Raw genomic sequence first — 69,658 nt, forward strand, 5'->3', positions numbered from 1 at the left:
GGTTCGCCTTTGTGTGTACACAGTCTTTGCACCACTCAGAGGTAGTGTTTGCAGTATATAGAGTCAGTAGTTCACTGTGAAAGTACAGCTCACAGAGTCCTCACCATAAGTGAACAACACAATGACTGCAGATGTAATTTCAAAGTGAATTTGTAGTACTGGAAATGTGATCCTGGAATTGAAATGAAGAAGGACAATTTAAAAGTCTAAACCAACAAAGTGTCGTGGAAGAAGGAGGTAAGGAAACTATTGACTTGTCAGCATGAGAGGGAATTCTAGCATTGAAGCCACAGTCAATGCAAGCAAACTTTGTAAGGTGAGTTAATGGTCTAGTGGTATTATCATTTGGCTGTTAATCCAGAGTCCAAAATATGTTTTGGGAACTCAGGTTCAAACTCACCATGGCAGATGGTGGAACTTGAATTTTAAAAAATGTCTAGCAATGAACTTGAAATCATTGTCAATTGTTGGGGAAAACCCATTTGATTCATTAATGCCCTTTAGAGGAAGGAAACTGCCATTCTTACCTAGTCTGGCCTGCATGTGACTCTAGACCCCAGAAATGTGGTTGGCTCTCAGATGCCCTCTGGGCAAACAGGGATAGGCAATAAATCCTGAGCTAGCAAGTGACATTATTTTTAATTTCAAAAATATACTTTATTCATAAAATAATTTGATGGTCTGTACACTTGGTTATGCCATACATACATAAACATTTACATACAGAGATCAGAATTTATCATTTTTATATACAGGTCTGTACATTTATCAATAATATGTCCGTATATTTAGCTGAGGCGTCAGCAGAGCCCAAATGACTGTGTGGGCCCCCTGTTCTTCTTAGGCAGGCAGATGTTACACAGTGTTCTTTCCCCACCGTGCCTTGGTGGCAGCTGCCCCAAGCTTCAGCGCGTCCCTCAACACGTAGTCCTGGACCTTGGAATGTGCCAGTCTGCAACACTCAGTCGGGGTCAACTCCTTCAGCTGGAAGATCAACAGGTTTCGGATCGCCCAGAGAGCGTCCTTCGAACTGCTGATCCTCCAGGCACAGTTATGTTCGTCTCGGTGTGCGTCCCGGGGAACAGACCAAGTGACATGCACTTCCTGTGAATAAATAAAAACAATTAAGGCTGCATACAGCAGGATGCATTTGGTGAAGCTGCTAAAGGCAACAGGAACACACATTAAACAAAAAATGCTGCAGAAACTCAGCAGGTTTGGCTGTGGAGAGAAAACAAAGTTTTCTTGATTCTCGTGACCCAGCTCTGGAACTGCCTGAACCATGTTAGGAAAGCCAGTAAGTGAATGGGAATCAGCTTTAAAATATTAGGTAGGTTTCATTCAGTAAAGCACATTTCCACACAAATTACAAAAGTAACATTGCCTTAGTCCAAAGTAGGGCTGTTCTCTCATTCGAGACAAGTGGTGGGTCAGACCTGAGTGTCACCATGCCTTAGACTCATGGAGATGTTGAGGAGGTGGTGCAGGCTCCTTCATGATAACTTCAGCTATTGCGTTAACTGAAGCCTCACAGTTAGTGTCACTCTTCATCAAGAGGCAGCCATCTAACCAACTAAGGTAACCAGCCCCTACACAAACAGTAATACGTATTTAAAAGATTCTGCTCTGATGGTCTGGAGTGTGAAACTGATCTTTGAATTTTGGCTTTTGAAGAAGCTGCAACTGAAATTAAGATCAAAAAGTATCAAATAGCATGATATCGCAGGTCGGAGGGACCGAATACTCTCTACCTTTCCCAAATGTTTCTCAATCAATAGTCTTGTAACCCAGCTCATTCTCTGAGAAACAGGAAATGATGTTTAGCTAATTGACGGTTAACAGTTTTGTCGGAAATGCAACAACCCGTTTTGCATCTATTACGCCAGCGTCTGATGATACTCAGCGTCTTTCTTTTCTGATTGGGTCAATGTTATTTTGGGTCCAATCTGTGTGAAGGCGTATCAACGAACACAAACAGGGTTTAATATCAGTCCAGGACACAGCTCACAGACTGAAGCACTCTGCACGGAAATGACTTCTCACCAGTTTCTCCTTCCAGACTGTCAACTGAAGTTATGATGATTGGACTGATAGTACTGGGACTTATGTGGGGAGAGCTCTCTGCCCATGAGGAATGGGGTTTGAGGGGGGCAGTACCAGGCTGAATCCTGGGACGTTAATACGCGATCATGTTTGTTATTAGAATGATTTGTGGGGTACATTTTAATATGACTTCCTGTTTTAACCTTCAGCGAATCTACATGATTATAAATTATTCAGGTTCAAACAAGACTTAACCATAAAGTGCGACCAAAATTCTTTTTTTGGCAAATTCAAAATGTTTGTTTGACTTTTTAAAAGGAGAAAAGTGAAGAACTTAAAATGGTAGAAAACTAAAGCCCAGGTGGGAAATATCATTACCTTGAAAACGAAACAGACTTCGACGATCTCAACTGGTGAAGCCGAAGTGAATTGTGAAATTTGATCCTTTCCCCAGCGCTGGATAATAGGTTAACAATGTCTTCTCAAAAGCTAAATTAAATTTAGATTTGGAATTAAAACTTATTGTCATGTGTATTCAACTATTGGAGTGCAGTGAAACGTACAAAGTCACCATTCTCCACCACCACCGTCGTAGTTACAAAACCAGATTCAAAATAAAACAGCAGAAATAAAAGAAACAGGAAAGGGAAACATCATCCACAGCTTTAAAAAGTCCAGATCTTAAAGTTTTATTTCAATAAAGATATAATGTATCCCATTAAGTCATAGTTGCTTATCACCAATCAGACTGTTGGACACTCATTGATTAATTTAACTGTCAGTTTAATTGTAATTCAGAAGTAGTTTCTGACACAGGAAACACTTGCCCCTATCTGTGAACACCTACTCCCATAAAAACCTCAGACCTCATCAGAATGATTCCACATCTGACTGTTGTGCAATATCACCCTGGAGAGATGGCATTATGCGTCTGAACATATTAGTGTTTAAAACTACCAGCAACATTGGGAGGACAGAGATGAATTCCCAGCCAAAGTTGCCATGTTGTACAAAGGAAATAGAATAATTGCATCCAAGGGGTTGTGGGCACATCCTGAACCACATCCATCAAGCCATTAGGAACTGAATAGATGAAGGCAAGAGATGTGTTCTACTGGCAAAACATGAGCAAATAAATCAAGTAGCTCATTAGCCAGTGCAGTCCCAGGAAGAAAACCACTAAAACATGTGAATGATGCAGTGGTGCAGCTTGTAGCATTCAGAACAGTGCTCCACTATGACCAGTAGGGGGTTCCTTTCCATTTATTACTACCCTTGTCCTGTTTTTTTCCCAAAGGAGAATTTGGCATAAGTTACCAAGGTGAGCAAGATGACGCATGACATCCCAGAGCATGGAATGGAGCTAGATGTAGACCTCTCCCCTCTCACCAGAACATCTAATCATTTTAGACTAATGCCCTATTGACTAGGAGGGGGACAAGGTTTGATGGTAGTTGTGACTGTAGTTGTGAGTGCCTGAGAAACCACCTTTGCCAATACTGCATTCCCAACACTGGGATGAGAGATAATGGCAGTTAGATCATGACTGAAGAAATCAGCTGCTTCATAAATAGAATCATAGAGCCATGCAGTATATGAAAGGTTTCCCCTCCGGTCTCTTTTAAATGCCCTCTGGTTCTGCACTCCCCCACCCCAGGAAAAGACCTTTTGTATTTACCCTATCCATGCCACTCATGATTTTACAAACTTCTATAAAGTCACCCCTCGGCCTCCAATGCTTCAGCAAAACCAGCCCCAGCTTATTCTGTCTCTCCCTGTAGCTCATATCCTTCAACCCTGGCAAAATCCTTGTAAATCTTTTCTGAACCCTTTCAAGTTTCACAACATCCTTCTTCTAAGAGGGAAACCAGAATTACATGCAATACTCCAAAAGTGGCCTAACAATGGCTTGTATAGCCGCAGCATGACTTCCCAACTGCTATATTCGATGCACTGACCAATAAAGGCAAGCAGGCCAAATGTCTCCTTCACCATCTTGTCTACTTGCAAGAATAGCATAAGACACCCAAGAAGTGTGCTAGAAACTGGTGTTCAAATCTTGGGAGATGGAGGAATTGGAAGTTTTTTAAAAATCTAGAATTGGATTGAATGTTGATTACCATTATCAATTGACAATGACCTTTTTTGAGAAGGAAATTGTTGTCCTTACTCAGTCTGAGCTATCTGTAACTCCAGACCCATTACAAAGTGTTTGGAAAAACAAACCATTCTAAGTATTCAAGGACCAACATAAGATTCACTTATTGCTGAGTCAAATTCCATGACCTCAGTTCCTAACTACCACTGGCTGCCTGAGGAATGAGCAAGGGCTCCGAAAGCTTGTGGTTTCAAATAAACTTGTTGTATATAACCTGATGTCTTATGATTTTTCACTTTGTCCGTCCCAGTCCAACATTGGCATCTCCACATCATCCTTTCCTAACAGCACTGTGGGTCTACCTCTGCAACAACGACTTTAACAAGTCAAGAAAACAGTTCACTACCATCTTCTCAAGGGCAGTTACTGACAGGGTATAAATCCTGTCTGAGCCAGCATAGCCCACATCCTGTGTGTTAACAACAATTTTCTTTGAAATGACATGAATACAAGTGCAGAAGAAGATAAAAACGTGATGAAAATCTCAGACAAAGCTAGTGAAATGGGAGGCAAGAAAACTATAAACTCTAATTATTTACTGACGTGATACTTTCCCAATACCTTCCATGTAACATAACAGTGTTGAATACAGTTCAGCTCTGATTGCTTCATTAGAGTCATAAAGATATACAGCATGGAAACAGACCCTTCAGTCCAACTCATCTATGCACACCAGATATCCTAACCCAATCTAGTCCCATTTGCCAGCACTTGGCCCGTATCCCTCTAAACCCTTCCTATTCATGGATCCATCCAGATGCCTTTTAAATGTGGTAATTGTACCAGCCTCCACACTTCCTCTGGCAGCTCATTCCATACATGCACCACGCATTGAAAAGTTGCCACTTAGATTCCTTTTATACCTTCCCTCTGCCACCCTAAACTATGTCTTCTAGTTTTGGACTTCCCCACACCACGGCAAATACCTTGTCAATTTACCTATCCTTGTCCCTCATGATTTTATAGACCTCTATAATGTCACCTCTCAGCATCCAATGGTACCAGGAAGACAGCCCCAGACATTGAGCTCAAATCCTAACCTGTGACTTTGAAAGTTATAAATCAAACTCTCCACAAAATACCTGAAGAATCTCTGTAGGGTAGTGATCAGAAGGAATGCAACAAATGAGGGGTCCTCTCATGGAAGAAAATGGGAGAAAATCAATGAAAAACAGAGCCTTGTCCTAAGCATAGTGCTTACCTCCGTATTCACTTTATTCAAATCCTTGCAATGTGTTCGAATTGTGGGCCGCTTTGGGTCTGTTCTAATTCATGAGAAACAATTAATCCCTTTTATTCCAGAGTTAAAGGCAGGTCCCAAAGATACTTAAATGAATCTTCAGATTGGACATTTTCTCCCTAAAAGTAAAGCAGTCATCCACACTATGACCACCTTTGTGATAGCCCCTTTGTTACTTAGACAAATTCCAAGTTTGAGCTTTATTTGTTACAGAGATAAATTTTTAAGAAGCATATCCATCAAGTATCAAAATAAGATCCCCTTGATCACTGAGTGAGTGAGATTAACTTATTGACATTTAAAGTGCAGTTGGAGAGCATTTGACTGCTCTTATTTAATTTTCCAGTTTATGACCCATATCAATGGGGGCTATGGGATCACAAAGAACAATTTAAACACTGCTTCAATGTTATGACACTCTCTGAATGAATGACTCTATCAGGTAGTGTGTCCAAGGTTCCTACTGCTCTCTGTGTGGGGGAACAAAATCTCCTCAACTCTCTTTGTCTTCTACCTCTTATCCCAAATCTATACCCCCAGTTGACCCCTTTGCTAATCGAAAAAAATGCTTTCCATTCAACCTGATCTGTACTCCTCCTAACCTTCTGTCACATTCCTTTCAACCATCACTTACCCACCAGTTCTCTGGTCTCACTCTTTCCGATAACTCGCCTCATGAAATGAATCTAATTAAAATGACCTAATTTGGATCTGTTATGTCTGTGGATACTGACATAAATGTTGAGACTGCACCATTAATTTGCGACCTGGTGTGAGAGGGAGGTGGAGGTTGGAGCTGACGAAGAACAAATTCTCCTTCGAAACAAAGTCTATAGAGAAAGGCTCCTTGTCGATCGTTCCTTTATCATGGTTGCCTCCCCTCTTGAGCTTCTTCTATCACCCTGCTGAGCACGGAGAGGTCCTTCCTAGATCTGTGAGGCTATGTCTTGGAGCGGGGGCTGCTGATGTGCCTGCTTCCCTCTACCCAACTACCATACCGTCCCCCACCTGCTGCTCCCCCTCACCACCTTCCCATCCAGAGTCCCAGCTTTCCATGGAAGTGTGTGAGATATGATTCTACAAGAAATAAGCAGGAGTAGGCCATTTGGCTCTTCAAATCTGCTGTGCCATTTAATAGGATTCCTCACGTTGATTTTCCTGCCATTTCCCTGGAACCCTTGATTTCCCAACCATTCAAGAATTTGTCTCAGCCTTAAATACACACAAGATCTCTGCACAACTGCTCTCTGTAGCAAGGAGTTCCAAAGACACTCAATCATCTGAGGGAAAAAAATTCATCCTCCTCTCAGTCTTCAATTGACGCCCCTTTATCTCCTGGATCTCACAGAACTCTGGCAGGAATTCAGGCCAATACCATCTTTGAGACTGTCTGCTGCTTTCCATTTCTCCAGAATGATGATGGGTTCCCCTCAGTGTGCGCACACCCAGAGGTAGTGTTTGCAGTATCTGAGGTCAGCAGTTTCCTCTGTTAGCTAAGATATAAGTACTCACAGCGAGAGTCTTCACTATAAGAAGTGAATACCACCAGGACCACATTTGTAATTTAAAAGTGAATTTGTAGCACTGTGAATGTTGTTGATGCATGAATTGAAACGAAAAAGGTTAATTTGAAAGTTTAAACCAACAAAGTGTTATGGAAGATTTAGGTATGGAGTATTGAATCTGCTGAATGAGAGGGGGTTCAACCATTGAAACCCCAATTAGTGCAGGGGACATTTTTAAGGGGAGTTGATGGTTTCATGGTAATTGGCTATTAATCCAGAGACCAAATAACACAGCGTCGAAACTCACCATGGCAGATGGTGGAATTTGAATTCAATAAAAATGTGAAATTAAGAGTCTCGCAATTAACTTGAAACCATTGTCAGTTGTTGGGGAAAAACACCCATTTGAGCCATTACTGCTCTTTAGGGAAGAAATCTATGATCTTTATCTGTTCTGGCCTATACAGAGTTAACATTTTGAATCCAGTGACCCAGTGCTGGAACAGGATGCTTTGTTAAAATGGAAAGGAATTGAAAGCAGCAGCAGGGACAGCCTGAACCACCTTGAGAAAGCCATTAAGTGAATGGGAATCAGCTTCAAAACAGTAGGTAGTGGGTTTCTGTCAGTAAAGCACATTTCTACACAAAATGCACAGGTAACATTGCCTTAGTCCAAAGTAAGGCTGTTCTCTAATTCAACAGAGATGGCTGGTGGTGGGTCAGACCTGAGGGTCACCATGCATGAGACCCAGGGAGATGTTGAAGAGAAGGAGAAGGCTCCTTCATGATAACCTCAGCTAGTGCATTAATTTAAACCATACAGCTAGTGTCACTCTTCATCACAACCCAGCCTTCCACGCGAGGTAACCAGCCCCTACACAAAAAGTAAGATACATTTAAAAGATTTTGCTCTCATGATCGGTGATACTCTGCAGGTGAGTAACGGGGTGTGAGAGAGGAGCAGTACCAGCCTGGATACTAGGGAATTAGTCTTCAGTCAGTGGATAATGGGGCGTGAAGGGGGCAATGCCAGACTTGGTACTGGGACGTGAGTCTGCAGCCAATGGGTAATGAGGTATGAAGGAGGCAGTGCCAGGCTGGAGACTGGTACTTTAACACTCAATCATGTTACTGTTAGAATGGTCTATGGGGTACACTTTAATCTGACTTCATGTTTTAACATTCAGGGAATCCATAATTATAAGTTCTTCAGGTTCAGACTAGACTTAATCATTAAATGTGACCAAAATCTTTTTTTTGTGGCAAATATGAAATGCTTGTTAAACATTGAAAGAAGAAAAGTGAAATTCTTAAAATTGTAGAAAACAAATGTTCAGGTAAATATGAGAAACCTTGAGAATGAAACAGACTTTGATGATTTCAGCTGGTAAGGCTGAAGTGAATTGTGAAACTCGATTGTTTCCCCAGCGCTGGATAATAGGTTAACAGAATGTCTTGTCAAAAACCAAATTCGAATTAAATTCGGAATTAGATTTTATTATCTCCTGTACTCAATATAAGAGTACAGTGAAACATGTACAAAGTCACCATTCTCCAGTCTCACCTTGGTTACAAAACCAGAATTTCAAAAGAAATCATAGCAGGAATGAAAAAACAGCAAAAAGGACAGAAAAACAGCCTGTTTTTCAAGAAAAATATCCAGAACTTAAAAACTTTATGTCAATAATATATCCCATTAATTCATAGTTTCTTACCTCCATCAGTCTAACTGTTGGACACTCATTGATAGAATTAAACAGACAGTTAAATTAGTTAAAAATCAGATGACATCAGGTCACAGTACAACAGGTTTATTTGGAAATACAAGCTTCCGGAGTGCTGCTCCTTTGTCAGGTAGCAGGAGACATATGACACAGAATCTATCAGTAAAAGATTGAAGTGTCATACAACTGATGTGATGTATTAGAGAAACCAAGATGGCTGTTAAGTCTTTAATCACTGAGAATAGTGATGCGGGTTTCGATTCATAAATGTGTAAATCCCAGAACTTATTTCAAGTCACTGCCCCGATATAACTGAACGTTTAACAGTATATTTAAAAAAGTGACATCTCAGCTCAGAAAATGCATTAAAGGTGTGAAGTTAGTCTGTCTGTATCCCAATCTGGAGTCAGATTGGTTTTATTTCCAAAGTAGGAATTAATAAAAAGTCACAATGACTTCCTGCCTACAGATTTTAACAAAATAGAATGTATGTGCAAATTCAAATTCACCCCATAGACGTGTGTGTGTGTGGGAGAGGGAACATGTGTGGGTGTGCGAATGCAGTCAGTGTGTATGTGCATGCTTGAGAGAGTGTGCATGCAAGTGTGAATGAGTATATGCCTATGAGAGGGTGTGTGTGTGTGAGTTTGTGTTGCCGAATTGTTTAAAACAAAATAGTCAAGAGTCAAGACCTTGAGCAATTGACTCACTTTTAATCATGGCCATGGGGAATACCTCTTCATTTGAAGAAGTCCAGCGTACTCCAATGAAATACAGAATATTACATTGTATGTTACAATCCCACTGCCCATTAACTACACAAACTAGAGGCAGTCTTGAGGTCCATGTACATTGACCAAGCCTACATTTCTTAATATCTATAAAACTGAGCGTTATCTTATACTGCAGGTTCAGCTAGGTAGAAACAATCGGATATTGGGCCTAAAGAACATCATCTTTGAAGAAGAACTGTGTTTAAGGGGCTAGAGGGACTGAGATAACATGATAGTTTTAGGCTATCAAAACAAAATTCTTCAGCCAGGGCTCAAATAGCACTTTGTTAGCAGGCTATATTTTCCTGCAAAGATTCTTTGTGACAAAAATGGCTTCCACATACTTATGTGTCAATTCTGGTCAAATTTCATTGTGGTGGGGTCACCTATAGTGTGACATGAACCCAAGATCCTGGTTGAGGCTGTCCTCATGGGTACCGAACTTGGCTATCAGCCTCGATTCGGTGACACTGCTTTGTTGTGTATTTCAAAGGCCACCTTGGAGGATGTTGACATGACGATCTGAGGCCGAATATCCTTGTCCGCTGAAGTATTTCCTCCAGTGGGAGGGAACATCCCTGTCTGGCAATTGTTGTGTGGTGTCCATTTTTCTGTTGTCGCAGCGTCTGCATGGTTTCACCAATATACTATACCTCGGGGCATCCTTGCCTGCATCGTACAAGATAGACAATGCTGGCTGAGTCACATGCGTACCTCCTGAGCATGTCGTGGGCGGTGTCCCGACGTCTAATCGTAATATTAATGTCGACGCTCTGACACATCTTGCAGTGGACATCATGGTTAATAATGATTAGTTTCTGACACAGGTTTATGAACACTTGCCCCTACAATAAAACCTTAAAACTCATCAGAATGATTCCACATCTGATTCTTTTACAATATCACCTTGGGGGAATGGCATAACATGTCTGAACATGCATGTGTTAAAATAACTAGAAGGCCAGCTTTGAAGAATCAAAAACAGAAATTGCAGGAAAAACACAACAGCTCTGGCAGAATCTGGGGAGAGAAAGGAGTTTATCGGCATTCCTTCTCTCTTTGCTGGGGAATCCCAATTTTGCAGAGTAAAACCTCACAATGTACATTTCAAATTTAGTTATGACAAAACATTCCAGGCTTTCTGATAAAGGTGAAATGCACAGCTTTTACTAATATCTATTGATTAATTCCTTATTTTTCAACATTTTCATCGTCAAATCTCACAAATGTTCTTGGCTGGTTTCAAAATTTGCAGAAACTAATTTTAAAATGTCTCCTGTGCTAATCTCAAACTGGCTCCTTGCCACATTAACTTACTATAACATTCAAACTGTAGAAATTGAGCTGTCATGTAAGCTATTAGTGTTTAAAATATTGGAAGGACAGAGATGAATTCACAGTCTAAGTTGTCATGTTGTACAAAGGAAGTAGAGTCATTGCCCCAAGGAGATGTGGACACATCCTGAATCACATCCATGTAACCATTATGAACTGAGTACAGCAGGTGAAGTTAAGAGATGTGTTCTACTGACAGAACATGAGCAATGAAATCAAGGAGCACATCAACCAGTGCAGTGCTAGGAAGAAAAACCAGTATAAGTTGTGAATGATGCATAGTGGTGCAGCTTATAGCACTCAGAACAGTACTCCAGTATGACTAGTACGTTCATTTCCAGTTATTAGTGTTTTTTTCCCAAAAGAGTGCTTGTAACGATTTACTATTAAGTAATGGAGAGAACTGCAGATGATGCATGATATTCCAGACAGAGCATGGATAGAGCTAGATGTAGACCTCTTCTCTCTCATCAGAACATCTTGTAACTTAAGACTAATATCGTATTAACTATGAGAGGGACAAGGTCACTTTGATGACTGCTGTGTTTGTAGCTGTGAATGTCTGAGAAACAACCTTTGCCAATACTCTATTCTCAACATTGGGATGAGTGACAATGACAGTTAGGTCATGAGTGAAGAAATCAGCTGCTTGAGTTTTTTCCATTCATGCACCATCCAGTGTGTGAAAAATTTCCCTTTGGGTCTCTTTTAACTCCCTTCTCAGCTTAACCCTATGCCCTCTGGTTTTGGATTACCTTTCCATAGGCTATTCACCCTATACGTGTCTCTTATGAGTTTATAAACCTCTATAATGTCACCCTTCAGCCTCCTCCACTCCAGAGAGCAAAGTCCCAGCCTATGTCCTGAAAACACAAACTCTCCAGTCTTGGTGACGTCCTTATAAATCTTATTGCGCCATTTCCAGTTTAATAACATCCTTCCTATAGCAGAGCGACTTGGTTGGGGAGAACAGCTTTGAATCTTAAGGAGACAAACCACTCATTTCGATCTCCTTGTTGTCTTAATGATATCCTTGCCTACAGAGATGGACTGTAAGCAATGATAATCCAAGTATTCATTTGTGAAACATGGGCATCACCCGCTGGCCAGCATTTATTGCACTTAAAAGTTAATGGGGAGCTGCCTACCTGAACTGCCAGAGTCCATGTGTTGTAGATCAAACTACAGTGCCATTAGGGAGGATTTTGACGCGCAGTGACAATGAAGGAATAGTGATATCTTTCCAAGTCAGATTGCTAAGTGGCTTGGAGGGGAGCTTGCAAGTAGTGATGTTCCCATATACCTGCTGGCACTTTCCTTCTAGATTGAAGTGGTCATGGGTTTGGATAGTTCTACATGGGAAGCGCCTTCCAAAGCTGCCTGCAAGTTCGAGCCTCAACCCCCGCTTCTGAAGAATTGGGAGTTCACTTGAAAAGCAAACTCTTCCTCTGTTGACAAATATTGAGAAGCTGCCATCACACCTTGCTGCTGTGGGTAATTTAAGACAGAAGCAGAGTTAAAATGATAGAATTGCAGAATATAGAAAAAACATGGCTGAAGGAAGAATTGAACTAAAGAAACAGGTTTTTGAAAGTTAACTTTGCAGTAATTAGTTGTCTCAGCAGAAGCAGGATAAACCACACAGTGTGAAGAACTGAGAATTGCCAGAGGAAACATATTGAGTAACTGTATTTAAACTGCATGATTTCCTTTGTTCAGTGGAGAAATGTCAGAACTGTCCCAGAGTCTTGATCTCTGCTGACGAAATAATAAACCCTGATAACTGAAATGTATCTTGGGCATTGAGTGAATTTTTTTGTACTCAATCTGCCCCTTCACTGCCTTCTCTCACACTTGGAAGGAACTCTTCAAATTCCTGACTCCAGCTACTTGGTCTCTGACCTTCAGGTGAACTGAAAGAGCACACTCAGAAATGTTGGTGGAAAGGGCCAACAAGTGATTGATGCAATTTATTGTGGAAAAATGCAGAGTTTTGGCAGGAAGAACATTGAAACATAAAATTAAGGATAACGTTTCAAATCAGGAACAAGGAAAAGAGAAACCAAAGGCTATAAAATTTAAAATCATTCAGACTGATGGGATTCTGGACTTTATAAATACAGGTATGGAATGTAAATTGAGGTGTTCCCCAGTGTGGGATATAGGTAAAGTAGTGTTACTTCTGCAATTATAATTACTTATGCAAGGTAAATGAACTCACACCACCAGTGTGTAATTGTTTCAACTAAGAGCTGAGTCAACAAGAATGCAAACTATGTGGAGGAAATACATAATTGTTTTTGTATTAGCTAAAATTGTATGCAAGAATGAAACATGACTGCAAAACAATGGTAGCTGTTACAGACAAATAGATAAGGTGCTTTGAGGATGTAGGTTAAGCCAGATATGCTTGTACAAGCAGTAGTTATAAGCGAATGTTTCCCACTTTTGCAGAAACACAGGAACAAACCCCAATTAAAAGGTCATAAGGATTGGGGATTGGTTGGGGAAAGCACAGATGGAGGGAGTAGATAATGGTGAAGAAAGGATATACCTAACGATGGGCCACAGCAGGATGTGGTCAAATGGCCTTGTGAGGCCAGAAATAAGCATTTTGTCACAGACAAGGCCGGATAAGGCAAGAGATAAACAGGAGTAATGGGTGCCAGTCTTGGAGAAGTGGAAGATGTAAACGGGGAGGAGCTATGGGATAAAAAAAAGGAACCAAATTACATAAATATCATGTACTAGTTGAATTCAATGTGTGTGTGTCCCTGCCTTGTAGACAGTGGACATCGCACATTCTTGCAAGAGTGAAATAAATGACATTACTGATTCAGATCTTGTCTTGGACTGAAATTATTGAAGTGAGTGAGCTTTGTTTCTCACACCAGTGTTCAGTTAGACTTTTTGATGGGTGTTTATGCATTCACTTATATTACTCTCTCTGTGTTTCAGACACTCACTCTCTCTGGTATTTTGTCACTGCTATGACGCCGATTCCCAGTTTCCCAGAGTTTGTGATTGTTGGTTATGTGGATGGGGTCCAGTTTGTTATGTATGACAGCAATCACAAGGATTTAATTCCCCGGGAACAGTGGATGGTGAACAGCGAAGTACCTGAGGCCTGGAAGCGGAAACTTTCCCCGCTAAGGAGCGAGAGGAAGTTTTCAAAAGCAATATTCCGATATTTATGTCACGGACCAACCAGACAGGGGGTGAGTGCTCACTGTCCCACAGCAATGATACCTTCCTGTGCACTTGGAGTTTGTGTGGGAGTGGGAGAAATTAGGAGTGAATCTGAGCTCCAGAGACTGACTGTGGAAGTGGTTAGAGGGTGCACCAACTGAGACTGTCTCTCTGACCGGCAACTTGTGTTTCTGATTGACAGGGATCCACATGTACCAGATGATGACTGGCTGTGACCTGTATGTGGTGGATAAGCAGAGTTGGAAGTATTTCCTGGAAGTGGAGTGCATCGAGTGGCTGAGGAAATACCTGGAGTATGCACAGAGGGAACTGAGAGTCGGTGAGTGGGCAAGGGATTGAGAGTTGTTGTGGTAGATGGTGCGTAGGCCTTTCTCTCTCGTGCACTGACTCCTCTTCCTCTCTCCCTCAGTTGCCCCCATTGTGTCCTTTTTCCGTCTGGGTGATTCGAACCGGCTGATCTGTCTTGTCACTGGTTTTTACCCACAAGCTGTGGAGGTGACTGCAGAGGAATGGGAGTGTTGATCAATGAGACCCTGTCCACTGGGATCTTACCTAATCACGACAGAACATACCAGATCCAGAAATGGATGATGTTTGATCGAAAGGATCAGGCCAGGTTTTCCTGTCATGTGGAGCACAGCGGGCTGCAGGGGAAGCTGGTGGTGTTTTATGGTAAGACTGATTCTCACTGTTCGAGAGGAGCCAGACTCAGGCCAGGATCACAGGAGGGATGGCCAGTGCTGAACTGCTTGACGAGAACAGTCCAGGATAGAGAGAAGGAAGTTAGTACTAATTGTCTGTGTTTCGCAGTGTTCACACCATTGGTAGAGGACAGTAAATCAGGCAGTGAATTCAGGGGTAATATAGTACAACATCATCGAGGATATCCTGGAGCACAATGCTACCATAGCATCTTAAATATCCAGAAATACTATGGGATTGAAATGTATGGTATATCGTCTGATATTAGTGCAACAGAACCTGCTGTATCATTTCATTCTGTAGTGACTGGAATCAGGACCTGGTCGATCTAATACAATATAAGTTTCCTGATTGGGGCTGTTAGCCTGACCAATCAGGGAGGGCTGGCTGTTGCATGACTCTAGAATTTATTATTATACATCCTCAGTCTTTAAGAGCAGGTTACAAAATCTACTTTATCATCTGGAATCTGGTGGTAATCAAAAAAAAAGACAAATGAGGAATTCAGAACTTCAACTCCTCATCATTGTAATTACAGTAAAGTTGTTAACATGAATTTTAAAGAAAGTACACCTGCTGGGGGAGGTCAGAAATAAAACCAAAAAAAAAGGGGATTCATAAGATCATCTCATTCTCGGGATGGGCTTTGAGCTGGCATGTGTAATTAGAGGGTGACTTGGTGATGAAATACCGGCCTCTCTGCAGTTATTTCAGTGGCGACGAGCAAAAACAGTACACGCCTGAAGTAAACTGTCTCTCTCTCTCTCACTTTGAGGAGGCATGTGGCTAGCATTGCCATTCCTGCTGCCGTTTCACTCACCCCAGGATCAGGAATATCCGGTTTAACCTGGAGCAGATACCTTGAGCTGCCTACCATTGGCTGGTACTCCACCGGTGGTGCCTCCACTGGAAGAATCTTTCTGGACACCCTTCCAGTCGCCACTAACAATACCAGAATGTGGACACAAAAAGATCCAGTCCTGGCAAAACTAAAACAGCTGGTGGTGATGAGGGAAACGAAGGGCCATCACAATCAGGACTGAAACCTTTCTGGACCCAGTGAGACCTTGTAGAGGATTGCATTTTACTATGGGGAGGAAGCGTAATTGTAGTGAGTAAAGGTCACCACCAGATACTGGCTGAATTCCACCAGGGTGATCAAGTGGTTTTTAAAAGGAGTATGTTGGCAAGAAGGTGTGTCTGGTGGCCAGAATTGAATGCCAACATAGCTGCATTGGTGGGTCAGTGCCCAGTGCCCCAACAAAGGCAAACATTATCACCTGAAGCTCTCCCACATTCATGGGAATGACTGGTTAAACCTTGGACTCGGTTCCAGGCTGACTATACTGGCCCTTGCATGGGCTCAATATCCCCCTTCATTGTGGATCCTCATTCAAAGTGGTTGAATGTGCAGTGAGTTCATTTGGCAAACTCAGGGATGACAATTGAAAAGCTGCATGGATTGTGTGCAGTGCACGGACTCCTGGAAGTATTGGTCACAGATAATGGGAATTTGAGTATTTCCAAAAATTGGCATAAGGACAGCTCATACCATGTGTTATGCAAGAACAGTCCAAATATTCAAGGCAGGCTTAAAGAAACAGCCCAGAGCTTCACGAGATAGAAAACTGTCTCTTCTCCCAATGACCATGAGTATTGCTTTATATAAATAGAATTTTAGAATTAAATTTCCATTTTTATTAGACAGCAGCACCAGGCATTCTCAAGAAGATGAGACAGGAATCCCAGATCGTCTTGGGAATGAGAAACATTTCTAGATAATCTAAGAATGAGTAGAGTTGAATTTAGACAATCCCAAGGAAAGGAGCCTTATGCAGCAGGCAGACTGGTTCTGGTGATCACAAAGAGACCCTACATTTGCAGGTGACTGCAAATTAGAGACAGTCAATATTCAGGAGGACAGCAGCATTGAATCAATAGAATTTCCAAAAGTGTAAAAGCAGGCCATTTGGCCTATTGAGTCCACACCAAGTCTCTGAAGAGCATCCCACCAACCCGACCCTTTAACCTGCAATTCCTGTGGCTAATCCACCTAGCCTGCACATTCCTGGATGTGATAGACAATACCTTTTAAGTTGGACATCTTTGTACTGTGGCAGTAAAATAGAGGAAACACAGACACAGGGAGAACGTGCAGTTTTCACACAAACAGTCACCTAAGGGTGGAATTGAACGGGGGTGCCTGGCACTGTGAGGCAGCAGTGCTAACCACTGAGCCAACGTGCCACCAATCAAACAGCTAATTTTACTTTTTGTGATAGAATTGAAGGTTTGGTTATTCTGTTAAATCTCTCCTGAAATGTATAGAGACCACATGTAGAGTAGTGCTAACTATTCTGGTCACAATGATATAAAGGATGCTGAGGCACTGGAGAGGGTACAGAGAAGTTTCATAATGACGGTATCAGAAATGTGTGAGTGTATTTATCGGGAAAGGATTGACAGGATGGGTCTTTTATCTGTTTAATAAGAGTCTGAGGGGTGAATCTAATATAGATCTAGAGGATTGAAACCATTTGATAGAGTAGGCACAGAGGGTGTTTGGGGAAAAGCAGCTTCATGGAGCATGAATTGTTGAGATGTATTTAAGGGGAAATTAGACAGGAATAGGGAAAGTCGGTGATAGGCTTTGATGAGGAAGAAGATTCAGTGGATAAAAGTGAGTATATTCTGATTGGACCAAATGACCTGACTATGTGCTATATCCTGTATAATGCAAATTTCTCTTTTTCTTTTCTTGCGCTCTCTTTCTTCCCCACTACTCTGTGTGTGTTGCTTTCTCTCTCTTTTTCCCTCTCCCTCTCTGTCTCTCTGTCTCTTGTTTCACTCTCACACTGTCTGATGATTTCTCTCTCTCTCTGGCAGTCCCAAAGTCTCTCTTCTGGACTCATGTTCTTGTCGGGATTGTATTCGGAGTCCTCGGGATCTCTCTCACTGTTGTGGCTGTCATACTTATAAGAAGAAAAGTAGGAGTTTGTGAGAAAATGGCAGCTCCTCACTGGGAGTTCACGGAGTTGGAGAGTCTGAAAGGAGATGACCAGACTGTGATGAAAGAATATTGTGAGCAGTTTAGGGCCCCATATCTCAGAAAGGATGTGCTGGCCTTGGAGGGGATCCAGAGGAAGTTTACATGAATGATCCCTGGAGTGAAAGGTTTGTCATATGCTGAATGGTTGAGGACTCTGGGCCTGTATTCAATGGAGTTTCGAAGATTGAGGGCAAATCTGATTGAAACTTACCAAGAGGCCTGGATAGAGTGAAAGTGGAGAAGATATTTCCACTAGCAGGAGAGAATAGGACCTGAAGGAATAGTCTCCAATGAGAAGGGACAACTGTTTAGAACTTGGGTGGAATTTCCTCAGTCAGATGGCGGTGACTGTGTGGAACCCATTGCTACAGAAGGCTGTGGAGGCCAAGACATTGAGTGTCCTTAAATCAGAGACAGATAGACCTTTGATTCATAAGGGGCTCAAGTGTTACGAGAAGTCAGGAGGATGAGGTGGAGAAATATATCAACCATGATCAAATGGTGGATCACACCCGATGGACCAAATGACCTAATTCTGCTCCTATATCTTATAGTCTCTGGTTGATTGTTTGGGTTCAGAGGTGGGTGAGGAATGTCTGTGTTTTGAGTCGGTCTCAGGGTTAGTGATGGCTCAGGCAAGTGGGGAGAGGGCCTCAGTTTGTGAAGGAGGGTCTGAGATGGTGCCCTGTTCCTCAGGTTAGACTGGAATGTCTCAGGGGTCAGAGTCTCAAGTTGTGAGTGTGAGGTCAGACAGTTCAGATTGTGGCTGGGTCTCAGTTCAGTGTTGGCCATCAGCAGCTCAGGGAAATGTGAGCAGGAGAGGCTGAGTCACTGAAGAATGAGGGTCTTCAGCATTTCCTCTAATTTTCTGACACTGACTGAACAATTCTTGTTTTACTGGGAGAATGAAGAGCGACTACAATCCCAAAAACCGTAAGCTGGTAATTCAGACATCTCAGCATCTGTGTTACTTTGTGATGAGCTGTTTTTTCTGTTTCAGACAAAGACCCACAAATGCAGATATCTGAGACAGAAAAAAACAAAAATTGCTGAGGAAACACAGTAGCTCTGGCAGTGTCTGTAGAGACAAAAACAGTTAACATTTTGAGTCTTGAGGGATTCTGTTGGAGTGGCACTGGAGCTAGAACCTTAACTCTGCTTTCTGTCTACAGATGCTACCAGAATTGCTGAGTTTCTCCAGCGATTTTGGTTTTTGTTCTTTTTCTGGTCTGGTCTGTCTGCCTTTCATTCTACTCTTGCTCTCGCCTGCTCACTCTTTCATTTCTCTCTTTCATTTCTCTCTCTCTCTCTCTCTCTCTCTTTCATTTCTCTCTCTCTCTTTCATTTCTCTCTCTCTCTCTCTCTTTCATTTCTCTCTCTCTCTCTCTTGCTAGTTAACACTCTTTCACTTCTTTATTGTTATGAACAAGGTAGAACCACTCCCCCCCCCCCAAAGAAAAAACACTTTTAGAAGGAATCCCAGACCCTAACTTTTCTGATTGCTTTAAGCAGATGTAAGGTGAATATTCCAGGAGTGATGCAGCAGTTTAAAACACACAGTTTCAAACAAAACAGAATGTATTTACAGGCTTCCAAATTAAACACGAACAATAGATATTAAAAAAAAACTTACCTTATTTGAAAACCTGACAGACATGATATTTCCCACAACTTAACTGAATATTGTTCCGATTTCCTGCAACATCCCATAAACGCACCTCTTGGCAAAAAGGTATATTCAAACACAGGTTCTCACAGGAGAGAAATTTCTGAGAGAGACTTTGCCAGAAACATCTGTTGAATCATGGGCTTCTTTTCCTGGTAGCTTTCTTTGATCAGCAGCTTCCTGAGCTAAAACTCGAAAACAAAACTAGGAAAAGTCCCTAAACTGGGAGAACCTGCCACTCCCCTTTCATTTTACAAGTGCTTTGAAAAAAAACTAAAAGCTTTTTCCCTGATTGATAGCTTAGGCAGTATCTGCTAACCATAGTCAACGTTCCTAACCCAGACAAATCAGACTCTCTGCCTTTATGACCGCTCTTGTAAAAAGCCAAAGACAACATAACTCTCTTAAAGGAGCAGCATCATCACACCTCCATCCACCTTAAAAAACATGCACCATCAATATGCAAAGATGGCTTCATTTTAAAACCCCTTAATTTTAAACTGTTAGTACACTACAATACATGTACATTCCATTGACAATAAGCATGCAAGCGTGCACTACTACAGTCTATTTCAGTCTGTTTACTCCTGCCACTGAATGCCTACATTTCCTATCCAAGTCTCGACAATGCAATCACATTTTTTCATCCGGCCACATGCCCAATTTTCAAATTGAATGGCTGTAATAACAAGCTCCATCTGAAAAGCCTGGAGTTTTTGTCCTTAAATTTCTCCAAAACTTCAATGGATTGTGATCAGTATATAACATTGTCTCAGATACATTACTGGAAACATAAATGTTGAAATGTTGTAACACCAACATCAAGTTCAATGTCTCCTTCTCAACTCTTGAATATTTCTGCTGATGGATATTCAGTTTCCTGGAGAAATATCCAATATGTATTCTTATGTTCTTGTCATCTTTATATAAGAGCATAGCACCAACACCCGCATCACTCACATCGATAGCTACCTTGAATGGCTTTGCATAATTAGGTGTGGCTAATACTGGGGCAGTGCTTAACACAGCTTACAATCTATCAAATTCCTTCTTAGAATCTGCAGTCCACTGAAGCTTCTTGCCTTTTTTGTTAACTAACTCAGTGAGTGGAGCAGCCAGACTGCTAAAATTTGGTACAAATTTTCAGGAAAAGTCACTAAATCCCAGGAATTGTAGCACTGCTCATTTGTTGATGGAATGGGAGATTCCCCAGTTACCTTTGTTCTTGCATTCTATAGGGCCATTTGTCCATGTCCAGTAACATGACCCAGGAAGGTAACTTGGGCTTTGGCAAATTCACTCGTAGCCTCCCAAAGTTGATTGATATAAAGTAGCATATGTTCTTTCCATGTGTAACTAAAAATCACCAGTTCATTGATATAAACTGAACAATTGGGTAATCCAGAAATGACCTTATTGGTTAGTCTCTGAAATGTGGCTGGTGCATCTTTCATACCAAATGGCATGACGTTAAATTGATACAGTACATTCAGTGTTACAAAAGCTGAAATTGTCTTCGCTCTTTCGAACAAAGGTCCCTGCCAGTATCCTCTAAGCGAGTCCAGTTTAGAAATATAAGCTGTTTCTCCCACCTTTTCAATACACTCTTCCAAACATGGAATCTGATATAAATCAGACTTTGTAACTGCATTGACATAACTGTTGGGGACCATCTGGTTTTGGCACCATTACTATGGGTGAGCTCCAGTCATCGTAACTCACTTTGGTTATGTCATCTTGGAGCATGCATTCAATCTCCTTTTGAACCTGTGCCAACTTTATAGGGTTAAGCTTATAACGATGTTGCTTAATCACAACAGCATTTCCTATTCTACATCATGCATAATTAGGTTTGTACTTCCCAGCTTATTTCCACATAGCTTCCCATGCGATATTAAAAACTTCTTCAGGTCATTTCAATATTCCTCTGGAAGGTAACTTAATAATTTATCCCATTTTTTGACAACTTCTTTATTGTCCAATTCAATTTGAGGAATGTCCAATTCAGAATCCTCTGAACTTAATTCTTCACCCTGTGTTTTAATCAATAACACACTATCCTTTTGCTTTTCTTCCTTCTCAAAATATCTTTTGATCATATTCCCATGTCATACTCTGTGAGATTTCTTTCTGTTTGAAGTCTTTATCAAATAGTTCACCTCACTCAATCTCCTTTCAACTTGATAAGGTCCACTAAACCTTGCTTTTAAGGGTTCATTTGTCACTGGATGAAACACTAACGCCTTATCTCCAAAAGCAAAATTGTGATTCTTTTGATGTCTTGTCTGCTTCCTGTTTCATTGTATGCATGATACTTTTAAATGTTGACGAGCCAACTTCCCTTCTCTATTTAATTGTTCCCTAAAATTTGAGACATAATTCAAATATGTAGTCAAATATGAGTTCTGACTCACCAGTTTCTCCATAAACAATTTTAGTGGTCTTCTCACTTCATGCCGAAAAATTGATTCAAGTGGACTGTGTTTGGCCAATTCATTGGGTGCATCTCTGATGGTAAAAAGCAAAAACAGAATTCCTTTATCTCAATCATCTGGATAGTTGTGATAATAAGCTCTTAACATGGTCTTTAACTTCTGCTGCCATGTTTTTAGCACTCCCTGTGCTTCTGGATGGTACACAGCAGATTGGAATTGTTTTCTCTGAAACAGTCCATAAATTTCTTGAATACTTTTGATATAAAGTTTGACCTTTGATCAGATTGCATCTCTGTGGGTAGTGCATATCAAGTGAAACATTTGAGTAACTCTTCTACAATCCTTTTTGCTGTGATGTTGCGTAATAGAATGGCCACTGGAAATCTAGTAGACACATCCATTATTGTTAACAACTAGTGATTCGCACTTTTTTGTTTTAGGTAGGTGACCTACACAATCAATTTGGACTCTTGTAAAAGGTTCCTCCAATGCAAAATGGGTATTAAAGATGTGGGTTTTATTATTGCCTGCGGTTTTCCAATTACCTGGTAGGTATGACATGTCTGGCAAAATTCAATTACATCCTTGTGCAGTCCTGGCCAGTAAAAATATTTTTGTAATCTGGCTTGAGTTTTTCTTACCCCGAAGTAACCTCCTCCTACTGGTGGTTCACCATCTGCAACACCTCCTTTCTCTAACCCACTGGTAATACAACTTGATGAACTTCTGTCTATTTCTCATCTGCCTGAATATGTGATGGTCTCAATTTCCTCATAAAAATGTCATTTCTTGAGGTAGTAGCACTAAGGGATGCATTTGGATTCTGCTTCTGTGTGTCCTTTTGATGCACTTGCTTTAACTTTTCATCTTTCTGTTGTATCTATGAGTTAAAGATGTCTACTTTGTCATTCATCTGCACCTGGTTTGTCTCAACCATTTGATCAAACAGGGTCTCTGCTGATCCCACTTCAACTTTTTTTTATCTGTACACTTAGATCTCTCCTGTTTTAACTGGTCACTTTGTGACCTAGTTACCACAGTCAGGAAAATTCCCAGGATAGGCTTCCTGCAATACCTCAGTTGCCCAGTTTTTCACTGACTTTTCCACCACAGTAGGCAGCACTGCTACTTGTGAACTAACTATATTGTTAGCAAAGACAAGTTATATTCCTTGAGCTGAGAGTTTGTCCAGTACTCCTACCACAACCTCTCCACTTTTCACTGGACACTCTAATCTCACTTGACATAATGGAACATTACTTGTCTTACTGTGAATTCCAATTACTAGCCCTTTTTCTGACAATAATTCTTTGGAGGTATATGTCTCATCATCTCTCAGCATCAAACACTGACAGGATCCTGTATCTCGTGATATTGTAACCTGCTGCTCCTGGCCTATGCAAATAAACTTTACCGTGGCAGGTATATGGTTTAAGAAGATCTGGCACTTCCTCCTTAACCAACCTCCCATCAGGTTGTACATTCTGTTGCAGCTTTCTAGCGTCCACTATGCTTTCCATTACAATTCCAACAAAATTCATTGGCTTATCCTGTTTTCTTACATCTGTCTTCCCAGTGTTTTTCTGAACACACCAGCATTGTGATTTCACGTGATCTACTTTATTGCAGTGAAAATACTGGAGCTTTTTAACATCTCTTTCCCCTTCAACACTTTCTTTTTTACCCTGTGGTAAGTTATCCTAATGATCTTCACTGAGATCTACTTTTCCTTTTACCACATTTCTCTTTTCCCCAATTTCTACCCTTCATGGATTGAAATTGATGTTGGAAGCCAAGCTTTTATTTGTGAACCAACTCATAATCATCAGCTATTTTAGCTACTAATCTTGCCATTTTATCTCCGCATGAGTCCTCACTAGCTTCAGAAGTGAAGTTTTGACCTCCTTCAAAATAATTGTCCTTCTGAGATCATCATAGGTTTGCTCTATTTTATTGCCCTTATCCACCTATCAAAGTTACTTTGTTTGATCGTTTCAAACTCAATGTAGGTTTGAACAGGATTCCTCCTTAGATTCCTGAAACATTGTCTGTAGGCTTCAGGCACAAGAACATACGCACTTAAAATGGCTTCATTCACTTCCTCGTGCCCCAGATATCTCCTCTGATAGTGATGCAAATACCTCACTAGCTCTACCTACAAGTTTTGTTTCAATCAACAAAACCCACGTGGTCACTTTTACCACCTTCTCAAATGAGATGAAAAAGGTGTCGACATCCTTCTCATCAAATTTTGGTAATACTTGAATATATTTAAACAGATCCCCATGACAGGCTTTGATTATACTGGGCTTGCTTATCCTCATTCTCTTCTTCATTGAGCTTACCTTCACCCTTCAGCTCCATTCTTTTAAGCTGACTTTTTTCTATCTAAATGCCAATTTCAGGCATTCAAATTCTTTTTCTTGTTGCTCTGCTAAAGTCCCTAACCCAGACAAATTAGAACCTCTGCCTTTACGACCCCTCTTGAAAACAACCAATGACAACATAACTTTGTTAAAGGAACAGCGTCATCACACGATCTCTCTCCTGTTTCTCTCATTTGTGCTCTCTCTTGCATTCCCTCTCTCGTTTCTCTCCTGCCCTGTCATTCTTCCTGTCATGCGTGTTTTTTCTCTCTCTCTCTCTCTCACTGTGATAATGAACAGTTTTTAATGCCTCTCTTTTTAATAACAGCTTCTAATGAAACGACACCTTCAGACAGTTCTGTCGATAGCTGAAGTATGAATGCTGTTGGTTAGTCTTGGGAGTAGATCATTGTAATTGAGATATTGGGACTGGTAAATGTACAGCCTGGAGGGCGGACCCTGAGCTCAGTCTCTCTCCCTCTCTCTCCCTGCATGATCACTATCAGCTCATACAGTTCGACAGTGATCTTTCAGACTAATGTTTAGGAGATGGCTGCCTCTGTATGGGACTGAACCTCGACTGTGAGAGGTGGGGTGGTTGGGCTATAGAAATATCTCATCCTGTCAGCTGCTCGATTTCCTTAAGGGAGTCGATGTTCTGAGAGTTCTTGCACTTGTTTCCTGCAGTTTCGTGTTGCTGTCCCAAGGTTCTGAAGTCCTGGGTGTTTGTGGAATACTGTGTGAGGGTGGGTTATGGATCTGATGGAGAACTTGGTCTCGTCTCCTGAACTGCTTCATGAGGAGATTTATGATCTTGGATGGAATGCAATGTACAATGACTGGAAGGAAATCTGGACTTCAAGGGTTAAACAGCAAGATTAAATAAACTAGGGTTGTATTCCCTGAAATGTAGAAGGTGAAGGACTGATTTGATGGAGGTTTTCAATACATTGAGAACTGGATGTAGTAGAGAGAAGGGACCTGTTTCCGCTGGTTGGGGAGTCTTGGACTGTTGTGTCAGCGTAATTAGAGTCAGACTGATTGAGAGTGAAACTAGGAAACACTTCCACACGCACACGGTGGGAACTCTCTTCCTGAAAAGGCAATGAATGCACAATGAAATTTACTGACTTTTAAAAAAAAATCTATAAAATGCAGAATTAAGAGAAGATGGAAGATGGGTAAATGGATTGAGATGACTGATCCATGATCTCATTGAATAGTGGTACAGGATCAAGGGGCTAAATGTCCTTTTCTCTATTCCTGTGCATCAGTGGAATTTGCTGGTCTTCAGGAATGGATCTGAAAGGTTTTCCTGCTGTCTGGTCAGTGGGTCTGATGGGTTTTCCTGCTGTTTGGGGAGCGGGACGCAGGTGCTTTGCTGCTGTTTGAGAAGTGGGTCTGAGGGAATTTGCTGGTATCTAGGGATTGGGTCTGTGGGGATTTGCTGGTGATTGGGGAGTGGGTTTGAGGTGGTTTTGCTGGTGTTTCAGATTTTGTTTAATGTCTGTTCTTCTTGATACTTATGTAGAGGTGCTGTCCCTGCTGTGTTTCCTTACTCTGTAACCATCTCTTTGTTTCTCTTTTCTAGTTGCCTTAGTGACCTGCCTTCTAATACAGGGTTGTTCTTTCCTGAGATTTCAGGAATAGGATAATCTTGGATAACTGTCCTGCAACATTCACTCTCAGGTTCTGAAGCACATCAACGCAATGATCGCCATTTGTTACCAGTGTTTCCAATTTATTCTCTGTTACATGTTGCTGCAGTGTTTTTCAAGCTAACTCCGAGCCATATTTTTGACTTGCGACAGTATGACTATTATGCTTGGGTCGAAATCTCATCTCTACCTGATGTTCCATTGACTGATTTGTGTCAAAGGCACCAGGAAGTCATTCATGGTGTTAAAGTGACAAGAAAACGTGTGATTTTGTTTTCTCCAGCTGGGTTAGTCTCAGACAGCAGAGCAAATACTTCTGCGTTTAATAAAGTGCCATACTAAGACTTGCTGCAGAAATGAAAAACTCATTGTGTGGGTAGCCACATTCTATTTGAGAATGAACAATAATCAGTCAAAGATTTTTTTTCCCCCCAAAATCAATCATTATGTTTTTCTTTAATGTGTGTGTGTGTGTGTGTTTGTATGCAAGTGTGTTTGTCAAGTGTAAATATTTGCACTTTCACTATTAAAATTTCACTATCCAATTTTGCATCTTTACTCAATGAATCTTGTACATTTTGAGTAAATCAGCATATCATGCTGTTTATGAAAGTTTCTGAAGCTAATGTGGATGTGATGAACCATTGACAATGTTGCTAATTGGTTAAATCACAAATATATTCCATGACCAGTAACATGGTGCTCTCTCTCGAAGGAGGCAGTGCATTCCTTCATAACACTATGTAGAAATCAATCAATCTCAGTTTTGAACAGTCCCAGCTTCTACAGCCTTTTGTGGAACTGAATTCAAAACTTCCACTGCTCTCTGAAGAAAGAAGTTCCTCTTCATTCTCAGTTGTGAATAGCCTGCCCTTTACTTTGTTGTTAAGAGAATCCAAGCCAATTGGATTGAAACCAAAGTGCAGATTTTTTTTTGTACAAGAAGTTTATTGACTTTGTCAGTCTAGCCCATCAGTCCACACCAACTCTGTGAATAGCATTCCATCCAGACCCACTCTATTACCCTATAGTTGTCATGGCCAGTTCACCAAACATGCACATCTCTGGACTGTGGGAGGATCCAAAGGAAAGCCACACATATGTGAGGGAAAATGTGCAAACTCCAACAAATAGTCACAGAGAGTAGAATTGAACATGGTTCCCTGATGATGTGTGGTAGCAGTGCTCACCACTGAGTCACCATGCTTTCCCTTATTTTCTGTAAGACCTCAACAATTTAATGTTTTTTTTTATTTCTACACACACTGCTGGCAAAGCTGAACTCTTTGGCTCATATTGCTGAGAGTCTGGAGTCACATGTAGATCAGACCAGGCAAGACGGGCATGTTTCGTTACTCAAAAGGACACAAGACAGGCTTTGACAGCAAGCAACAATGGTTATATGGTCACCAAACAACCAACTTTTAATTGCAGATATTTTAGAAATTTGAATTTCAGGATCTGCCATGTCAGATATAAGACCATGTCCCCAGAATATTAGCCTGTGGTTCAGGATTACCAAGCCGTTGATATTAATGTCCCCAGACATTACCAGATTCCCCTCCTTTCTTTAAATTGAAACTTTTACAAATCTTTCCAAAAATAACCAAGCAACAAAGCATGTTAAACTCTTTTGAGTAGAATGAGCAGTGGGGAGAAAGTTGGGAAAATACAGAGAAACTGAAAAATGAATTCTTGACATTGAGAAAACAATTTCTGATATTCTCCTTAAAGTTTAAACAATGAGTTTTGAATCTTCTAACACAGCATTAGCTAACCTCACTTCCATTATCTGTTGCTTCCAATTGTCCTTTTCTTCCCTGGGAAACGTTCTGCACATTTTCAGATGGACAACAATTGCTGGCCACATCAGCGATATCCCCATTCCATAAATGAAGAAAGACCAGGCCAATTCCTGCCTGGAAAGTCAGAGTGGTTACTGACAGCAGCAGCTCACTGTTTCCTTCTCCAGGTCATTGACTATCTTCACAAAAATATCTCTGCATGCTCCATGGGCATCATACTCTGCCACTCCTCCTCCATGCTAGTGGGCATTGCCAAACCACCGGCCTCACCACATCATCATGACTGCTTTTAGACCAATCCTCCCTCCACTTTAGCCCTTCAGGTCCATACCTTGGTATGCAGTGACACTTATGACATGCATGGTTATGTCAATTTGTTTTGCCTGTAAAGTCACACACACATCACAAGGAATTGAAATAAATATTTGCACCCAGAAGTGTGATCCTGAGACAGCGATTTCCAAATGCACAACCATCACCAACTGGAAGACCAAGGGCAGCAGATCCAAAAGAACGATGACCGTCTGCAATCTCTGACTATCAATTGCTTTCTTATTACTGAATCCAACAGCAGCAACAGCTGAGGAGTTACCACAAACTAGAACCTAAACTGGACTGAACGTAGAAATACAGTGGCTACAAGAGCAAGTTAAAGGCAAAGAATACTGCAACATACAAATCACCTCCGTCTCACCAAAGCCTGTTCACCATCAAGAAAGCTCAATTCAAGAGTGTGATGTAATACTCCTAACTTACCTGTATGAGTGCAATTCTAGCAACACTGGTCAGGTTTGACACCACCCAGGACAATACATTGGCACCACATTCATAAATATTTAGCTCCGTCACAACTGACACTCAGTAGCAGCAGTGCATACTGTTTACAAGATGCACTGTGAACCTTCAATACAGCACTTAGACAACATCCTCTACATCAATGTACATGAGCTCCTGGAAGGATTAGGGCAGCAGATACATGGGAAAACTACCATCTACATGATATCCTCCAAACTACTCACCATCCTGGCTTGGAAATATATCTCTATTCATCAGTGTCACTAGGTCAAAATCCTGGAATTCTCCATGAATCTGGCCAGAGCCCACATTGGTCAGAGCCCTTGAACATTCTGGCCACAGAAACTGACAGGTAAGTGTCTTACTCACATCAATCCAATGACCCAATGAGATGTATGATGCTGGCCCTGAGGCCGTACTGGGAGATTACCAGAGGCCACTGTTCATGGACCAAACCTACAAAATTTTCTTCTCTATCAGCTGATAGCAATGTGACAATTCCAGCAGCTCCCCACACCATTGTGCAGAAGTTGCTGTCTGAGAGAGTGGATGGAATTGTGCAGAAAATCCCACACACTTCTGTTTCCAGGTCCAGACCAATCATTCAATGTTCATGGTAACATAAACAGTTGCACTGATTCATTCAACAGCAAGTGCGGATGCCAGTATGGCAATGAAAGACACCATCTCTGTACTGATCTCCCATCAGAATATCCTGGACAGAGAACACTCCTGCCTTATATTCCTAAAGGGCTTCCCTTTCCAGCAGGTAACAGAATCACTGATGAAGCTGCAGATATTGTGTGCACAGTTCATGAGCCACCTGGTGGACTCAATAGAACAGCCACAGTTGGATACAGCAAGGGATAATGGAGCAGCAAAGACAGTAACTATGCCCCCTTTGCCTGCCCTGAGTCCATTCACAATTTTACATGGCAGCTGAGTGATCTGCAGTGACAGCCTCTCTGTGCAGGCATTTATTCCTCTCCAAGCACACATTGCTGCACAGTGGCATCTCAGCTCTCCGTTATATCAACTAACCCTCAATATGTCGCTGGCATAAGACATCATCACTTTGCCAGCACATGCATGCCATCTGTCACTGCAGCTGAGATGTTGCGTGTACATTCTGATTTGCAAGACACCCTGTCCTGGGAAGTTTCTCCCTTTTCCACCAGATGAGAATGAGGAGACGGTTGGAGAGACAGCTGAGGATGTGAGGGAAACACTGGGTGGGCAGCATCCGGAGGGAGATGAGAGGGAAATGGAGGCTAGAACTGAGTTATAGGAGTTCCCCTTCACCCCATTCTCTGCAGAGTAGGGTTCCTTGTCTACCGCATCATCTCTGTGTTTGCTAGGTTACTTGGTCCTTCCCCATTTTGCCTTGCCTGGGGTAGTGGCAGCTACTGTGCCTGCATCCCTCAGCCCATCTTCTGTCCTCCCTCACCTCCTCCTCACCCACATTCCATGATTTCCACAGAAAGGTGTGGAATATCATTCAGGTCATTGCATTCTGGATCATCTGGAATGTCCAGCAGGAATTCAGGCAGTATAATGTTTGAAACTGACCATTGCTTTCTACCTCTACAGAATGATGATGCATTCCCCTTTCAGTGTATATGGTCTTTGTACCACTTCGAGGTAATGTTTGCAGCATTCGAAGCTGGACATGAAAGCTAGACAAAGTACTTACATCTCAGGGTGAGAGTTGTTGCCATAAAATGTGAACACTCCAACAGTGAGGGAAATCACAGAAACAGAGGAAGTAGGAGCAGGTCATTCATCCTTTTAACTCTGCTCCACCATTCAAAATCTTAGATTACTTGCAGTGTGGAAACAGACCCTTCGGCCCAACAAGTCCACACCGACCCGTCAAAGCGCAACCCACCCATTCCCCCACGTTTACCCCTTTACCTAACACTACGGGCAATTTAGCATGGCCAATTCACCTGACCTGCACATCATTGGACTGTGCAAACTCCACACAGTCACCTGAGTCGGGAATTGAACCCGGGTCTCTATCGCTGTGAGGCAGCAGTGCTAACCACTGTGCCACCACGCCGCCCACTGCCACTATGCCGCCCACATGATCATGTCTGTTTGTCCAACTCAGGACCCTATTTCCATTTTTTCCCCATCCATTTTGATTCCTTTAGCCCTAAGAACTGTATCAAACTTTTTCCTCCAAATATTCAGTATGACATTGTGGCAGAGGCTCACCGCCCTCTGCATGAAAACATTTTCTCCCATTTCAGTCCTAAATGGTCTCCCTCACCTCCTTTGACTATAACCCATGGTCTGGACTCCTTGGTCATTGGGATTTACCCTGTCTAGTCTGGAGTTTCTATGAAATCTCACTCTTCATTCTTCTAAACTCCAGTGCATAGTGTCCTAATCTATCCAGTCTCTCTCATATTTCAGTCTTCCTGTCCCAGGAATCAGTCTGATAAATGTTTGTTGCTCTCTCTCCATAGGCAGAATATCCTTCCTCTGATAACATGACAAAAACTGGATACAATATTTGTAGTGTGGTATCACCAAGTGCCTATACAACTGCAGCAAGACATCCTTGCTCCTGCACTCAAACATTCTCAACATGAAGCTCAACACAACGTTTGTGTTCTTTATTGCCTGCCTCACCTGCATGTTTATATTCAGTAACTGCTGTAAAGCTTTTGTTGCACTTTCCTTTTTCCCAATTTATTGCCATTAGATAATAACCTGCCTTCCTGTTTTCACTACTGAAGTACATCACCTGAATTTTAACCACATTATCTTGCATCTGCCAGGCACTTACCCACTCATTCAACTTGTCCAAAATACACTGATACATCTCTGCATCCTGCTCACAGTTCACCCTCCCTCCCTGCTTTGTGTCATCTGCAAACTTGGAGGTATTATATGAAGTTCGATCATCTAAACCCTTAATGTAGTGAATCGCTGGTCTCCAAGCACTGATCCCTGTGAAATCTCACGAATCACTGACTGCCATGAGGAAAATTACCACTTATTTCTATTCTTAGAACATAGAACATAGAACAGTACAGCACAGAACAGGCCCTTCAGCCCACGATGTTGTGCCGACCACTGATCCTCATGTATGCACCCTCAAATTTGTGTGACCATATGCATGTCCAATAGTCTCTTAAATGTCCAAAATGACCTAGCTTCCATAACTGCTGCTGGCAACGCATTCCATGCTCTCACAACTCTCTGTGTAAAGAACTCGCCTCTGACATCCCCTCTATACTTTCCTCCAACCAGCTTAAAACTATGACCCCTCGTGTTAGTAATTTCTGCCCTGGGAAATTGTCTCCGGCTATCGACTCTATCTATGCCTCATTATCTTGTATACCTCAATTAGGTCCCCTCTCCTCCTCCTCTTCTCCAATGAAAGAAGTCCGAATTTTCCAATTGCCAATGGGTTCTCAAATCAAAACCACATCAAGACACACAGAATTCATTTAAAAATGAATTCATAGTATTAGCAATTTTGCAATGTCAGAATAGTCATTGGAAATGAGGATATAGTTCTTCATATGTTAACGTACGTGGGTCAGACCAGTTAGCATAATTTACAGCTTTTCCTCATTCTTCAATGTTGAAAAGTGACAATGGACAATTTGGGAACTGTCGTGGAAATTAAATCGACTCGACTCAAATAATAGCAACAGCAAAGATAAAGCTTTATTGTAACCTCCACAGGGGGCCCAAATACACTTGGCAAGATGCCGCATGTAAGGGGCTGGACAACGTTCACATATTCTTTTTATACTACAATTTGCTTATCCTTATCACACGCTCAAGGACAAGAATAGGAGGATAGAGCAGATGAATGCATGGCTGAGGAGCTGGTGTATGGGAGAAGGATTCACATTTTTGGATCATTGAAATCTCTTTTGGGGTAGAAGTGACCTGAACAAGAAGGACGGATTGCACCTAAATTGGAAGGGGACTAATGTACTGGCAGGGAAATTTGCTGGAACTGTTCATGAGGATCTAAACTAGTAAGGTGTGGTGGTGGGGAAGTGGGACCCAGGGAAAGAGTGAGGAAAGATATCAATCTGAGACTGGTACAGTTGTGAACAGAAGTGAGTCAAACAGTCAGGGCAGGCAGGGACAAGTTAGGACTAATAAATTAAACTGCACTTATTTCAATGCAAGAGGCCTAACAGGGAAAGCAGATGAACTCAGGGCATGGTTAGGAACATGGGACTGGGATATCATAGCAATTACAGAGACATGGCTCAGGGATGGGCAGGACTGGCAGCTTAATGTTCCAAGATACAAATGCGACAGGAAGGATAGAAAGGGAGAGTGGCATTTTTGATAAGGGATAGCATTACAGCTATGCTGAGGGAGGATATTCCCGGAAATACAACCAGGGAAATTATTTGGGTGGAACTGAGAAATAAGAAAGGGATAATCACCTTATTGGGATTGTATTATAGACCTCGTAATAGTCAGAGGGAAATTGAGAAACAAACTTGTAAGGAGATCTCAGCTATCTGTAAGAATAATAGGGTAGTTATGGTAGGGGATTTTAACTTTCCAAACGTAGACTGGGACTACAATAGTGTTAAAGGTTTAGATGGAGGAATTTCTTAAGTGCGTACAAGACAATTTTCTGATCCAGTATGTGGATGTACCTACTAGAGAAGGTGCAAAACTTGACTTACTCTTGGGAAATAAGGCAGGGCAAGTGACTGAGATGTCAGTGGGGGAGCACTTTGGGGCCAGTGACCATAATTTTATTTGTTTTAAAATAGTGATGGAAAAGGATAGACCAGATCTAAAAGTTGAAGTTCTAAATTGGAGAAAGGCCAATTTTGATGGTATTGGGCAAGAACTTTCAAAAACTGATTGGAGGCAGATGTTCACAGGTAAAGGGACAGCTGGAAAATGGGAAGCCTTCAGAAATGAGATACCAAGAATCCAGAGAAAGTATATTCCTGTTAGGGTGAAAGGGAAGGCTGGTAGGTATAAGGAATGCTGGATGACTAAAGAAATTGAGGGTTTGGTTAAGAAAAAAGAAGCATATGTCAGGTATAGACATGATAGGTCATGTGAATCCTTAGAAGAGTATAAAGGAAGTAGGAGTATACTTAAGAAGGAAATCAGGAGGGCAAAAAGGGACATGAGATAGATTTGCCAAAAAGAATTAAGGAGAATCCAAAGGGGTTTTACAAATATATTCAGGACAAAAGGGTAATTAGGGAGTGAATAGGGCCCTCAAAGATCAGCAAGGCAGCCTTTGTGTGGAGCCACGGAAAATGGGGGAGATACTAAATGAATATCTTGCATCAGTATTTACTGTGGAAAAGGATATGGAAGATATAGACTTTAGGGAAATAGATGGTGACATCATGCAAAATGTCCAGATTACAGAGGAGGAAGTGCTGGTTGTCTTGAAATGGGTAAAGGTGGATAAATCCCCAGGACTTGACCAGGTGAACTCGAGAACTCTGTGGGAAGCTAGAGAAGTGATTGCTGGGCTTCTTGCTGAGATATCTGTATCATCGATAGTCACAGGTGAGGTGCCAGAAGACTGAGGGTTGGCAAACGTTGTGCCACTGTTTAAGAAGGGCGGTAAAGACAAGCCAGGGAACTACAGACTGGTGAGCTTGACCTCGGTGTTGGGCAAGTTGTTGGAGGGAATCCTGAGGGACAAGATGTACATGTATTTGGAAAGGCAAGGACTGATTAGCGATAGTCAACATGGCTTTGTGGGTGGGAAATCACGTCTCACAAACTTGATTTAAGTTTTTTTGAAGAAGTAACAAAGAGGATTGATGAGGGCAGTGCAGTAGATACGATCTATATGGACTACAGTAAGGCATTCAACAAGGTTCCCCATGGGAGACTGATTAGCAAGGTTAGATCTCATGGAATACAGGGAGAGCTAGCCATTTGGATACAGAACGGGCTCAATGGTAAAAGGCAGAGGGTGGTGGTGGAGGTTTTTCAGACTGGAGGCCTTTGACCAGTGGACTGTCACAAGGATCGGTGCTGGGTCCTCTACTTTTTGTCATTTACATAAATAATTTGGATGCGAGCATAAGAGTTACAGTTAATAAGTTTGCAGATGACACCAAAATTGGAGGTGTAGTGGACAGTGAAGAGGATTATCACAGATTACAACAGGATCTGGACCAGATGGGCCAATGGGCTGAGAAGTGGCAGATGGAGTTTAATTGAGATAAATGCGAGGTGCTGCATTTTGGGAATGCAAATCTTTGCAGGACTTATACACTTAATGGTAAGGGCCTAGGGAGTGTTGCTGAACAAAGAGACCTTGGAGTGCAGGTTCATAGCTCCTTGAAAGTGGACTCGCAGGGAGATAGGATGGTGAAGAAGGCATTTGGTATGCTTTCCTTTATTGGTCAGAGTATTGAGTACAGGAGTTGGGAGGTCATGTTGCGGCTGTACAGGACATTGGTTAGGCCTCTGTTGGAATTTTGCGTGCAATTCTGGTCTCCTTCCTATCAGAAAGATGTTGTGAAACTTGAAAGGGTTCAGAAAAGATTTACAAGGATGTTGCCAGGGTTGGAGGAGTTGAGCTATAGGGAGAGGCTGAACAAGCTGGGTCTGTTTTCCCTGGAGCATCGGAGGCTGAGGGGTGATCTTATAGAGGTTTACAAAATTATGAGGGGCATGGATAGTGTAAATAGGCAAGGTCTTTTCCCTGGGGTCAGGGAGTCCAGAATTAGAGGGCATAGGTTTAGGGTGAGAGGGGAAAGATATAAAAGAGACTTAGGGGGCAACGTTTTCACGCAGAGAGTGGTACATGTATGGAATGAGCTGCCAGAGGTTCTGGTGGAGGCTGGTATAATTGCAACATTTAAGAGGCATTTGGATGGGTATATGAATAGGAAGGGTTTGGAGGGATATGGGCCAGCTGCTGTCAGGTGGGACTAGATTGGGTTGGGATATCTGGTTTGTATGGATGGTTGGACCGAAGGGTCTGTTTCCATGCTGTACATCTCTATGACTCTAACTGAGAACATTTGGCTGTTGATATGAAGTTTATGTCTTCCCTGACTCTTGCTGAATCTGACTGTTTTGCAAGACTTGCAAGGCCTAGCTGTCTGCTTGCAGAATCGTGCAAAGTCAGGCTGTCTACTTAAAATTTTAGCAAAATGTTAGTCTTAGCAAAGTGGTAGATTTAGCAAAGTATTCCCTTCCAGATTTCACAGTAAATGTTAATTTTGTTAATTTTCCATTGCAGAACCCAACTAAGCAATGGCTGAAGGAGGAAGACAAGAAATTAACCATTATTCTACAGTAAGAGCTTCAGAGAAATAGTTGAAACCACAGTAAAGATGGACAAACTTATTCAAGCTGTAAGTTCACTCAGTGAAACCGATACAGAGAATAGGAATCTTTCTTAAAATCAGCAGGAAATATTCATAGTGCCATGAATAGTGTGAATAATCTTTGAAAAACTATGAAGAGGACAGGATTTGCTTTTAAAACCACAGACAGCTGGTTCCATTCAGTAGGGTCAGTAGAGAGGACACAAATTGTTTATTTAGACCACACTCGGCCAGATTCCTCTATTACTGACAACAAAGTTAGGAATGCTCCATTTCGGCTGCAAAAGCCCAGAAAAATCCTTCAATCATCAATACAGAAGACACATTGCTTATTGCAATACATTCCTAACTTGTGCGGAAAATATTTGGTTCTGAAAAGTTTCATGTGGGGTAATGGATTAAGCTTCATCCAATCCGATGATATAATGAGGTCTTATTTGAGATGATGTTATCAGCACACTCAACAAAGCCGAGCAAAACACAACTGGAAAGGAGAAATGAGGCAGTAAATCCAGAATCTGGTGACCAAGAGCTCACCAATCTCTCCAGACATTGTGAGCAGTGACAAGGTTCCATCATACAACACCTTGTTTTTTTAAAATATATTTTTATTTGAAAAATAGATTTTTAAGTTTTACAATACAAAACAATACAATTCAAAACAGTACAAAAAAATACAAGTAAAAAACCCAACCCACCCTCATGTACAAATGTATAAACACATATATAAGAATACAGAATAAAAATCAAACTAGCTATTTAACTAAATAAATAAATAATTAACAACAAATTAATAAATAGTAAAAAGTCAGCTCAGCCAAAGAAGACACTCATACGTTCGTAGTTCCTCCTCCCCGGATAATGGACTAGTGAAACACAAACATTACAACCATATAAAAGCCCTTATTAGTGTGGCAGATAAACCTGTGTCCAAGAATTCCAAGAAAGGCTGCCATGTCACATAAAAATTCTCAGTTTTGTGGTGTACTATACTTGTGAGAAAATCCAAGGGAATATGCTCCATAACAATGTTCCACCAACCTGACAGGCCTGGGGTTTTTTTTGGATATGCAACCTCGCAAGATATTCTTTCTTGCACAGAAGTGAGTATATTGAAAAGTTTATTCTCATGCACATCTGCAGGGAACACACTGGGCAGGCCCAGAAGAACAGAAATCAAGCCCTTCTTCACCCTTACAGACAAAATCCTCTCCATTGCACCCACCACAACATTCCAATATGTTTGGAGCCTACTAAAGACCAGAGACAATGGGTAAGGTACCCCTGATTTAAATTTTGACAAATGATCCGGAGCCAAGTGAACTCTGTGGAGAATCTTCAACTGTAAGGCATGGGTCCTATTACAAATTGATATATTTGTGGCATTTTTCCAAATATCTTCCCACGACTCTGAGGAAATTTCACACTCTACAGCATTGATCAAACTCATCTAAAGGGGCACCCCCAAGTTGTTGATATCAAGTATTGACAGAAAGTGTATTCTTAGCACTGAGCACCCCCTCTCTATGTTGGATTTGTACGGATCAGTCAAAAGTGTAGTCTTTTTTTGAATAAAATCCCTAACTTGAAAAAAAATGAAAGAGGTCCCTATTAGACAGCTCGTATTTCCGTACTAACTGATCGAACAACATCATTACTCTCCATCAAATAAATCGACCATGCAAAACACACCCCTAGCTGCCCAATGCTTAAAGCCTGAATCTGTCATCCCTGGCTGAAAACCTGGCATACCCACTAAAGGTGTAAAAGATGTTTTGCCAATATTGCCTTCCCTTTGCTGAATTGCCCTCCATGCTTTAACAGTACTGATGACTATTGGGTTACGGCAATATTCCCTAACTGTCTTCATTTTGTCCAAAAACAGCAAACTGTTAAGGGGGGCACCTTACCTGGGAGGCTTTTTCGCTATCTTATCATATTGAAAAAGCCCAATCACTCACGTAGGATAAAAGTGAGCTTAGTTGGTAGCTTTTAATGTCCGGAAGGTCCACTCCCCCCAATCTGTGAGGCAATTGCAGTTTAGCTAATTTAATGAGGGGCCGCTTACGATGCCAAATAAAGGAGCTGAACCAGCCTTTCAGTCTCCTGAATATTTGCTTATTGAAAAACAGGGGGAGCATCTGTATAGCGTATAGCAAACGATGAAGAATATTCAACTTAGTAAGCGCTATCCAGCCCAACCACTATACCGAAAGTGCCTCCCATCTTTGAAGGTCTTCTTTAATTTTGTCAAATAATTGAGCAAAATTGGCTTTGAACACCCTATCCAGAACTGGAGTAAAGAGTATGCCTAAATACACAATATCCCCCTGTGACCACCTAAATGGGAATCGATGTTCAACCTCAACACCTGGCTTCTTCGTAAGACCACCCATAGGCATAGCCTCAGATTTCACAAACTTAATCTTGTACCCCAAAATGCCACCAAATGCGGAGGTGCATTCTATCAGGTGAGGCACTGAAACTGCTGGATTTGACAAAAAAAATTAAGGCATCATCTGCATACACTGAAGTCTTATGTAATTTTGACCCCACTTCTGGATGTGACATATTGAGATCCCCACAAATGGCCTCTGCCAATGGTTCAGTCACCAGTGTAAAAAGCAGTGGTAAAATGTTAAAATTGCTTGATAGTCCCCAATTGGTGGTGACCGCCGCAAGAGGGTCACTGTAGAGAACCTTTACCCCTCTTATAAATACTTTGCCCAAACCAAACTACTCCAGACTATAGAAAAGTTACGGCCTCTCAACTCTGTCAAATGCCTTCTCTGCATCTACAGAAATCACCATCCCTGTATTGACTGTTGTTGACATGCTTGAATTACATTAAGCAGCCTCCTAACATTATTGGAGGATATGTGGCCCCTTGTGAAGCATGGCTGATCCTCTTTAATTATAGAAGGTAACACAGTCTCCAGTCTTAACGCTAGAGTCTTAGAAAGGATTTTAAAGTCCACATTGAAGACTGAAATGGGTCTGTATGAAGCACAGTCCTCCAGGATCTTACTTTTTTTTAAAGAATAAGTGAAATACTGGCCTCTCACTGAGATGGCAGGAGACAATCATGACTGTATGAATCATTAAACATATTGAGCATCCGGCCTGACAGTATGTTTATAAATCCTTATAAAATTTGCTGGGAAGTCTACCAGGACCGGGTGCCTTTCCACTCTGAAGCTGCCTCACAGCTTCCTGCACTTCTTAGTCTGATAAGGGGGCATTGAGAAAAGACTCTTGTTCGGGAGTCAGGCCCGGGAGCTTCAGATCCTTAAAAAAAAATCCATTTTGGCCCGCCCCTCCTCACAACCCTCAGATTGGTATAACTTAAGAGTAAAATCTCAGGATCGCCACATTCCTTTTTTTGACAGTCACATGTTAGGGTTCCAGACCCTTTCCTGATCGCTGTAATGGCTTTGTGGGACACTCTTTTTCATAGCGAGATATGTTAAGTATTTGCCTGGTCTGTCACTAGAAAAGTCAAGTGAATGAGATCGACGTTTACAACTATCATCATTGGTTATACGCCCACCATGAGACTCGCTTTTAATTCCAACTTTTTTTTTAAACTGAATTCAAACCTATTTGCCACGAGGGAATGTGAACCCATGTCCCCAGATCATTAGCTGTGATTTCCAGCCCAGTGACATTACCACTATATCACCATTGTCCCTCACATGAGGAACCCATCTAAAAATGTCTCAAAAGTTCTGTGAAAGTTAGGATAATTGCAGCTTTGGAGACTAAGATTTATCTAATATTTTGGTGATTGAAGGTGATGAAACAGGAGTCAAGGTCAGCAATTATCTCATTGAATGATGTAGCCAGTTCAAAGGCCGAATGGTCTCCTCCTGTCTGAATGTTGCTGAAGAAAGCGACCTGCAACTCTGCTCATGCTTGAGGCAACTGAAGATAAAAGCAGGAGTATTTATGTGATAGGATAGCTCGTGATACTGGGAGGACTTCTTCAACGTGTTTTAAATCTATTCTGCCAGATACTAATGAGTCTCAATGTCTGATTGGGTCCAATCAGTGTGAAAGTGCCCAAACAGAAACAGAGTTTAGCATCACTCCAGGACACAGCTCACAGACTGAGACGCTCCGGTGGAAAATGAGTTCTCACCAATCTGTCCCCCCAAGCTGTCAACTGAAGTCACTGATAGTGCTGGGGCTTCTGTGAGGAGACCTTTTTTGCAGGGGGCAATGGGGATGTGAGAGGGACAGTGCCAGGCTGGGTACTGGATCATTAGTTATTACTCAGTACATAATAGGGTGGGAGGGGTAGTGCCAGGCTGGTTCTGCAGTTTTAATCTTTTGATCACATAACTATCGTAATGGTTTATGGGGCACAATTTTGTTTTAACTTCATCTTTTAAACTTCAGTGAAACACTGTTTTAAATTATTTACACTTGTGGAACATTTAACCTTAAGGCAAGAACAAAAACTTTATTTGGTAAATTGAAAAGGTTTATTGAAAATTATAGGAGAAAAGTGAAAGAATCAATATGAAATAAGACAAATGTTCAAGTAAAAGTGAAAAGAGTAAAAATGTTAAATTATGGACTGAACAAACATCGATGATTTGAGTTGACAGGGCTGAAGTGATTTTTTAAAAAAGTGTATTTATTTGTGCAATGTGGGCATTGTTGGCTGCCCAGCATTTACTGCCAATCCCTCGTTGACCTTGAGGTGGTGGTGGTGAGCTGCTGCTTGAAATGCTGCAGTGCACCTGCTGTGGGTTGACCTACAATGTCAATTAGGGAGGGAAATCCAGGATTTCGGCCCAGTGCCAGTGAAGTATTCCCAAGTGAGGATGGCGGGTGGCTTGGAGGGGAACTTGATAGTAGTGGTGTACCCATGTTTTTGCTGCTCTTTGGCCTTCGAGGTGGAAGTGGTCATTGAACTGGAAGGTGCAGTCTGAAAATATTTGGTGAATTTTCTGAGTGCATCTCGTAGGCAGTAAACATTGCTGTTACTGAGCGTTGATGGAGGAGGAAATTGGTGCTATGGATGCAGTGCCAATGCAGCGCTTTGTCTTGGATAGTGTCAAGCACCTTGAGTGTTGTTGGTGTTACACCCAACCAGGCAGGTGGAGTGTATTTCATTGTACTCCTGGTTTGAGCCTTGCAGATACTGGACAGGCTTTGGGAAGTCAGGAGGCAAGTTACACGCTGCAGTACTTCTAGCCTCTGACCTGCTCCTGTAGCCAGTGTTTGTGATGTGAGTCCAGTTGAGTTTCTGATTAAATAATATCACTCAGGATGTTGATAGTGGGAGATTCAGTGATGCTAACACCACTGAATATCAAGGGGGCATTGGTTAGATTGTTTCTCATTGGTGATAGTTAAAACCTGGCATTTGTTTGGCACAATTGTTCCTTGTCACTTGTTAGCGCAAGTCTGGCTGTTAACCTGAACTTTTTGTACTTAAACATGGATTGGTTCAGTACCTGAGTAGTCGTGAATGGTGCTGAACATTTTCCATTCATCAGCAAACATTCTCATTTCTGACCTTATGATTGGGGGTGGGGAAGGTCATTGATGAAGCATCTGAAGATTGTTGGACACAGGACACAACCCTGACAAATTCCTGTAGAGATGACCTGAAGCTGAAGTGACCTCCAACAACCATGATCATCTTCCTACAATACAATGCCAACCATGGCAGTGTGTGCCCGTGTAACTCATTGATCACAGTTTTGCTCGGGCTCCTTGATGCCACACTTGGTCCAATGCAGACTTGATGTCAAGGGCTGTCATTCTTACCTCACATCTGGAATTCAGTAGTTTTGTTCATTTTGAACCAAGGCTGTAGTGAGGTCAGCAGCTGAGTCACCCTGCTGGAACCCAAACTGGGCATTACTGAGCAGGTTATTCCTGACAACACCTTCCATCACTTTACTGATGATCAACAGTAGACTGATGGGGCAGTAATTGGCCAGGTTGGATTTTTCCTGCTTTTTATGTACAAGACATTTCCAGGCAATTTTCCACATTGTCAGGCGGATGCCGGTGTTACAGCTGTACTGGAACAGCTTGGCTAGCAGAGCGGCATGTTCTGGAATACAAGTCTTCAATAGTATTGCTGGAACGTTGCCAGGACCCGTAGCCTTTGCAGTGTCCGTTGTCTCCAATTGTTTTTTGATATCATGTGGAGTGAATCGAATTGGCTGAAGACTGGTACCCACAATGCTGGGGACTACTGGCAGAGGCAGAGATGGATCATCCACTCAGCATTTCCGGCTAAAGATTGCTGCAAAAGCTTCATCCTTACTCTTTGCTCATTGAGGGTGGGGATATTTGTGGAGTCGTGTCCTCTACGAGTTATTTAATTGACCACCACCATTCATGACTTGATATAGCAGACTGCAGAGTTCAGATTTGACCCAATGTTTGCGAGATTGCTGAGTTCTGTCTATCATTTGCTGCTTATGCAAATAGTCCTGTTTAGTGGCTTCAGCAGGTTGACACCTCATTTCACTGATCCTGGTATGTCCTCTTGCACTCTCCATTGAACCAGGGTTGATCCCTCAGCTTGAAGGTAATGGTTGAATGGATATACTGCAGACTGTGCTGCAGACTCTGAATTGTGAAATTATCTTTTTCCCAGCGCTGGATAATTGGTTAACACAGTGCATTTTCAAAACTTCTTTTTTATGTCACTAACTTAAACTTTATTATTCCAATCAGCTGAACGAGGTATACTCAATGATGAACTGAACTGCGTGTTTAATTGTGATCTCTGACATAGAAAGCACTTTCCCATGTTTGTGATCACTTTACCCTAAAGTAGTACTTCAGAAATCATCAGAATGTTTCTACATCTGATTGCTGCAGAATACTACAATAATGCACAATTCTTTTCCCAACTTACTGAGCCTATACAGCACCAAGGACAGTGATGAAGGTTTTGTCTCAGTATTTCTTATCACTTTGCTTGGAACACTACTTTGCTGAATAAAAACTTACAATGTACATTTACAACGATGTTATAATAAAACATTACATACTTTCTGTGACAGATTTGAAGTCCAGCCTTTACTAATATCTATTGATTAATTCCTTATTCTTCAATTGTCTCAAAGTGGAGGCTCCATAATTTTTCTGCGTTGATTTCCGAACTTTTAAATTTTAAATTGTCTCTTGTGTTTGCCTCAAAGTATCAACTATATTGCTGTGGGTCGACAGTCACATCTGGGCTGGCCAGATGACAGTTTCCTTTGCTTAAAGGACATTAGTAAACCAGATGAGTTTTCCCCCCAAGAATCGGCAATGGTTTCATGGTTGTTGTTAGATTCCTAATTCCAGATATCTATTGAATTCAAATTCCATGTGCCATGGCAGGATTCATACTCAGGTCCCCAGAACATTACCAGGATGTCTGGATTAATAGTCCAATGATAATGCCACTAGACCATCATCTCCCCAAATAAAACCAGTTATACCATTGCATCCACAGCACAAAGGGAGTGACCGTTGCATCACAGCAGCTGGCTAATAAAGATGTGAATACAACATCTATACATGCTATGAATCAAGCATCAGCCCCCAGTGCCCACGAAACCCCAATATTGGAAATGGAACATATGTCATGTGGAAACAACAGGTGATATGGGAATGACACTCCCAGGATAAGCAGCATCACCTAGAAGAACAACCAATGATGAAGGCCAGCACAATTTAAAGACTATGAGGTATTCATGTGCAAGGATTGACGCGTACAATGAAGTACTGTTGCATGACGTCATTTGTGCCCATCGTAGATAAACTGGGCAACTCATGATGTAAGCAAAAATACAAGCAACTGTTTTGACTGTAAAGGGAGATGTTTTGATAGAAATGCAATAATACACTGACTACTGGCTTTGCAGAGTCACATGATCCCATGGGGCACACAATAGAGATTTTCATCTTGCAGCCAGGTCAATTGATATGCAGTGCAGACAAGACGTTTGTCCTGTCTGCTTATAATACCCAGCATCACAGATCAGAAGAACTGAATGGCATGCTCCTGTCAAAAACTCAAGGGGCCAAACAACCTCCTCCTACTCCATCACAACAGATTAGAGGGGCTGAACAGCCTTTTCTTGTACCAGTGTAGCAGATTCAACAAACTGCTCTTTTTCCAGTGTAATGGGCTCAGTGATCTTTTTAACTAGCTGATGACATCTGAGTGTTACAGTGTTACGCACCCTTAAAAGTATTGTTGAACAAGAATATTGACTCATTGCAGTCCACCTTTTGCAGAAACAGGCACACTGTTGTTAGAGATTGTTGTAACAGACCATGACTAAATTTGACAAGATGGCCACTTGGAGCTTTTTTAGTTAATACATGATAGCTGAAAGGTGTGGACAGTTACATACAGCAGATGTTCAAAGCTAGACTTGTAGTCTCCATACAGAGATACAGGATAAGATTCTCCGTCGGAAGATACAATAGGCAAGTTATTCAGGTTTGTGTAAACAGGCAGTTCTAAACATATAAGCGTTTTAGTACGGAGCATTTTTGTAAGGCCTCTTTTAGCCACAGTGCCAAGTTTGTTATTTAGTAAAGGGTAGAAAGTGAGCCTAACAATGATGTAAAGTTTGCATGCAATTGTTGCAACATGAAAGGCATAAAAATTTGTACTCAGTTGGGGAACCCACTGTGCCACTGACCTCTGATCTGAGCTGTAATTCAGAGGGCAACTAAGCCAGATTCAGGGTGGTCTCAGACCTCTTCTACAATTGGAGTTTTGAGTAAAGGTCACTTGTACAATGGAACACAGAACTTAGGACTCCTCTTTGATGTTTCTCTCTGCAACATAGAGCGAGTTCACAGATTATAGTCCAGTGACAGTGAAGGACCAGTGATACAGTTCCAAGTCAGGATGCTGAGAGACATGAAGGTGAACTTGCAGATGGTGGTGTTCCCATTAGTCTGCTCCTTGGAAATGGAGATTTTATAAGTTGGTTATGTACTGTCAAATGATGCTGGGCAGGATCTTGCAGTGTATCTTATAGAAGGTACACTCTGCAGTCACTCTGCTTTGGTCAGTGAGCTCAAATGCCTGGCTGGTTGCAATACAAAGTGGTATCAACAGTGTGGATTCATTTTTCTGCATTGGCCGAGGTGACCATGAGGGACTCATCCAATCATAGACATGTACAGCACAGAAACAAACTTTTGGTCCCACTTATCCATGCCGACTAGATAACCCAACCTAATTTAGTCCCATATCCCTCTAAACCCTTCCTATTCAAATACCCATCCAGATGCTTTTAAATGTTCTGAGTATACCAGTCTCCACCACTTCCTCTGGAAGCTCATTCCATACATGTACCACTCTCCGTATGAAAAGGCTGCCCCTTAAAATGCCCCCCTAAACCTATGCCCTCTAGTTCTGGACTCCCTGAACCGAGGGAAAACACCTTGTCTATTTACCCTGTCCATGCCCCTCATGATTTTATAAACCTCTATAAAGTCACCCCTCAGCATCCAATGCTCCAGGGAAAACAGGCCCAGCTTATTCAGCCTCTCTCTATAGTTAAAACTCTCGAACCCTGGCAACATCCTTGTAAATCTTTTCTGAACACTTTCAAGTTTCACAACATCCTTCCGATAGGAAGGAGATGAGAACTGCACGCAATATTCCAAAAGTGGCCTCACCAATGTCCTGTACAGCTTGAACATGATCTCCCAACTTCTATACTGAATGCTCTCACCAATAAAGGAAAGCAAACCAAACTTCTTCACTATCCTCACTGTGACTCTACTTTCAAGGAACTATGAACCTGCACGACAAGGTCTTTCACTCACCATCCCTTCCCAGGACCTTATCATTAAGTGTACATGCCCTGCTCTGATTTGCTTTTCCAAAATGCAGCACCTTGCATTTATCTAAATTAAACTCCATCTGCCACTCCTCAGCCCATTGGGCTGTCTGATTAAGATCCCTTTGTACTCTGAGGTAACCTTCTTCACTGTCCACTGCACCTCCAATTTTGGTGTCATCTGTAAACTTCCTAACTACGCCTCCTATGTTCACATCCAAATCACTTATATAAATGATGAAATGTTGAGGACCCAGCAGAGATCCTTGCAGCACACTATTGGTCACAGGCCTCCAGTCTGAAAAGCAACCCTCCATTACCACCCTCTTTGTTCTACCTTCCAGCCACTCTTCATCCAAATGTCCCTGTATTCAATGGGATCAAATCTTGCTGACCAGTCTCCCATGAGGAAGCTGTCGAATGCCTAACTGAAGCCCACATAGACCATGTCTACCACTCTGCCATCATCAATCCTCTTCGTCCTTCTTCAAATAGCTCAATCAAGTTCATGAGACATGATTTCCCATGCAGAAAGCCATGTTATCCCTGATCAGCACTGAATGCTCTGCCTTTCCAAATACTTGTAAATCCTGTCCCCCAAAATTCCATTCAATAACCTGCCTACCACCTTTGTCATGCTCACCAGCCTATAGTTCTGTAGCTTTTCCTTACCGCCTTTCTTAAATAATGGCACCACATTAGCCCAGCCGCTAGTCTTCTAGCACTTTGCCTGTGAGTATCAAAGACACAAATATCTCAGGAAGGGGCCCAGCAATCACTTCCCAAGCTTTTCACAAAGTTCTTGGGTATGCTTGATCAGGTCCTGGGCATTTATCCACTTCTATGTGTTTCACAACATCCAATACCACCTCCTCAGTGATATGGACATTTTTCAAAATCTCACCATCTATTTCCCCACATTCTACATCTTCCATGTCATTCTCAACAGTAAATACTGATGCAAAATACTTGTTTAGTAACTCCCTCATCTCCTGCGGCTCCACACATAGACTGCCTTGCTGATCTTTGAGGGGCCTTATTCTCTCCCTAGTTACCCTTTTGGCCTTAATGTACCAATAAAAACCCTTTGATTTTTCCTTAACCCTTTTTGCCAAAGCTCTCTCATGTCCTCTTTTTGCCCTCTTGATTTCCCTCTTAAGTATACTTCACTCAATCGCTGCTGTCTACCCAACATATGATTCCTTCTTTTTCTAAACCAAATCCTCAGTTTCTCTGGTGATCCAGCATTCGCCACATGTACCAGCCTTTCCTTTCATCTTGACAGGAATATACGGTCTCTGGACTCTCGTTATCTCATTTTTGAAGGCTTCCCATTTCGCAGCCATCCCCTTACTTGCCCCCAATCAGCTTTTGAAATTTCTTGCTGAATACTGTCAAGATTAGTCTTCCTCTAATTTAGAACTTCAACTTTTAGATCCAGTCTATCCTTTTCCAACACTATTTTAAAACTAATAAAAATATGGTTGCTGGCCCCAAATTGCTCTCCCACTGACACCTCAGTCATCTGCTCAGTCTTATTTCCCAAGAGTAGGTCATGGACTTCAACAGTTTCCTCATTTCTCCTTCCCCCACCTCACCCTAGTTCCAAACTTCCAGCTCAGCACTGTCCCCATGACTTGTCCGGACTTGTCCTACCTGCCTATCTCCTTTTCCACCTATCCACTCCACCCTCTCCTCCCTGACCTATCACCTTCATCCCCTCCCCCACTCACCCATTGTACTATAAGACCATAAGACATAGGAGTGGAAATAAGGCCATTCGGCCCATTGAGTCCACTCCGCCATTCAATCATGGCTGATGAGCATTTCAACTCCACTTACCCGCATTCTCCCCGTAGCCCTTAATTCCTCGAGACAACAAGAATCTATCAATCTCTGCCTTGAAGACATTTAGCGTCCCGGCCTCCACTGCACTCTGCGGCAATGAATTCCACAGGCCCACCACACTCTGGCTGAAGAAATGTCTCCGCATTTCTGTTCTGAATTGACCCCCTCTAATTTTAAGGCTGTGCCCACGGGTCCTAGTCTCCTCACCTAACGGAAACAATTTCCTAGCGTCTACCCTTTCCAAGCCATGTATTATCTTGTACGTCTCTATTAAGTCTCCCCTTAATCTTCTAAACTCCAATGAATATAATCCCAGGATCCTCAGCCGTTCCTCATATGTTAGACCAACCATTCCAGGGATCATCTGTGTGAATCTCCGCTGGACACGTTCCAGTGCCAGTATGTCCTTCCTGAGGTGTGGGGACCAAAACTGGACACAGTACTCCAAATGGGGCCTTATCAGAGCTTTATAAAGTCTCAGTAGCACAACGGTGCTTTTATATTCCAACCCTCTTGAGATAAGTGACAACATTGCATTCGCTTTCTTAATCACGGACCCAACCTGCATGTTGACCTTTAGAGAATCCTTGACTAGCACTCCCAGATCCCTTTGTACTTTGGCTTTACGAATTTTCTCACCATTCAGAAAGTAGTCTGTGCTTTTATTCTTTTTGCCAAAGTGCAAGACTTCGCATTTGGTCACGTTGAATTCCATCAGCCATTTCCTGGACCACTCTTCCAAACTGTCTAGATCCTTCTGTAGCCTGCCCACTTCCTCAGTACTACCTGCCTGTCCACCTAACTTCGTATCATCTGCAAACTTCGCTAGAAGGCCCCCAGTCCCTTCATCCAGATCATTAATATATAATGAGAACAGCTGTGGCCCCAACACTGAACCCTGCGGGACACCGCTCGTCACTGCTCTATGCTACTTTCTCCCCAACCCCACCCTCCTCTAGCTTATCTCTCCACGCTTCAGGCTCACTGCCTTTATCCCTGATGAAGGGCTTTTGTTCAAAACGCCGATTTCGCTGCTCCTTGGATGCTGCCTGAACTGCTGTGCTCTTCTAGCACCACTAATCCAGATTCTGGTTTCCAGCATCTGCAGTCATTGTTTTTACCTAAGTTTTACACCTTGTCTAGTAGGTACCTCCACTTACTGAATCAGAAACTTTTCTTGTACTCAAATTCATTTCCATCTAAACCCTTAATACTATGGCAGTCTGAGCCTATGTTTGGAAAATTAAAATCCCCTACCATAACCACCCTATTAATTTTCCAGATAACTGAAACCTCCTTACAAGTTTGTTTCTTAATTTACCACTGACTATTGGGGGATCTATAACACATTCCCTGTAAGATGATCATCCCTTGCTTATTTCTCAGTTCCACCCAAATAACTTTCCCGAATATATTCCCAGGAATATCCTCCCTAAGTATGGTCCCTAAGTAATACTACCCCTTGTCAAAAATACCACATACCTCCTCTCTTGCCCCCCCACCCCCCTCCTTTCTATCCTTCCTATAGCATTTGTATGCTGGAACATTAAGCAGCGAGTCCTGTCCATCCGTGAGCCACATTTCTGTAATTGCCATGACATCGAAATCCCATGTTCCTAACCATTGCGAGTTCATTTGCCTTCCTGTTAGGCCTCTTGCATTGCCCTTTCCCAACTGTACAGGTATTGCCCACTTTTCAAAAGTTCACTTTACGCCATTTCGTTTTTTTACAAAAGACTTATGTTAGTTCCTATTTTCGCCAATTGAAAGAAATCAAAGGAAATTTTAGCTTTTACAAGAAAAAGGTGAAAATTTTCCCATATAAATTTATGTTTCTTCGCTTTACGCCATTTCAGCTTACGAAAGGTTTCATAGGAAGGCTCTACTGTTGGATAGTGGGGGAAAACCTGTACCAGTCTCAGATTGATCTCTTTTCTCACTATTTACTTTGGTCCTACCCCTCCATCTTACTAGTTGAAATCCTCCAAAGCAGCTCTGCCAGTATATTAGTCCCCTTCCAATTTAGGTGCATTCTGTCCTTCTTGTTCAGGTCACTTCTACCCCAGAAGAGATTTCAATTATCCAAAAATGTGAACCCTTCTCTCCTGCACCAGCTCCTCATGCATGCATTCATCTGCTCTATCCTCCTATTCCTACCCTCACTAGCTTGAAGCACCGCAAGTAATCCAGATATTACTACCTCAATGACCTCCTTTTTAAATTCATGCCAAACCTTTTGTATTCTCCCTTCAGAATTGTATCCTGTTCCCTTCCTATGTTGTTAATTCCAATGTGTACATTGACTTCCTGTTGGTCCTTCTCCCCTTTGAGAACATTCTGCATCCTCTGAGACATCCTTGATCCTGGCACCAGGGAGACAACACACCATTCTGATTTTCTGTTGCCAGCTGCAGAAACATCTGTCTGTGCCTCTGCATAGAGAGTCTCTGATCACCACATTCACCAGTTTCCTTATGCCCCCACCCCCAAGATTATCCCAGTTCCAAGCCTCCACATCTACAAATGGACCCCACCAGCAGATATATTTTTCCCTACCAGGATTCCGGAGAGACCATTCCCTCTGCGACTCCCTCGTCAGAACCACACCCTCCACCAACCCACCCTCCTCTGCCAGCACCTTCACCTGCCACTACAGGAAGTGCAAAACTGTAAAAAGTGCAAAGTGTGTACCCACACCTCCCCCTTCACCTCCATCCAAGGCCCCAAAGGACTCTTCCACATCCGACAAAAATTTACTTGTACCTCCACCAATGTCATCAACTGTGTCCATTGCACCCGATGTGGTCTCCTCTACATCGGGAGACAGGACACCTACTCGTAGATTGCTTCAGAGAACATCTCCAGGACACCCACACCAACCAAACCCACCGCTCCATGGCCAAACACTTCAACTCCCCCACCCACTCCACCGAGGACGTGCGGGTACTGGGCCTCGTCCACCGCCAAACCCTTACCACCTGACACCTAGAGGAAGAATGCCTCATCTTCCGCTTTGGGACCCTCCAACTCCACGGCAATGTGGATTTCATCAGTTTCCTCATTTCCCTTTCCCCCACCTTATCCCAGTTCCAACCTTTCAGCTCAGCACCACCCTCATGACCTGTCCTGTCCATCTTCCTTCTCACCTATCCACTCCACCCTCCCTTCTAACCTATCACCATTACCGCCACCTCCATCCACCTACTGCACTCTCAGCTACCTTCCCCACAGCTCCACTCCCTCCCATTTATCTCACAACTCCCGAGGCTCCCAGGCTATTCCTAATGGAGGACTTTTGCCTGAAACGTCAATTTTACTGCTCCTCAGATGCTGCCTGACCTGTTGTGCTCTTGACTGTAATCTCCAGCATCTGCAGTCCTCACTTTCACCTGGGATGTAGTAGTGCATGTTTGAATGGTTATTATCAATGTAATGTATATGTGTTGTAGTGTACTAACAGTATAAGATTAAAGGGTCTTAAAATTAAGCCACCTTTGGATATTCATGGTGCATTTTTTTTGGGTGGGGGAGGGAGAGGTGACGATACTGCTCTTTTAAGACAGTTATGGATACTGCTCCTTGACAACCACCTGATGAAGGAGCAGCGCTCGGAAGGCTAGTGCTTCCAAGTGAACCGGTTGGAGTATAACCTGGAGTTGTGTGATTTTTAACTTTGTATACGCAGTCCAACACCGGCATCTCCAAATTATCTTTTTCCAAGAGGGGTGGTAAAGGCAGAGATTCTGATTTGTCTGGGTCAGGGACTTTGATGCCTTAGGCAATATCTGTTACCGATAGTCAATCAGGATTAAAAAAAAACTTGCCACTCCCCTTTCATTGTACAAGTGTTTTGCAAAAAAAACTTGAGATCCCCTCAACCCCAACACATTCGCTACCAGCTGTACTGCACTGCACTAACTCAGCAATGCTCCCTTTCCATTGCGCTTCCCAGACGTGCCGAGGTCCACCCTCCAGGAGCAGGCGGTCAGCAGATGCAGAGCAACACCATCTTATCCCAGTTCCAACCTTCCAGCTCAGCACCGCCCTCATGACCTGTCCTGTCCATCTTCCTTCTCACCTGTCCACACACACACACACCTCCCTCCCACACACAAACCATGCAGACTTGGAGCCCCCTCCCCACCCACGTCCCTTCACAACTAAAAAAAAACTTCCGGGGCCGCAATCCCATCCTCCACCCCCTCGTCCTCTCGGACAGCAGCAGGTCTGGGAAGTAGTTCACCGGCACCTTCCCCAAGGGCAGTCACGGATAGGGTGGTCACGAACCCGGGTCAAGGCTGATCTTGAAGGAAAAAAAAGGGAACATGAGGCCAGTGCCGTAAGAAAACGAACGATGTCAAACTCCGAAGGCTAGTGCTTCCAATTAGCTCTGTTGGATTATAACCTGCTGTTGTGTGATTTAAAAAAAAACTTTGTACACCCCAATCCGACACCGACATCTCCAAATAATGTGAACTTCAGTGCACACTAACCCGACATCCTGGGTAGGTCTCTCTGTGTCGCCTGCCGTCCACACCGTTGAGGTGGGCTGTCCCCGCCGGACCAGTCTCTCCGCAGTAACGGCAGCTCCATCCGGGTCCTCCTGGGAACCGCCAGCCGCCCCAGTGCAGAAAGCGCTGGAACTTTCCAGAGAGAGAGAGCGCGCGCGCGCGGGCGCGAGGAGGTGAGCCCCCAGTCCCCTCGAGCCCGAGGCGGAGCCGGCAGCGGGCGGGCGGGGGAAGAGAGCAACCTCCTCCGACCCCGCCACCGTCAGCATCGAGCCAGCGGGCTGAGAGACGGCCCGGAGGCGGGGACGTGCAGGCCTTCAGGGAGAATACTGAAGCTGGGAGGGATATTCGCTGAGAGAGAGAATTTAAACCCCTTCCAGTCAAATAGACCCAGGAACATAAACCACAGAGACCGAGCCTCGGCCTCAACTGTCAACCTAATAATACAGAATATAGATCACACAGACTGATCCTCACAGACAGCTGTTACCCCAATAATACTGAGAATATAAACCCCACAGACTGATCCTCACAGACAGCTGTTACCCCAATAATACAGAGAATATAAACCCCACAGACTGATCCTCACAGACAGCTGTTACCCCAATAATACAGAATATAAACTCCACAGACTAATCCTCACAGACAGCTGTTACCCCAATAATACAGAATATAGATCCCACAGACTGATCCTCACAGACAGCTGTTACCCCAATAATACAGAATATAAACCCCACAGACTAATCCTCACAGACAGCTGTTACCCCAATAATACAGAATATAAACCCCACAGACTAATCCTCACAGACAGCTATTACCCCAATAATACAGAATATAGATCCCACAGACTGATCCTCACAGACAGCTGTTACCCCAATAATACTGAGAATATAAATCCCCACAGACTGATCCTCACAGACAGCTGTTACCCCAATAATACAGAATATAAACTCCACAGACTGATCCTCACAGACAGCTGTTACCCCAATAATACTGAGAATATAAACTCCACAGACTGATCCTCACAGACAGCTGTTACCCCAATAATACTGAGAATATAAACCCCAGACTGATCCTCACAGACAGCTGTTACCCCAATAATACAGAATATAGATCCCACAGACTGATCCTCACAGACAGCTGTTACCCCAATAATACTGAGAATATAAATCCCCACAGACTGATCCTCACAGACAGCTGTTACCCCAATAATACAGAATATAAACTCCACAGACTGATCCTCACAGACAGCTGTTACCCCAATAATACTGAGAATATAAACTCCACAGACTGATCCTCACAGACAGCTGTTACCCCAATAATACTGAGAATATAGATCCCACAGACTGATCCTCACAGACAGCTGTCACCCCAATAATAGAGAATATAAATCCCCACGATTGATCCTCACAGACAGCTGTTACCCCAATAATACTGAGAATATAGATCCCACAGACTGATCCTCACAGACAGCTGTCACCCCAATAATACTGAGAATATAAACCCCACAGACTGATCCTCACAGACAGCTGTTACCCCAATAATAGAGAATATAAATCCCCACGATTGATCCTCACAGCAAGCTGTTAACCCAATAATATTGAGAATATAAATCCCAGCGACTGATCCTCACAGACACATGTTACCCCAATAATACTGAGAATATAAACCCCACAGACTGATCCTCACAGACAGCTGTTACCCCAATAATACTGAGAATATAGATCCCACAGACTGATCCTCACAGACAGCTGTCACCCCAATAATACTGAGAATATAAATCCCCACAGACTGATCCTCACAGACAGCTGTTACTTCAATAATACTGAGAATATGAACTCCACAGACTGATCCTCACAGACAGCTGTCACCCCAATAATACTGAGAATATAAATCCCAGGGAATGATCTTCACAGACTGCTGTTACCCCAAAAATACTAAGAATATAAATCCCATAGACTGATCCACATTACAGAGGAGGAAGTGCTGGATGTTTTGAAAAGGTTAAATGTGGATTAATCCCCAGGACCTGATCAGGTGTACCCGAGAACTCTGTGGGAAGCTAGAGAAGTGATTGCTGAGCCTCTTGCTGAGATATTTGTATCATCGATAGTCACAGGTGAGGTGCTGAAAGACTGGAGGTTGGCAAACGTGGTGTCACAGTTTAAGAAGGGCGATAAAAACAAGCCAGGGAACTATAGACCGGTGAGCCTGACTTCAGTGGTGGGCAAGATGTTGGAGGGAATCCTGAGGGACAGGATGTACATGTATTTGGAAAGGCAAGGACTGATTAGGAATAGTCAACATGGCTTTGTGCGTGGGAAATCATGTCTCACAAACTTGACTGAGTTTTTTTGAAGAAGTAACAAAGAATATTGATGAGGACAGAGCTTTAGATGTGATCTATATGGACTTCAGTAAGGTGTTTGACAAGATTCCCCATGGGAGACTGATTAGCAAGATTAGTTCTCATGCAATACAGGGATAACTAGCCATTTGGGTGCAGAACTGGCTCAAAGGTAGAAGACAGAGGGTGGTGTTGGAGGGTTGTTTTTCCGACTGGAGGCCTGTGACCAGTGGAGTGTCACAAGGATGGGTGTTGGGTCCTCTACTTTTTGTCATTTACATAAATGATTTGGATGTGAGCATAAGAGGTACAGTTAGTAAGTTTGCAGATGACGCCAAATTTGGAGGTGTAATGGACAGCGAGAGGGTTACCTCAGATTACAACAGGATCTGGACCAGATGGGCCAATGGGCTGAGAAGTGGCAGATAGAGTATAATTCAGCTAAATGCGTGGTGCTGCATTTTGGGAAAGCTAATCTTAACAGGCCATATACACTTAATGGTAAGGTCCTAGGGAGTGTTGCTGAACAAAGAGACCTTGGAGTGCAGGTTCATATAGCCTTGAAAGTGGAGTCGCAGGTAGCTAGAATAGTGAAGAAGGCGTTTGGTATGCTTTCCTTTATTGGTCAGAGTATTGAGTACAGGAGTTGGGAGGTCATGTTGCAGCTGTACAGGACATTGGTTAGGCCACTGCTGGAATATTGCGTGCAAGTCTGGTCTCCTTCCTATCAGAAAGATGTGAAACTTGAAAGAGTTCAGAAAAGATTTACAAGGATATTGCCAGGGTTGGAGGATCTGAGCTACAGGGAGAGGCTGAACAGGCTGGAGCTATTTTCCCTGGAGTTCGGAGGCTGAGGGGTGACCTTGTAGAGGTTTACAGAATTATGAGGGGCATGGATAGGATAAATGGGCAAAGTCTTTTCCCTGGGGTAGGGGAGTCCAGAACTAGAGGGCATAGGTTTAGGGTGAGAGGGGAAAGATATAAAAGAGACCTCAGGGGCAACCTTTTCATGCAGAGGGTGGTACGTGTATGGAATGAGCTGCCAGAGGAAGTATTGGAGGCTGGTACAATTGCAACATTCAAAAGGCATTTGGATGGGTATATGAATAGGAAGAATTTGGAGAGATATGGGCTGGGTGCTGGCAGGTGGGACTAGATTGGGTTGGGATATCTGGTCAGCATGGACAGGTTGGACTGAAGGCTCTGTTTCCATGCTGTACATCTCTATGACTCTATGATCCTGACAGCCAGATAGCTGTTAAAACAATAATACTGAGAATATAAATCCCAGGGAATGATTGTCACAGACAGCTGTCACTCCAATAATACTGAGAATATAAATCCCACAGACTGATCCTCACAGACATACGTTATCCCAATAAAACTGGAAATATGAATTCCAGAGTCTAATCCTCACAGACAGCTGTTACACTAATAATGCTGAGGTTATAAATCCCCTAGATAGAGCCTCACTGACAGCTGTTACCCTAATAACATTGTGTGGTCAAGAAGCTGTTGCAGTTAATTCAAATAAATAACCAGTTTGTTACTCTTCAAGATTGCATGTTTTAGCTTTAATTGTGATAGAAATAATATTTTAAGGATATCCCTCAAATGTCAGTTATGTCACCTTAATGAGTGAGATTGACTCATACACATTTACAGCACAGAAAGTGGCCATTTGGTCCAATTTGTCTACACCAGTCAACAAAGAATTGACTACATTAATTCCATTTTCCATCCCTGGAGGCTACTGCAAGTGAAGATTTAAACACTGCTTCCATTTTTGCGTTTTTAATGCACTGATCCTTTTAGGCAGAGTTTTTGAGGCTCCTACTGCTCTTTGAGTAACTCTTTGCAACTCTCTTCCTAGTCTTCTCCCTCTTACTTTAAAACTATACTCCCAGTTGACCCCTTTGCTATTGAAAACTTTCCAATTTACCCTCTCTATGCTTCTCATAATCTTATGTCAGATCCCCTTTTAATCTTTGTTGCCCTTCAGTCTAAGTCCTACCATTTGTTTTTGCTCAGCTCATTGAAATGATTCAATTTGTTGTTGGATACTTCAGTAAAACTTATTACCAAACAAAAACAGGCAATACCCATCTTCAAGAAGACAAAATCTTAATGTCCAGGAATTAAGTTGCCTCAGTGAACCTCAAGCTGAGCTTCAGTGAATACATATTATTCACTGTCAATGACACTTATCACTTTCTGTTAATTCAGATAAGACCAATCTGGTTGTAACTAGCTGTTTAGGAATAGTCAGGAAATAGCACAGAAAATATTTGGGCAGTTTTCCACATTCCTGTGTAGATACCAGCGTTATTAATCTTTGACTATGAGCATGACACGTTCTGGAGCACAAATCTTCAGTGTTGCTGCCTGATTGTTGTCAGGGTTGGTAGCTTTTGCTGTTGTATCCTCTGACTTCAACTGTTTCTCGATATCACATGAAGTGAATTCGACCGCTTTAAAAATTCATTCTGTGATGGTGGGCACCTGCTGAAGAGACTGAGTTAAATTATGCAGTTAGCACTTGTGGCTGAAATTGATTGATGATTCTCCATCCTTGTCTCTGCTTGGTGGAGTGGGGGTAGTGTCTGGAGCCACATTTCTATACCAAATGTGTGTTACATTTAAAATAGTCTCCTTCAAATGTTTGTGAATGTTGAACAATTGGAACTTTGGAATCTGATATTGATCTATTATTTTGGGTTCTGAAAGATATGAGCATACAGAAGATCACTAATTTTCTTGTTAAATGGCATAGCAGATTGGAGGCTGAATTATTCCTTCCTGTCTGGAAAGTTTCTGAAGAAAGAAGCAACTTGCGTCTCAGCTGTTTTGCTTAGCAGCTGGATATGAAAGGGGAAGTATTTCTCTGACAGAATACTAGGGAAAGTTTAGCTATCAATCTGTTTTTAGATATATTCTGCTGGAGCCTGATGATTCAGAACCTTTTTATTCTGGTTGAGTCAATGCTGTTTTGGGACCAATCAGTATGAAGAAGTCTGAGTGAACAGGAACAGGGTTTAATAACAGTTCAGGACACAGTTCACAAACTAAGACAAAAAAAATTATTTGTCACCAATTTCTCTTCCTAAACGTTCAACTGAAGTAATGGTGATTGGACTGTTAGTGCTGTGGCTTCTGTTTGAGAGCTCTCTGTAGGTGAATAATGGGGTGTGGGGTTGCAGGGGAGAGTGGAGCAACACAAGATGGCATACTGGGACATTAGTCCTCAGTCAATAGGTAATGTGGTGAGAAGGGCCGTTGCCAGACTGAATACTGGGGCATTAACCCTTTGACATGCTACTGTTAGAATGTCAAGAGGTACAAATTATCTGACTTGATATTTTAACTTTTAATGAATCCATGATTTTAAATTATTTAGATTCTTACAAGAATTATTCGTAAGGCGAGAGCCTAAACTGCAGTTGGTAAATTGAAAAGATTTATTGAACAATTAAAGGCAGAAGCAGTTAATATGATAGACACACTTCTAAGTTACAGAAAGAAAGGGAAATAACTTGACAACTAAACAGACATTGATGACTTTAGGCTGAAGTGAAGTGTGAAATAAGTCAACAAAATGTCTTTTTGAAAACTTAATTATATACCATTAACTCATTTTATTATCTCCAATTAGCCTAACTGTTGAACACTAATTGACTAACTTAACTGTTCATTTGACTAGTTTATGACATATAACAGTTTCCCATTTTTATGAACACTTTCTTCTATAATTATACATCAGAACATTTCCATATCTCACCATTGTAGATAATTTTAATAAAGTTTTTTTTTATCAGCTCAATTTAATGAGATTAAGGCCAGTTACAAAGGTTTTCACTCAGCATTACCTATTTCTTTTCTTGGGAATCACCATTTTTCAGATTAAAGCTCGCAATGTACATTTAAAATGTATTATTACACACTACAGAGTGGTATAAGTTATATGTACAGTCTTTTGTAATACCTATTGATTAATTGATTATTCTTCAATTGTCTCACTGTCGAGGCTCACCAATCAAATGGCTGGATTCAAACTTCTCAGCGGAACTGATTATCTTGTTATTGTAGTCTAATGTTCTTGTCCACTAGGCGATGGACCAACTGGATTTGATGATGACTACCAAGATTATAGAATGCCTGAAAAAAAAGCATTTTAGTCAATATTACATTCCCAACATTGTGATGAGCAATTCTGGTTCTTATGTCATGAGTGAAGAAATCAGCCGCTCTCTGAAGGTTTGGGAAATTCACAACACACATCAACCTCACACTACCCTCAATCAAATTGAAAAGCTAAGGAATGAAAATCAAAGAAATCAAGCAATCCTATACAATCCTCAAATAACAATACATATCTACTGAAAGCATGAAATGTGCTAGTCTAATGTCACCGCATACAACTGCTCTTCCAATGGCAAAAAAAAACATGCTGAAGACAGAAATAGTAACAGATGTGAAGGTCAAAATCATGATAAAATGGCAGAAAGCCAAGTATCATTTTAACAAGACTGTCAACTCATTTCCAGAGCAGAGCTTTGGCAAGCCAATCAGGGTAAAAGCTTTCAACATTCTCAACAAGAGTCAGCTTAGATGTCAACTTGGGACCTGTAGAGAGCAATTATTACCTTCAGTTAGCCAAAGCATTATTTCTGATTTTTCTTCACAGATGCTGAAAGACCTGCTGAGCTTTCCCAATAAATTCTGTTTAAATTTCTGATTTCTACTATTTGTAATTTTTTATAACATTGATTGTATCCTGTTGAAGTTAATAAGCAGATACACCATTGCGACCAACTCACATACAACTGGAGCATCCTAACCTTCACTAAATATTGCTAAAGAAAATGTGAACACATCATTCACACAGTCCACAGAGAAACCATCAGCCCTGGAGGCCAACATAACTGGCAAAATGGAAATGGAACAAAAATCGGGTCCTGCAGAAACAATAACTGACTTGGGAATGACATTCCCTGGAGAAGCAGCATCATCCAGAGGAAGAGCCAACAACAGTGTACACACACACATTTAAGAAAAATGTCTGCTGACACACCCAAAATACACTTATTACTTGTGTGAAAAATGCATATGTGCAATATCCACCAGTATGGTCATTGCTGTGATTCCATCCCATTCAGTCATATTTATTGTGCTATTTGGGTATTGCTATGTTCTTCACTGGGGGTATTCCTGATGAAGGGCTTTTGCCCGAAATGTTGATTTTACTGCTCCTCGGATGCTGCCTGAACTGCTGTGCTTTTCCAGCACCACTCTAATCTAGAGTCTGGTTTCCAGCATCTGCAGTCATTGTTTTTACCTATGTTCTTCACTGGCAGGGCGTTTCGCAAAATGTACCAGTGCAGAAGTTTTCCACATATGCAATGTGAACATTTTGGTATCAGGTGACACATCCACAATTGAAAGACCAGCACAATTTAAAGACTGTGTGCGCAATTCATGTACAGAAACTGACAAAAATAACAAGCTTCTATGACTAATCCAATTCAGTTTCTAGTCAATGGTTAATGCCCAGACTATTGACAGTGAAGGATGGTAATGCTATTGAATATCAAGATGAGATAGTTAACTGCTCTGTTGTGTGAGGTTTTAAGGTGGTCACTGGCACTACACAATTTGCAGGTAACCAGGTCTTGCTGCATTTGGACACAGACTGCTTGAGTATCTGAGGACTTGCAAATAGTGTTAAAGATTGTGTAATATTCAGAACACATCACCACTTCTAACCTAATGGTGGATGGAAAGTTATTGATGAAGCAGCTGGAGATGGTTGGGCTGGAAGATGACAAACCTTTACAATGATGTCCTGGGACTGAAAAGACTGGCCTCCAAAACCCACAATCATCTTCCACTCTGCTAAATATGACTTGAAATATGGTGAGATTTCCCCCGATTCCCATTGACCCCAGTCTTGCTTTGGCCTCTTAATATCAGATGCTGCTTTGACCTCAAAGGCTTCTATATCATCTGATATGTGGAATTCAGCTCTTTTGAACATGTTTGGACTAAGGTTGTGATAAGATAAGAGCTGAGTGGTCCTATGAAACTCAAACTGAATGCCATTGGCCAAGTTACTGCTGAGCTTGAAAACTCAGTCAACAGCCCCTTTTATCACCTTGAGGATGACTGAAAGTAGACTGCTGTGATGGGAATTGTTTGTGGAGTTTGTCCTGTGTTTTGTGTGCAGGATATATCTGGGTAATCTTCCACATTGCTGGGTAGATATCAGTGTTATGTACTAGAAGAGCTTGGAAAGAATGTGGCTATTTTGGAGCACAAGTCGTGAGTATTATTACTGGAATGTTCAAGATCCATAGCCATTTCTTGATGGCACAAGGATGGAACCAAATTGATTTCAGATTGGCATCTGAGATACTGAGGGCCATAGTTGGATGCCACTCACAGCTGCCACAGGATGTGGTGGAGGCTGGTACAATTGCAACATTTAAGAGGCATTTGAATGGGTATATGAATAGGAAGGGTTTGGAGGGGTTTGGGCTGAGTGCTGGCAGGTGGGACTAGATTGGGTTGGGATATCTGGTTGGCATGGACTGGTTGGACCAAAGGGTCTGTTTCCATGCTGTGCATCTCTATGACTCTATAACTCTTCTGGCTGAAAATGGGTATAAATTATTCAGCATTATTGTACTAGACATCCCTGTCATTGAACATGGAAACATTTGTGGAGCCTTATATTTCTGTTAGTTGTTTAATTGTCCAACAACATTCATGCTTGGATGATGGAGATTTGTGGAGCTTTGACTGATCCATTTTTTTGGGATTGCTTGATTCTTTCAATCATGAATAATTCTTTCAATTATTTCCACTGTATGAAATAGAATTAGTCCTGTGTTGTTGCTAGACTAGTTTGGCACTTCATTTTTAGATCTGTGTGATGATACTCCTGGCATGTCCTCTGGTATTCTTCATTATACCAGTGTTAGTAACCTAAATGATGTTACCAGTGGACAAGTCAAATCTCAGAATAGAATGGATCTTTTGTGTTTTATATGCTGTTTGTTTATGTGAATTTGAATTTAAAAAATAAAGGTACAAGACATGTCAACAATTATAATACAACAGAGAATTATGGACGCCAACATAGGAAGCCCCAAATCTCATTTTAAGCAAAAACAGTACATCAAACCACTTTTCATTTTTAGAAAAAAAGGGACTGCAGTGACCTAGTTAAATTAATGCAGTTTGTTTGTGCGGTGATTGTCACTCAGACATATTTAAAATATACATATATATTTTCTTTAGCAAGAGAACAGGAGTTTATTAGACAATAAAAATTAAAACAAAATCAATCCATCTAAACAAAGAAGACAGTTGGGAAGATATCAAAACATACAGCAAAACAAAGTTTCTACCTGTTTCCTAACACCATCCATTGCAGAGAGTCAGGTCCACAGAAGATTACACTCCTATCTCAAATCCTGTCAGTTTTGTTGTTGTGGACTGTGGGGACCATTCATTGAGTCCTTTCCAAACTATTGTCATGAACGTCTTACAAATGTGAAAGTTTAAACTATCTAAATTCTAACAACTTAGAGATTTCTAACCAGCCTCTCTTGGCTTGGAAGTTTCAGAAACCAAACCCTTCTGCTGAGATGGCTTATTCCCTGATCTGCCCTGAGGGCTTCCATGAGCAAGATGATCCTAGCTTTTAAACTCAACCTTGGTATCTTCTGAATCAAACTGAAAAACAGAGGGAGCAACCTTGCATGTTTACTTCACCTGTCATAAACCCAACAGTATAAACCTCTTAGTTGTGACATCATAGGGGTCTATAATCACCTAACATATGATAGTGCTCAATTTAATCACTGTTTCAGAAAGAGTCTGTCTTTGCATTTTTGCAATAGAAACACCGCACAGAGATTACCAATACCTGTGGACCTCTATTTTGAAATCCATGCTCCAAAACAAATTATATATGTTTTATCAAATCATGGTTGATCGCTAGATTGAAAGTAAAAGTAAAGTATGATGTGATAACTCATGAGGTTACAGATGGTACAGAATGTAGTTTTCAATATAATTCTGCAGCTGCTGATGACACACTGTGCCTCATAAGTGCCCAGCTTTGTTTTCCCAGATCTGTTTGAAATCTAACCCATTCAGCAAAGAGGTTGTGCCACACAACAGTGGTGGGGATCCTCAATGTGAAAATGGGACTTCGCCTCCACTTGGATTATGTAACCGTAATTCGTACCAATACTGTCACGGACAGATAAACTTGCTACAGGTAGATCAGTGAGGACAACTTGAAGTACTTCCCTCTTCAGTTGTGTCAACATGGAGGAGTATTTATTCATGAGCTGAGTGGATGGGGGACTGTATGTGCTAATCAGCAGGAGGGTTCATTATCCATGTTTGACCTGATGCCGTGAGACTTCATAGTGTCCTGATGACTCTTCAGTCTTTAATACTGAACGAAGTACAAACCTGACGTATACAATCTGTTTTTATAACGTAGCCCTAGTATCAGGGTGGTGAATCTGCACAGCACCCTCACCAAAGGCAATTTCCCTTTCCTCAGGTGCAGTTCCCCAAACTGAACACATTTACTCAGCTGAGGTCTAACCAGTAACTGGACATAACTTTCAATCTCATGTATTCCAGACCTCAAGATAAAAGTCAATATTCTATCAGCCTTTGGTTGGTTTTTGGCATTATCTCCATTTATCTGCTTTTACTAAAGAACCTTTACCTCCATGTTGGTGAGAAATCTAATTGAGCTTTGAATATTGTTATATCCATGGAAAATGAAGGATATTACAAGGTGTTAAAAAAGGTGTTCCTTTTTTAAAACAAAAGGCTTTGAATTTTAAAATGAATGCCACAGAGCACAAGCTTACAGAGTTTGTGGAAGCTTTACGCAGCAGATTGTAGAGGGACTTGGGGGAGACAGCTTCTTTCCCATTATTTTGGGCATACTGATAAAAAAATTAAAAAGGAAAACAGATCCCAGTCTCTGGACCTGACTCAGTAACAAAACAGACACCTCTGAACTTGTTATGCTAAGAGGTTTGATAAAATTATCCATCAGCTAAGACACGTTCAATGGATTTGACCAGGGAGGTGATAAAAAGAAAAGATGATTTTAAAATAAAAGCAAATATTACTGAAGGTGGCAGGACAGGTTCAGAAAGCGGTGAAAGAAAGGCAGGCAGGATCCTGGGCTTTAGCAGACTGGTATGCAGTGTAAAGAGGTCTCCTTGAGTGCTGTGTTGAAATTCTGTTGGCATTTAGTGATACGTATTTAGGGCGTCATGTCCTGGTGTTTCACTCTCTTTCATATACTCACTGTCTTCAGTATTTCCACACTGCTACAAATCTGATTGACAGCGATAACTCTAAATGGCAGCTTGAGTTTCTGTTTGATGGGGATGACTGGCTCAGAATTACAATTTTAAAAAAAAATACTTGTAGGATGTGGGTGTCATTGGCTGGGCCAATTAGTGCTGACAGGTGAACCAGAATTGGGACATTAACTCTGCTGAGTTTCTCCAGCAATTTTAGTTGTTGTTTCATATGTCCAGCTTTGGCAAATATTTCACTTATTTCCTATCCCTTGCTGCCGTTGCTGTAGTGAGACCCACAATGTGTTCCTAATTGACAGGATATCTGATTGACAGCTTGCATTTCTAGTGGACATGGATGACTGGCTGTGATTGGCAGTTTGTGTTTCTGATGGACAGGAATTCACACATTGCAGATGGTGAGTGGTGGTGACTTGAGGGACAATGATGAGTGGGATTTATCAATTTGGATGGAATAGATAAGATTTTATCAACTTCAGTAAAGATCACATACTGTGGGTGACCTCATTCCTTTGGTCAGAAAGCATCAAAAACAGATGGGACCAACATGTGGTGACTAAGCATTGGTGAAGTACGACTTGGAGGAGGGGTATATTGAATGGCTGAGGAAATACCTGAAGTATAAACAGAGAGAGAACTGAGAGTTGGTGAGTGAGGGTAGAGCAAGAATTGATGAATGAGGGGGATCTTAGGGAAGAATCCGAGGGTTGGAGAGTACAGGTGGAGGTTGGACAGTCGGGGGTGAGTGAGTTGTCAAAGGGACTCTGTATCAAGATTCCCTTCTGTGTTGATGTTCCTACTCTGACCTCTCTTTCTTTCTCCCTGAGTCTTTGGCTACACTGGGATTGCTGTCCATCACAAAGCTCACCCTGTTTAAACCAACATAATTCAACATCCCTTATAAAAGACACAAACACTTTCCACTCACTTCCTTTGAGTCCAGTAATCCTCAAACCAACATGGAATTAGAGATTTTGATCATGACAAGAGATCCCAATTTGTTATAGACCAGACAATACCCCCTCAAAATATATTAAGGAGATAGACTAGACCTAATTTTGTCTTATTTTAAAGGTAAATACAAGGTATCGTGTCGTGGATACAATTCGATTAGTTAAACTACTTTAAGTGAAGCACAATTTATTCAAACAGTTAAAATACAACAAAAGAAAGAGTTAAATTATTCTAATTTTGTATTGGAAAGCTTCACAGAATAATAGATTACTTTATGACTAAACAGGAACTGTTCCAAAAAAGTAACATTCCGTCAACACACCCTTGGCAAAAGGGAAATATAGGAAACAGATTGTCCTACATGCAACTGTAGCAGCCCAGGAGGAAAAACAAATCGAGATAACCCTGAGAGAGTGTGTAGCAGGGAGAAACGTGCTGCAGCAACCAACCCTGCTGAGACCCCAGAACATCTGCTACTAAAAATCTAAGAAACTTAAAAATCCTGGTTCTGCAAGAGCTTGACCACATCCATTCAGGCTGCTTCTATTGTTCCAACTTAGAAATAAGCCAAGATCTCACAAGTTGTGTACTTTATTGGTTTTCCTGACAGACAGCTCATCACCTCTGTCTTAAAACCTCTCTTTAAAAAAAACAAACAGGACAAAACCACCTCAGGCGGCACGGTGGCACAGTGGTTAGCACTGCTGCCTCACAGCGCCAGACACCCGGGTTCAATTCCCGCCTCAGGCGACTGACTATGTGGAGTTTGCACATTCTCCCCGTGTCTGCATGGGTTTCCTCCGGGTGCTCCGGTTTCCTCCCACACTCCAAAGATGTGCAAGTTAGGTGAATTGGCCATGCTAAATTGCCTGTAGTGTTAGGTAAGGGGTAGATGTAGGGGTATGGGTGGTTTGCGCTTCGGCAGGGTGGTGTGGACTTGTTGGGCTGAAGGGGTTTCCACGTTGTAAGTAATCTAATCTAATCTAATCTAAAGTCATAGTATTGTCACAGTGGGAAGGCAGCAAGATGTAATGGCAGTTTCTCACAATGTGTGTATAAAGAGGAACAATTTGCTTTTCACCTGAATTCCATATCCTTCAGAAGCAGAGGTTGAGGTTCTAATTTTCAGGTAGATCTAGTGATTACCCTGAATAGTCTACTATTTTCATGGCTGGTGATAACAGAAGATCAGAGTATATAATTAATAGTCTCTGAAAATCCAAATGAATTTCAATTTACATGATACTGGTCATCAACAGGATAATGGGATGGTCAGTAGTAAACTATTAATGGTCATGGACGAGTTTCCATCTACATGGTCAAATCCATTAAATATACCTTTTCTGGTCAATAGTTTTAGCACCTTTGTTGGCAGAATAGGTCTGGAGATGTCTGTTTTGTGACTGACTCAGGCTCAGAGACTGTTTTCTAAGCTCTCCTTATTTGAACGGTTTTTCAGTATCTCTACACAATGACAGATGAGGAACTGTCTCTGTCAAATCCACTGTGAAGAGTTTCCCCAATCTTGGTCACCTTAAGTCATGTGATCTGTAGCAACCATTTTAACATGCAACAAGTCATCTCTTTAAACAACAGGGATGTACCATTTTTCACACTTTGAAATATGCTTCATGTTCTCATGGACATGAAAACATTTAAAGCTGAGTGAGGCAGATTTTTGATCTGCATGGGAATCAATAGTTCTGGAGTACAGGTAGACGAATGGAGACAAGACTAAATCTCTCAAACACACTAACTGAATGGGGGAACCAGGCTTGATGGGCTGAAGGATGTAGTTCTGCTTTAATTTTTTACATTCTTACAATGCAAAGAAGGAGTTGCAGAGTGTAATGGAAACCTTTAAAGGATGGTGGACAATGCAATAAATTGATGTAAAGGTCTTTATCTTGAGAACTGGAATACATAGTCCTGAAAGTTATGTCCAGTTTATACAAACTGCTCCTTAGGAAAGGGAAATTGGCCTTGGTGAGGCTACAATGGACACTCACCAGCCTGATACTGGGCTACATTATGAAAACAGGTTGTATAACCTAGATTTGTAATAACTTCAGTACTGAAGACTGAAGAGTCATCAGGAAACCAGGAAGTCTCACAGCATCAGGTCAAATATGGGCAAGGAACTCTTTTGCTGATGACAAAACTACCACACAACTCTTCCCCAAACCATCAGTTGATGAAGCAATACCCCTCAATGTTGAGTACTACTTTGAAGATGTACTTAGGATGACAAGAGCACAGAATGTAGCCTGGGTAGGAAATTTAAAGACCATCACCAAGAATAGCTTAGTAACACCATCACTGGCTAAATCATAAAGGACATTGTTGCTGGTCTGGGTCTCTGGGAGGTGGTGAGGGAACCAAAGAAAGGGAAAAAAACTATTTTACATTGTCCTCGCTGATCTACCTGTCGCACATTCTGTGACAGAATTGGTAAAAGTTATTACATGATTTTTAATGGTGGCACAGTGGCTCAGTGGTTAGCACTGCTGGCTCACAGTGCCAGGGTTTGATTCCGATTGTGTGGAGTTTGCACATTCTCCCCGTGTCTGTGTGGGTTTCCTCTGGGTGCTCCAATTTCCTCCCACAATCCAAAGGTGTACAGGTCATGTGAATTGGCCAGGCTAAATTGCCCATAGTGTTAGGTGCATTAGTCAGAGGGAAATGGGTCTGGAGGCTTACTCTTCGAAGGGTTGGTGTGGATGTGTTGGGCTGAAGGACCTGTTTCTATACTGTAGGGAATCCATTCACAGAATGAGGGTGTTGCTGGCTAGGCCAGCATTTAATGCCCATTCCTAATTGTTAGTTAAATTGTATGTTGGCCATTCCTCCAGGTAAGAGTCAACCACATTGCTGTGCGTCAGGAGTTGCATGCAGGTCACACCAGGTAAGTATGATAGTTTCCTTCCCTAAAGGACATTAGTGAACCAAGTGGGTTTTCCCAACAATTGACAACGGAATGATTCATGGTCCTCATTAGATTTTTAATTCTAGATTTAAAAAAAATATAATTCAAATTCCACCATTTGCCATGGCAGGATTCGAATTCAGGTGCCCAGAACATTCACATGTTTGGATTAACAGTCGAGCGATAATACCACTAAGCTGTCACCTCCCTTTCTTGAAGTCTTATCTTCCCATTGAGAATACCCACCACTGTTGTGTGGCACTCCCACTTTATTGAAAAGGTTAGATTTCAAACAGGTGGAGAAAAACGAAATAGCCACCACTGAGACTCTCTGCCATCAGCGGTAGAATAGTGTTCCAGAGAGAGCCTTGGGTCCACTGTTGTTTGTCATTTTTATAGATATATATGATTTGGATGAGAATAAAGGAAGTATGGTTAGTAAGTTTGCGGATGTTACCAAAGTTGGTGTTATAATGGACAGCGAAGGTTATCTAAGAATACAATGGTATCCAAATCAGTTGGGCCAATGAGTGGCAGATGGAGTTTAAAATCAAAACAATGTGAGGTTTTGCTTTTTGATGAGACAAACAAGGGCAGGATTTACCCACGGTTAATGATAATGCCCTGCGGAATGCTGTTATACAGAGAGAGCAAGGGGTTTAGGTATATAGTTCCTTGAAAATGGCCTCACAGGTAGACAAAGTGGTGAAAAGGGAGTTTAGCTGCATACTTCATTGGTCAAAGCATTGAGTGTCGGAGTTGAGTCCTCATGTTATGGCTGCACAGGACAATGATGAGGCTTCTTTTGGATTACTGTGCACAGTTCTGGTTGCCTTGCTCGAGGAAGGCAATTATTTAATTGAAGAAGGTGTAGAAAAGATTTATAAGATTGTTACGAGGACTGGAGGGTTTGAGTTATGAGGAGCGGCAGGATAGAGTCAGACATGTGCAGCAATATGCTGGAATGTTTTTGGTTGGAACCTAGGAGGCTGAGGAGTAACCTTATAAAGGTTTATAAAATCATGAAGGACATAGATAAAGTGAATAGCAAAAGGTCTTTTCCCTCAGGTAGGGGAGTTTAAAACTTGAGGACATAATTTTGCAGTGAGAAGGGAAAAATTTAAAAGGGACCTAAGGGGCACTATTTCACACAGAGGGTAGTTCGCACATGGAATGAACTGTCAGAGGAAATAGTAAAAGCAGGTACAATTACAACATTTAAGACACATTTGGCAGGTACACTGATTAGAGGAATGTGGTTTATAGAGATATGGGCTAAACATAAGCAAATGGGATTAGTTTAGTTTGGGAAACATGGTTGGCATTTGAGTTGGACCGAACTGTCTGTTTCCATACTGAGTACACTAATCATCTCCTATATTTAAATACCCTTTTTTTAAAAAAAACATGATTTTATGTAATAAAGATCTGTTCTGATAAATAAAATCTGCAGTCTCAAGTAAATAGGTAACAATTACAACATTTAAAATGCATCTGGATGGGTATATGAATAGGAAGGGTTTAGAGGGATATGGACCATGTGATGGCAAATGGGACCAGATTAGGTTAGGATATCTAGTTAGCATGGACAAGTTGGACCGAAGTGTTTGTTTCCGTGCTGTACATCTCATGACTCTTATGCAAGAACTGTGGAGCATAAATTGGGAACAGAAATGCTCACGGAAATGCATGACAGAAATGTGGAGGTTGTTTTGGGAGCACTTGCTGGATAGGTTTGTCCCGCTGAGACAAAGGATGGATGGTAGAGAGAAGGAACCTTGAATACAAAATGTGGAACATCTAGTCAACAGGAAGAAGGAAACTTACTTAAGGTTGAGGTAACAAGGATCAGACAGAGCTCTACAGGGTTACAAGGTAGCCAGGAAGGACCTGAAGAATGGACTTAGAGCTAGAAGGGAGCATGAAAACACCTTGGCACCTCCGCCCTTGAACCCCGCCCCTCCAATCGCCATGAGGACAGAACCCCACTGGTCCTCACCTTCCACCCCACCAACCTCCGGATACATCGTATCATCCTCCATCATTTCCGCCACCTCCAGACAGACCCCACCACCAGTGATATATTTCCCTCTTCAC

The 69,658-nt window shown here is 41.9% G+C and overlaps 1 protein-coding gene across 1 annotated transcript; it reads right to left on the reverse strand.

Moving 5' to 3' along the window:
• Positions 1–684: 684 nt before the first annotated feature.
• LOC140455406 (uncharacterized) lies at positions 685–52,372 on the reverse strand. Its single transcript, XM_072550230.1, has 3 exons — positions 51,955–52,372; positions 21,820–21,913; positions 685–1,104 (listed from the first exon to the last, which is right to left on the reverse strand). The coding sequence occupies exons 1-3, from the start codon at positions 52,236–52,238 to the stop codon at positions 856–858; spliced, it is 627 nt and encodes a 208-aa protein (XP_072406331.1). The 5' UTR covers positions 52,239–52,372; the 3' UTR covers positions 685–855.
• Between the last annotated feature and the right edge of the window lie 17,286 nt (positions 52,373–69,658).

The sequence above is a fragment of the Chiloscyllium punctatum genome, chromosome 30, assembly GCF_047496795.1.
Source record: "Chiloscyllium punctatum isolate Juve2018m chromosome 30, sChiPun1.3, whole genome shotgun sequence".
Taxonomy (NCBI): domain Eukaryota; kingdom Metazoa; phylum Chordata; class Chondrichthyes; order Orectolobiformes; family Hemiscylliidae; genus Chiloscyllium; species Chiloscyllium punctatum.

What these genes read in the sequence shown, in the direction of transcription:
- LOC140455406 (XM_072550230.1), bottom strand. Translation starts at nt 52,238, where the DNA reads ATGCTGACGGTGGCGGGGTCGGAGGAGGTTGCTCTCTTCCCCCGCCCG. An exon ending in AGACCTACCCAGGATGTCGG is followed by an intron (nt 21,914 to 51,954) that starts GTTAGTGTGCAC and finishes TTTTACCATCAG; the next exon opens with AGATGCACCCAATGAATTGG. An exon ending in AATTGTTTATGGAGAAACTG is followed by an intron (nt 1,105 to 21,819) that starts GTGAGTCAGAAC and finishes ATTTATTCACAG; the next exon opens with GAAGTGCATGTCACTTGGTC.